Raw genomic sequence first — 72,089 nt, 5'->3', positions numbered from 1 at the left:
AAAATTTAACTAAGTAAAATAAAATAAAAAGTTACAATGCATGATTTCAAAAGATGATTTTAATCAAGATGACATAATTGTGTTAGATCGATTACATTCCTTAACTTAGAATTACTAAACTCATGTTCATGTTATCACGAATATTTTCACGACAACTTGGTAATGTGCTAAGTACTGCTCATACGTACTTACTAAATTAACTAATCTCTTGAATATTTTCCAATGTCAATTCAAACAATTAATCAATATTCATAAGAACATAAAAGATTAAGTGAGGTAACAATATATTTCTATATTGAAACAGTTTAATCACAATAATCTTGCAAGTTATGCAAGGCTAATGTTCCGTTTAATACCATCGCTAATTTAACCTTCAACTACCTTAGAAGATTAAATATGCACCAATTAAATATTGTGTCAATTAATTATAATTTCATTACATTTAATAATTAATTCATTTTTTACCTTACATTTTATAATGCAAATATAACATAAGCATGATTTTATTTAATTGAACAACTTACTAAGGCCTATAACAACACAAACATGATTTTAATAATTCAAGTGGACAGAATGCAACCAATCTAACATGAATTAATTTAAGCTATTTTAATTAGAACAAGAACAAGAACAACAAAAAAACAATTATTCATATTCATGATCACAACATAAAGAAGAAAATTAAAGAGAAGGGAACTAGGAAACAAATCCAGTATTTCTCTAAAGCCAGACTAGTGCGCTCCTTTTCTTCTCTGCTTGCTGTGTTTAACCGAGGCCTCTACGAAAAATTAAATGATGCTATTCCAAGGTGGAAGAAGGCTCTTTTTCAAGATGGAAATCGACAAGAGAAATGGACAAGAAAAAGGGAAAAATAAAGAAAATAAAGTGAGTGAAAGAGAGACAGATGTGTGGGAATGAATGTGTGAAAGGTGTATTTGAAATGAGTAACAAAGTGGGGTATTTATAGGTTGGTAGGCTGGTAAAAATAGCAAAAATCAGCAGCCATTAACTCCCCCCATGGCTGGCCACACATGTGGCAAGTTTGAAGCTTTCAAACTTGCTAAATTTAGTTGGGGGCAAATCTACAAAAGCTTGACCAGTGAAGGGGTTTGAATGCAATTTCAAGGAAACTTCAAGAGCTATTTTGCAAGCCAAATAATCAGATAAATAAGCTGATTAGGTAAGCATGTGGGATGGTTTTGGGCAGCCCATTTGCTCGTTGGATTGGTCTCTCGGTTTAGCACGATTGGGCCTCTTTCATAATTTAATTAATAATAATTATTTTACCCAAATTAAATTGGATTAAAATTAAAATTAATTATATTATGAATTAATATTCATAATTTGGACCGTCTTAGGCTAAAAAATTATTTGTCTTGATGCTTCAAAAATAGCTTCTCGGTTTTGCGGTTCTAGTAGTGTCTGCCAAGCCAATTTTTGTCCTTTGTGCGAATCTGTCGAAAATAAATCAAAATTAATCAAATTTTATTATAAAATTAATTAAAATTTGGTATGCTAATAATTTAAGTACAATTTAATTATTTCATAATTATATTATAATTTTCGATAGAATTATTACGAAATTTGCATGAATTTGAGTTAACAAGGGCATTAAAAAGTCTATATATTTTCGTGTTTCTACATGGTAAATTCTGGATGGGGAGAGACTGGAAGGTAGAGAAGGAGACAAAAGAGATTGATGGTAGAGTAAAGCAGACCACATCTTTGAAAATAGAGATTGTTGGGATGGAAAAGAAGAAGTATAAGCATATTGGGCCATTTATGTAAAAAGTAAAAATATTGGGTCATTTATTAAAAAAATGGAAAAGGAAGGACAAAAAAATAGTCAGTCAACTTTGTCTCGTCTAACATGGCAAGTTAACTAGCTATGTCAGCGGTCCTATTAAGCCTGTGACAAAAAATGTTAATGGGTGATTGATTTGTCATTTTCGATAACGTTAGTGATTGATTTGTTATTTTTCGAAAGTTGAATGATTGAATTGAAATCAGAGTGATTGTTTTGTCAGTTGCATCAAAGTTGAGTGACTAGTAGTGTAATTTACCTTTTTTTATTCAACATTAAAATTTTATTTTTATTTTTTTTTCACACTAACATTCTTTCCTATTTGTTCAGGTGCGGTTCCGTTTTAATATTTAAATTTTTTAAAAAAACTTTTGACCACCAAAATTTTTGTATTCTAGATTTTATATCAGTTCGGGTGTGGATACATTTTACAAACTTATGAACAATAAGTTTCTTTATAATTAAAAATTAATCTTTCGTTTTATCATATAAATATTTACATTACAAATTGCTCAAAATTTATTTTCCTTTACTATTGTCATTGTTTTTACAAAATTTACCTAACTAATTTAATAATTCATGAACATACTGTTAGGATCGACCCGATTAAGCAACAAACAAGAAAAATAGCGGAATAAATTGAGAAATTGAATACACAAATTTAATGTGGAAAAACTCTTCAAAAGAGGATAAAAAACCACGGGAAAAGATAATTTTACTATAATGGCAAAAGAACGAAGAGTACAAAAGATGGAGATAAAGACAAAACCCCGAAAACCCGAAAATAAAGAACCCTCAAAACGTAAACACAAAATTCTCTAAATGTGTTATGAGTTTTAATCTCTAATGGGTGTATTTTTCTAAGGTTGTAAAAGAGCTTATTTACTAATCAGTGTTCGATTGAAACAAGTAAACAAAGTTTAATTGAAGGATTATTTTTCAAATTTGACTGAAAATAGGAGTCATATTTAACAAATCTCCACCTTGACTCATATTTCCACAACGCCATCTTTGCCAAAGCTCGCCACGAGCCTATCTTGAACTATGCAGGGAATTAACTGAGTCAAATTTGTGCTTAGAAACTGGAAGACTTCTAGCCTTCGACTTGTACACTGTCAAATCAAAACTAACCCGGGTTTGATTTTCATGAACACAGTGCCCTAACTTTTCAAAACCTGTATCCAAAAGAGAACCTCTCTTCAATGAAACAGTCATACCTTTTTCCCTTCTATGACCAAGTTGCCTCCGCTCCAAACGAGTTGACTTCAACTCTATAACGGACGAGGGACGTCTGATTTCACCGGTCACTATAGAACCTTCCAGAATATAAAGACTGCCAGTTCTTTTTCCTTTTAACAAAATGAGAGCTCCACGAGATACTTTAATTCCGCTCGACTCGATGTTAATTCTGCACCCTTTCAAGTCTAAAATACTCAAGGAGATGAGTTCTTTCGTAAATCAGGTACATACTTGACATCTGATAGTGTCATAATCGTCCTATCGTGCATCTTAATTTTAACAGTACCAATACCAATTACCTTACTAGATGAATCGTTTCCCATGCGCACAACTCCACCTTCAACCGAACTGTATGTGGAGAGCCATTCTCTATTGGGACACATGTGGAAAGAACATCCTGAATCTAGGATCTATTCAGACTTGAGCTTGGAGTTATCACTCGTTGACACTAACAAGAAATCATCACCATTTTCATCGGCCAAATTAGCACCAACTACATCTTCCTTATTACTCTCAACAGCTCTTTTATTTCGCAGTTTATAACAATCTTCTTTGATGTGACCTAACTTTTTACAATAGCGACACCTTTTGTCTCATTTCTTTGATGCTACCAAAATAGAAGCTTGCCTATCTGTCTTTCTATCCAAATGAAGCTTATTGTCGAGTTTGTCTCTACTCAACAAGTGACCCTTCACATCTTCGAGCGAGAGTTTGTCTTTGCCATAAATCAGGGTCTCCCTAAAAGGCTTGTATGAAGGAGGTAAATAGCACAATAATAGCATAGCTTGATCTTCATCATCAATATGAACCTCAACATTCTTTAAATCATTTAAAAGAGTAATGAATTGACTGATGTGATCTCTAAAAAGCTCACATTCGTTTATGTGAAACGTAAAAAGACGTTATTTTAACATTAAACGGTTAGCTAGAGACTTAGTCGCATAAAGCGTTTCTAACCTTTTCCACAAGGAAGATGAGGTCTTTTCCATCAATACCTCCTGCAATACCGTATTCGTGAGGCACAACTGGATTGCAGAAAGCCTTTTCATCAAGCTCTTCCCATTCTATTTTATTTAGATTTTCAGGCTTTTTCCCGGTAACAACCTTTTTCAATTCTGATTGAACTAGAATTGCCATCATCCGAACTTGCCACAGATTGAAATTTGTCTCACCATCGAACTTATCAATTTCAAACCTTATTGTTGCCATCTCTGAATGAGCTGATCTATGAAAATTGAACTAGCTCTGATACCATTTGTTAGGATCGGCCCATTAAGCAACAAACAAGAAAAATAGCGGAATAAATTTAGAAATTGAATACACAAATTTAACGTGGAAAAACTCTTCAAAAGAGGATAAAAAAACCACGGGCAAAGATAATTTTACTATAATGGCAAAATAATGAAGAGTACAAAAGATGGAGATAAAGACTAAACCCCGAAAACCCGAAAACAAAAAACCCTCAAAACGTAAACACAAAATTCTCTAAATGTGTTATGAGTTCTAATCTCTAATGGGTGTATTTTTCTAAGGTTGTAGAAGAGCCTATTTACTAATCAGTGTTTGATTGGAACAAGTAAACAGAGTTTAACTGAAAGATTATTTTTCAAATTTGACTAAAAATAGGAGTCATATTTAACACATACTATAGGTGCAATACTACTAATTAAATTTGGATGAATTAAACAACAAAGTTTGCTAATGTAATTTGAAAAGTAGTTTCTCCACATCTAGTCATCTTTTGCTTGAATTAGGTCTACGTTGCATTAAGTAATATTAGATTCAACCGCCTCTTATGTCAAAATCGTAACTGGTCTCCACAGCTAGTCATCATTTGCGAAGACTACCACCAACTTTTGGAAACCATAATCGGTATCTCCATCCTTTGATGGCATAACCTCTACGGTTCTCATGACAGTATATAATTCAACCTCGATAACGCATGATGATATATAATTCAACCTGATGACTGGTTTTTCCAATTGATGGTACACTCCCCAAACAAATAAAAAGATTTTCAATCTTTCCCCCATTTTTTTCTCTTCAGTAGCACACTTTCAACAATTTTTTTTGTTAAATTACCTTAGCACAACCCAAAGTGCATCCACGACTAGTCTATATAGACAGATGAGGTGTCGGACACTAGAAACATGACATCCAAATTTTTTTTATTGTGTGAATGCTGACCACCACAGTGCCGACACCAAAAAAAATATTTTTTTTACTGAAAAAGGGGTGTCAATCACTTGATACACAACAACCTAAATTTTTTTAAAAAAATTTATTTTTTTAAACTCGTATAACATGTAATTTATAAAATACGGATGGAAAAAAGTACATGGGTGCCAGCCATTGCACTATCACACCAAAAAATTATTTTTTTAATGTTTACTTCAATCATTAGGTAACCATTGGGGGAATTTTTATATGGGTACCGACATGGGTTGGCCATAGCCCTTCGACACTGTTCATTTCAGGTCATTTTGATTATTGTTTTTGAACCTGAATCATTCTTGTACTTAATTAATTATTTTGGATCAATTTGGTAAAATAGCCACATATCTAAATACCTCAAAGTTGACCAAAATCTTGTGTTGAACATCTTTTATCAACATGATATAAAATAAAATATTGAATTACAAAATATATAAAAGAAATTATAAAATAAAATAAATTTATTTATAATATCAATCATAAATTTATATTTATGGCTAATTTATATGTATATGTTGAAAAAATTATTTGAGAAAGTAGGCTGTTTTTCTTTAAATTTACCGATCTACTTTATTTTTGGAGAGAGAAAGAAAAACATGTCCTACAGTGTGCGCTTTTAGCCACGTCAATTAAAAACGCATCCTACAAGACACATTTTCATTGAAAATCGACAATTAAGCTTTTTCGTTTTTTGTTAAATGGTTAAATGTTAGTGGCTTTATTGTTGAGTTCTCGGCTCAATTTCTCTCCCACTCATATTTGTATTTTTATTTCATGTTGTTTTAAGCTTCTTCTTTTTTTTTAATTAATATTTTTGACACATTAACTTTTTAGTTATATATTTAGATAATTGTGATTTTATCTTTGAGTCCCAAGTTCAATTCCTTTTATAAGCATCTTAATATGTATTTTTATTTTATGTTGTTTCAAGATTTTTTTAACTAATGCTTTTAATTAATAAATATTTTTAAATTTTTATTTTATTTTAATTCATCTTTTAATTAATAACTCTTTTATTTATAAAATCAAATAATTATTGCAAATATTATTATTTTTAGTAAATATAGTTTTTATATGTGTAATATTTATTTTTCAATCCATATCATGAGTGTAGTAAATTGACATATTATATATTTTTGTATGTGTATTTGAAATAATAATGATATTTGAAATAATTATTTGATTTTATAATCTTAGAAATCACTATACTCCACAATATAGGTGAAGAAAATAAATATTTGATATATAAATATTATATATAAAGAAAAATATATCTAAAGAATTAGTTGATTTTTTAAAAATAATTACATATTTATTATTTTATTTATAAATAAAAGAGTTATTAATTAAAAATAAAAAGCTTGAAATAACATGAAATAAAAATACATATTAAAATGTTTATAAGAGGAATCAAACTTAGAACTCAAGAACGAAATTAAATTATCTTGTCATCTAACCAAAAAACTAATATGTCAAAATATAAATTTAAAATAAAAAAGATTAAATCTACATAAAATAAAAATACAAATCTGAATAAAATAAAAATTAAATTCAATACTCAAATATAAAAATATTAACATTTAACGTAAAAAAACTAAGTTCACGATTTTCAGTAGGAGACGTTTTTTATTTCACTTTTCATAATAATAATATAAAAACGTTATTAATCAGACTAAATACCTATCGATTTTTTCGAAATTCATTCAGTAATTTAAACATAAATATAGTCATAAAAATTCCATATAATTGAGAAGTCTGTAGTGTCCAACTTGGTTCAAGTTTACCACCTTCTTTGAAGGGTTTGTCTGTCCTTCGACTTCCATGTTTTCAACTTTCTAACCCCTTCCAGGGGATCAAGTCCTTTTCTATTTCCAATTCTGGTTAAACAAATTCTAGTAAATGCATATGTGTAAAAATTATATATTTAGATAACATATGTGTTTAAAAATAATATATGATAAATGTTAATATATATGAGATAAGCCAGGTTGTTATAGTCAGTTACATTCTACAATGCTGTTAGCTCTAGTGGTTAGCATTAGTTATCAACTTCTCATGTATATAAGTATCCTTTCGGTACAGATTCATTCAAGTTGAGAAATAATAATAAGAAATATTCAGCCAACTGTTTTCTTTGTATTCATTAGTTCTCTACCGTTATCTTCATTCATTTGCTTACTCCTAACATGGTATCAGTCGCCTAATCCTTGGAGACCTGTACTCTTGAGTTTTCATGCCCACATTTGCTTCCATCAACTCTACTACAGCTCCTCCTTGCTCCTCGATATTCATCAACAATCAGCTAGTGCAATCGTTTCAACGCCACGACACTGTCAAACTCAATGAAAGCAATTTCGTGCAGTGGAGACAACATAGTGAAAATTTGCGAACCGCCTCCTGTCTTATTCATTCCATTGTTATCCATTTTTTTTTGTTTCAATATAATTACAATAAAAAAAACTTATTGTATCACAACAAATTCAAAGAAAGAACCCATTATTTGAATGAAGTGAAGTGCCAAACGAGGATAAATGGATCTATTTATCTAGGATTGATCAAATTCTATTGAGTCTGACTGATAGTGATCATTTATCAAAGAATGACTCTGGTTATCAAATGATTGAACAACCGGGACCAATTTACTTACGATACTTAGTTGACATTCATAAAAAGTATCTAATGAATTATGAGTTCAATACATCCTGTTTAGTAGAAAGGCGGATATTCCTTGCTCATTATCAGACAATCACTTATTCAAAACTTCGTGTGGGGCTAATAGTTTTCATTTCCCGTCTTGTGGAAAACCCTTTTCGCTTCGCTTAGCCCTATCTTCCTCTAGGGGTATTTTAGTGATAGGTTCTATAGGAACCGAATGATCCTATTTGTTCAAATACCTAGCAACAAACTCCTATAGATGGTTACAAGTTGACTGGATTTCTATATAGTACGTTGTCTGCTCCACCGAGGTTTGTGTAGTCGTCGGACGGTGCTTTGGTTGAGAATTAGGAAGCCTCAGCTTATGACCAACAGGATAAGTTGCTCACCTCTTGGCTTCTTTCCACTATTTGCTTATCTGGTTTGCCTAGTTTCACAAATGCAAAGACGGCCAATGACGTTTGGATCATCGCGACTCGTCTTTTTGCTGCTGTTTCGGGCGCCAAATGCTCTCGAATCTATCATGAGCTTTACTCGATCAAGAAGGGTGCAATGCCAATCAATGACTATATTGCTAAGATTCAGAACACGTGTGCCTTGATTGATGCGGTCGAATTTTAGATTTTAGGAATCGAGAAGGTTGAGATCGTGCTCACCGGACTACCGTCGGATTTTGACGGAGTAATAACTCTTGCGTCGTTTTCTTCTGAACCGCTACTGTTCCAATGCCTAGTTGACATCCTCTTAGAGTTTGAGAGTAGGCAGTCTCGTGCAGCGACGGAGACACCATTCCATGCCAATCTTGTTGCATTCGCACCAACGCCGTTGGTGACTGACTAAGTGCGAGGCGGTTGTTCCTTTTCTTCTCCGACGCGTAGACGTGGGTTTCACACTCGTCTCCAGTGTCAAATCTGTGGTCGATTTGGACACACGACACAAAAATGCTACTATCGATTTGATCGGGACTATGGTGGTCTCTCAGCTTCGACTCCGGTGGTGTTTGGTCATGCGGGCTCCGATTTGCGCAACGAAAGCTTTAATGGTGGATGATGTGTAATGTCTTCGGCTGATGTCTCCTCTGGTGCTGCGTGGAGAGGGCAACTATCTCATATTTCAAATACATTTGCTGCTGCTAAGATGCCTAGGTTTTCTATTTTATCAAATATGACTTATGGTAAAAAAGATGGGATAGCCCATGATGATATGGGCCCACATAGTGTATGTGTTGTCCATCACTTAGGCGCCCAAGTGCCGTGTGAAGTGGGCGGATCCTTTCAGCGTGATTTGCAGCATGCACCAGGCTAGCCTTTTGGGCCGAACATTGGTGCATATAAACCGTCTAGTGGGCCATCTACTCATGGCCATGGTTATGGGCCGTACATCATACCTAGTCCTTCAACTCTTATTGTGGGCCAGCGCATTGGGCCTACGGCTAATGTAGTTGGGCTTGAGACTGATCATTATTTTTCTACTCAAAATAATGGGAACCAGTGTACCATGGTGGACTAAATCGAGGGCTCGTGTTCACGATGTTAATGCCTTACCATGTGTCGGGTTACCATGCATTCCTGATTTCAATGCCTCCGATTATTTGAACACCTCTGGGTCAAATGTCAATAAAACTTAGTATGGGTCTTATTTTGAGTTTGAAAACTCCCCTGTGCCTGTAGGGAACTCCTCGTGGCATCCTGATTCCGGGGCCACACATCATGTCTGTCGGGAAGTCACTACTTTGCATGAGACCACGTCATACTCAGGTAACTATTCTCTTCTTATAGGCGATGGGACCCCTACAAAAATATTGTGTGTTGGGAACTCTACTTTACCTACAAGGAGTAAGATTCTTCACTTGTCTAATATTTTGTGTGTTTCAAGTATACGGAAGAATTTGATATCTGTTTCTTAGTTTGCACGTGACAATAATATCTTCTTTGAATTTCATCCAACTTATTCTGTTGTAAAGGACATCCAGACTCGGGAAATCTTACTGTAGGGCCACACACGTGATGGTCTTTATTATTTTTCCCCGGTCTCGCCTGATCACTTTGTTGCTGCTCCCTCCGCACTTAACACTAGTCTTCATGCTCATAATACTGGTGATGATGTTTTTGCCCTGTGGCATCAACGGCTTGGTCATCCGTCTGCCTTAGTTGTTAAAAATGTTCTTGATAAGTGTAAAATTGTTTTTAATAAATTTTTTCTTGATAATGTTTGTATTGCATGTCAAAAAGGCAAATCTCATAAGCTACCCTTTTCACACTCTTCTACTGAAGATAAGGACATTTTTTATTTGGTTGCCTCTGATTTGTGGGGACTGACTCCAGTTGCATGTGGTGTTCATCTTTATTATGTTTTGTTCATTGACATGCGTAGTCGATTTATTTGGGTATATCTAATTCAGTGCAAGTCTCAGGCAATCGACTGTTTCATTCAGTTTCAAAAGATGGTCAAGACTCAGTTTGGGAAGGACATCAAGAGTTTTCAAAGTGATTGGGGAAGACAGTATCGTGTTGTTACATCTGTTCTGGATAATATTAGGATTCTACATCGTTTGTCTTGACCTCATACTTCTGAGCAAAATAGAGTTGCTGAGCGAAAACATCGTCATATTGTTAAGGCTGGTTTCACTCTTCTCGCACATGCCAATTTTCCCATGACTTACTGGGGTTATTGTAACACCCCGTACCCGAGACCGTTGCCGGAGTCGGACACGAGGGGTTAACGGGCTTAATCCACTCATTTTCACAGTCCATTTGAAAATTTTCCAGACAACTGGCTAACTGCGTCACTGTCACCTTAAAAATCATAACTTGAGTTCCACAACTTGAAAATCAGTTTTGTAATTTTTCCCTGAAACTAGACTCATATATCCATCCAAAAATTTTTTTATAGAATTTTTGGTCGAGCCAATTAGTACAGTATATTAGTTAAAGTCTCCCCTGTTATAGGGTGCGACTACACTAACCTTCATGCATTACGACTTGGATATCTCCCTGTACAGGGCTTCAATACTGATGCCGTTTGTTTCTATAGAAACTAGACTCAAAAAGGAATCTATAAATATATGGCATGACTTCTAAATGTCTCTGGTTAATTTATAATGAATTTCCAAAGTCAGATCAAGGGATCTAGAAACCGTTCTGGCCCTGTCTCACGAAAACTTTAACATCTCATAATATACTGTTCATATGAACGTTTCGTTACTTTCCTATGAAAATAGATTCATCAAGGTTAGATTAAATAATTTATTAACAATTTAATTCCATTCCTACTATTTTTAGTGATTTTTCACATCCACATCACTGCTGCTGCCAGCATCTATTTTTAAGGTAAACTTTACCTATTTCATGATCCTCCATGGATCAACTAGAGTTTGTCATACATATACCAAAAGTGATCATGAATAACCATTCCCATGGCTAACCGTTACCAACATTTCCATACCTCTCGACGGACAACATACAAAACGATTATAATGCTATGATCAAAGTATATTTAAGCCATTTTCGCATGGCTATCTAAATTTACACAAAACCGAAGGGTACATGACCAACAACAAAAGGGTAGTCCTATACATGCCATTTCAAAGTTCAACCAAAAGTATACCAAAAGGAGCTTTGATAGTGTGGGCGACTTCGACTTCAAAAATCCCGAGTCCGATTGTGAAGAACCAAAAATCTATAAAGCAGAGAATTAAATAAGCGGAGTAAGCATTAAATGCTTAGTAAGTTTTGAGCAAAGAATTTAAGCACAATCAAGTATAGCATTCATATAACTAAAGCGGATAATTCCATATATACATATTCTCAAATCATTCTTACTTCACATTCCAACCCTATATTCATACATAAGGGATCATCTTAGCCAAATACGGAAGCTCATTACTCATTGGCGAATATTATTCAAGGAATCAACTATTCCAATGCACATCTGAAACATACCTCATTGTTGGGATTTTACAAGCGTATTAACTGAAATTTTTACAGCAAGATCGCTCATTCCCAAATCACGTACCTTCGGAATTTATCCGGATATAGCTACTCGTTCAAATGCCTTAGGGACATAGCCCGGTTATAGTAACTTGCACAAATGCCTTCGGGACTTAACCGGATTTAGTAACTCGCACCAATGCCTTGGGCTTAGCCCGAATTAGTAACTCGCACAAATGCCTTCGGATCTTAGTCCGGATATAGTCACTTAGCACAAAGCCTTCGGGACTTAGCCCGGACATCATTCGAATAACCATGCACATTTATCAATAAATCATGACACATCCGTATTTCATTTTCATTACCAAAGCTCAAACACAAGACACTTATCACACTTGCAATTTCGGCTCAATAGCCACATACAAAAGCATGATTTTGATTTGCTTAAAACATGATCTAATCAAATCATAATCTAAGTTCCATTACTCAAAACTTACCTCGGATGTTGTCGAACGGCTTCAACGGCTATTCAATCACTTTTTCCTTCCCTTTATCCAACTTTGTTCCTCTAGGCTCTTGAGCTAGTTCACACAAGTTTAACTTATTAAAGTCTCATTATGCTAGCTTATGGTCGAATATGACAAGAAATTTAATAGGTCATATAGCCACCTTCTAGCTCAAATACACAATGGTCATACGCATTTTTAATCACCTTAAGCAATTTAATACAATTCATTCGAACATCAAAAGAGAAGCTCAAGGTACTTAGCCCATATATACATTAGACATTAAAGTCCCATATGTACGAAATCACGAATCGAATTCAACATATTAGCTAATATTCCCTTTAGCCGAATTTTCTAAGTCAAGATAAAGCCATCAATATGCTTACCTATGGCCGAACATACACATCAACTTATGTACTCATTCATGTGGCCGAAAATACACATCTATGCTAAGGCCGATTGCAACACTTAATACATTCTACAAGTATGGTCACTTGTATTGACTAAACACCATTTTGTTTCAAGTTCAAAACTTGGCTAATACACAAATATACACTATTAAAGCATCCTCTCCCTTTCCATCAATTCAACACATGCATTACTCATTAATATACAAAATTATATTCGGCCTTGGCACACAACTTGCTAGCCGATTCTTCTCCATCTAGCAACTAATGCACATATGTGCTCATTTGTTAGACTCTACTTCATCTAACAACAACCATATTTCCCTTCTACTTCCTACCATGGCCGAATGCATCACAACACCATACCATTTCAATTTTGGTCATGGTTAAACAAAGAACTTAATGTCTCACTCAAAAATGCTAAAAAGAAGATTCAAGAGTCATCAATCCACCATCACATGCATCATTACAAAGCTTCACTTTTAGCATGCAAATGACATCAACACAAATCCACCTTAGCCGAATATCATCTCCATGACATAGTAAAGATTTGAACCATGGGCTAGTTAGAACTCAAACTAACAACTAAAAACATGCATGAATCTCATGGACAACATCAAACATACCTTAGTCTAGCAAACCACCATAGCCGATTTTCTCAAGCTCTTCCCCCTTCTTCTCTTTCTTCTATTCGGCCAAGAACAACCAAAGAATGAAGCCTTTTTTTCTTTTTTTTTTCTTTCTTCCATTCACGGCAAAGGGGGGGCATGGATGAGACCATTTTTTTTTCATCACTCCTCCCTTTCATTATTTAATTACCATGCTCCTTATTTTATTTTTCCTAACATACATCACTAACATAACATGTTTGTGACATGTTTCCACCATAGCATGGCCGCCACTATGCTTTAATTTGGCTAATTTGACATGCAAGGACAAGCACTTTCCCACATATATTAATAGGCCACTTGAACACTTGCCTAGCATATTTCTAAATTGTCTCACATAAGTCCCTACTAATAAATTTCACATACACTGACCAAATTAAAGTATGGAACTATCACACAAGCATTTACGCACATCATAAACACAGAATATAACCTTTAATTATTTATAAGACTCGGTTTCGTGGTCCCGAAACCACTTTCCGACTAGGGTCAATTTAGGGCTGCCACAGTTATGCTTTTTGTAATGTGGTTCATCTCATCAATCGTCTACCTACCCCTATTCTAAAATTTCAGTCTCCCTATCAAGTGTTCTATGGTAATGAACCTACTTATGATCACTTACGAGTGTTTGGTTGTTGTTGTTTTCCGTATCTTTGACCATTTGCGAGTCATAATTTAGGGTTTTAGTCTCAACTGTGTACGTTTTTGGGGTATAGTTCACAACATAAAGGTTACCATTGTCTTACATCAGACGAAAAAGTCATTATTTCTCGTCATGTTGTATTTGATGAATGATGCTTCTTGTTTTCATCATCTACTGTGGATCGTACGAACAATAGTGTGTGTGCTCCGACATATGTTCCTCTTGTTTATCCTACTGTGTCTCACCCTTCTGCCACCGTCGGGAGCCCTACTAGCGTTCAAGTACCTACTCTTCAGTCTACTCCTTAATATAGTCCCAGCAGACTCGGTGGCTGAACTAGGGACTGCTTCATCCACAACTGGGTGTTATTCGACTACTCCAATCTTAGTTACTGAGCCGTCACCATTTGTTTCAATAAAGAATACTCATAATATGGTTACTCGATCCAAGGCTGGAATTTTTAAACCCAAGGCTCTCTCTATTGAAGCTGTTGCTTATGAACGATGCACGGTTGAGGAAACTCTTGCTGATTCTACATGGAGACCAGCTGTTCAAGTAGAGTATGATGCTCTCATAAACAATTCCACCTGGGAACTTGTTCCTCTGCCTTCTGGCCGTAAGGCAATAGGATGTAAGTGGCTTTTTAAAATAAAAAAAAATCCTGATGGGACTATTGATTGGGGTAAGGCTCGGTTGGTTGCAAAAGGATGTTCACAGGTTCCTGGATGTGATTTCAAGAAAACATTCAGTCCTGTGGTCAAGCCTGCTACTATTCGGACCATTCTTTCTGTTTTTGTCTCTCGTGGTTGGCAGATACGTCAGGTCAATGTCAACAATGCCTTCTTGAATAGTGATCTCACCAACGTGGTATACATGCAAAAACCTCCAGGATATGTTCAATTCAGTCCAAATCGCGAGAAATTGGTATGTCGAGCTCCTCGTGCTTGGTTTGATAAATTGAAGAAGTTTTTGGCCTCTACCGAATTTCTCGTATCCAAGTCTAATGCGTCTCTGTTTATTCGTATTACAACTGAGTCTGTTCTCTATGTTCTAGTCCATATGGACGACATTATTATGACAAGGAGTATGGCTTCTAGTATAACTAGTTTTATTCAGTTACTAGACAAAGAATTTTCAATTAAGGATATGGGGGACCTGTATTACTTCTTAGGTATTGAAGTTACTTGATCGCCTTCTGGAAGTCTGCATTTATGCCAGCGGAAGTACATCAGGGAGTTACTTGATAGAACCAATTTGAATAATGTGAAAAGTGTTCACACACCAATGATCAGTTCGTTAGCTTTGTCTAAAGATGTGGGAGATCGTCTTGCTGATCCTACAGAATATCGGAGTCTTGCTGGTGCACTTCAGTATGTAGTTCTACCTCGACTAGATATTGCTTATGCTGTAAATCGTGTATGTCAGTTCATGCATGCACCCACTATAGTACATTTTGTGGCCCTGAAACAAATTTTACGGTATTTGTGTGGGACCATAGATCATGGATTAATTTTTCAGCCATTCGATCGACTATCTCTCGCTGGTTATGCTGATGCCAACTGGGGATTGGATTTTGATGATCATCGTTCTACGACTAGATATTGCGTCTATTTTGGCCATACTCCTGTTTCTTGGTTTTCAAAAAAGCAACAGGTTGTTTCTCGGTCAACAGTTGAGGTTGAATATAGAAGTTTGGCTGCTGCCACTAGTGATGTCACGTAGTTAATGTCTCTATTGATGGAGCTTCAAATATCATGTGCTGATCTGCCTAATATTTGGTATGATAATTTTGGTGCCGTGGCAGTTGCTGCAAATCCGGTTTTACACTCCAAGTTCAAACATGTTAAACTTGATCTGTTTTTTGTTCATTAGAAAGTTACTCAAGGTGCTCTTGCTGTTGGTGAAGTTTCAGCTTGAGACCAAGTTGCTGACTTCTTTACGAAACCATTGTCTGTTTCTTTGTTTGCTAGGTTTCGAAATTTGCTTCGAGTTTTACCCATCAAGAAGCTGGGTGAATGTTAATATATATGAGATAAGTTAGGTTGTTATAGTTAGTTACATTCTGGTATGCTGTTAGCTCTGGTGGTTAGTATTAGTTATCAACTTCTCATGTATATAAGTATCCTTTCGGTACAGATTCATTCAAGTTGAGAAATAATAATAAGAAATATTTAGCCAACTGTTTTCTTTGTATTCATTAGTTCTCTACTTTTATCTTCATTCATTTGTTTACTCCTAACAATAAATAATAAGATAGATAGATATACAATTGATGTGGATAATAAATTGTGCATATTAAAATAAGAATATATAAAAAATATTAAAATAAAGTTTTAGTTGAATGATAAACATAACATTTTTCTATCTAATTGGTGCAAATTTAAATCTTAATATTAAAATAAGAATATATAAAAAATATTAAAATAAAGTTTTAGTTGAATGATAAACATAACATTTTCTATCTAATTGGTGCAAATTTAAATCTTACTATATATTTATTACTTTTTCTTAAAATAAAAAGACTAAAATGAACTAAAATAATATAATTTATTTTAATTATAAGAAAATATTTTCATAAATTCTCTAATTAAATTACTACTTGATTGACTAATCACATCAATGAAAAATTTTAAATTTTTACTATTAATTTATGATAATAAATAATAAAATTTTAAAGCTTGAAGTTAATTATAATGGATATAACTTTTAAGTTACATTTTCTTAATTTAAAATGTAAAATTAAAGAATTCACTCAACCGTTTTTATTTTTTATTTATTTATTTTCATACGAGTGTAGCATCATTCTTAATTTTTTTATATATATAATGTCTAGAATTACCCATAACTAGGGTGAGCAAAATCCAATTCGACTTGAAAAACTCGATAAATTTTTCAAATTTTGAATTAAATAGTTCGAGTTATTTGAGTTAATCAAGTTATTTGGATCAACTCAAATAAAAAATTAAGTTTTTCGGTTTAACTCAAATATGAATTACACAATTCGAGTTATCCGAAAATCCGAATAAGAAAAGATAAAACTACGCTGTTTTGATAAATGTTTACCTTTTTTAAAGTTAAAAGTCAAAACCAGTTAAAAGACAAAACTATGTTATTTTGATAAATGTTTACTCATTAAGTTAAAAGGCAAAACCATTATATTTTTTATGTAGTTAAATAATTGTGTACTTCGTTTACTAGTTAAATAATCGGTTCATGTAAACGCAACATTGAGTATAAATAATAGGATTCGTTAACTCTACTCGACTCGACTTGACTTGAACTTTTTTGACTCGATTTGATCCGATTCGAAAAAAATTCAAATTGAGTTCTGTTGTTAAAATAGGATTCGTGAACTCGACTAGCTCAAAATATTTTGACTCGATTCGACTCGACTCGACCGAATACTCACCCCTACCCGTAACCCCTTCCAACCTTTAAATAAGATGATAATGCATTTCAACGCGCTTGAACCCACGTCTTTATGTACTGACAACAATGCCGATGCCAACTGATCTAGGACTCAATCGGCAATTTTTATTTTAATTTCGAAACATTTGATATGTATTTTTTAATGAAAATTCCATTTCATATGTTTAGTATAATATGGTTTTGTTGTAGATAATATTGTTGTTTAATGTTTTAGAATTTTTGTTTATTTTGAATTTATTAAATGATGGGTTTTATTTGTGGACCTTATTTATGAATATTTTATATAATTGCTGTATATGTTATATATGAAAGTTATTTAATGTCATTTATTTAATATTTGTAAACATTATATATATCAAATATTATTTTAAAGCCATCGATAAATTTAAAATAATACACCAAAACAAATCGATATTAACACTTATCAGTTCCAGCAAAAAATAGTTTTTCCGTTGACAATACTATTTTAATTTTGAGGTCTCAAATTCGAATACCACCTTATGTAAATGTACAAATTCTTTCTAAATTTATTTAAATTAATTAATTAGATAAATAATACGAATTTATTCGTGCCATCAAATTTATTATAACTAGTCAAATATGAAAAAGATGCATTGAAATTTCTGAATTGAATTTGAAATTAAGTTCCAAGTTTGGACTTTCTAACCTTCATAGGAATAAAATCATAAAGATATCTGTCCTCGCAAGGTGACTTAATCAAGCTCCTAAATTGCTTAGGTTTGCAGGTTAAATCAAATCATTAGATAATTGAGCATAATCAAATTTAATTAAACATGCTCCAACAACTCAAATTCTATTTCAAATTGGTTTAAATTTTAAAAGTGAAATCCATCAAATTTCGAATTTTATATTTTAAATTCAGCTTGAAAATAATTTTTACTAGATTTATTTTTATCATAATATAAGGTTTATTTGAAAATTGGCTCTGAACTATACATTAATTTTCAAATCATCGTTAAAATTTTTTGGTAAGAAGGAATAATTAAACTATCAATTTTATCCTAATTTATCTAAATAATAATAATATCAATCAATAAAATGTGACACATAATATATTGACATGACATATTTCTTTAGTAAAATAATTTTTTTGAGTAAAATATGAAAATTTGATAATTTAGGCATTTTTGACAAAAAAAACTTTTAAAGATTAAGGCGAGAATTAGTCGATTGAGTCTTAGCTAGATGGGCATGATTATTGTTGCTAATACAAGAAGACTTGGATTTGAATGCGCTGAAACGTATTATTCTCATATTTATAGGTTAGAGAGGGGTTATAATAGTTATAAGCATTATATCAAAACCTATAAATAAAGCCAGTTATGGAGAAATAATTAGTCGAAAGCCAACCTTTGAGAGCAATAATATTTTGGACCGTAATTTCCCTTCATAAAGGTCTTTATCTCTCTCTCTCTCTTATTTCGCTTATTTCTGACTTTTTGTCGTTACCAAACACATGCATTATTATGTCCAACTCATCATATGTGAAAGTCCATAACCTAATGTGCTATTAGTCCCTATACTGCTCTAGAATTTAAAAATTTAATCCTATGTTTTAAATGTAATAGCCCAAAATTGGGTCTAGTTGGAACAGAGGTTTCGGGACCATAAAATCTGAGATAAAAATAATTATTTTATGATTATTTTGAGGTCTATGATATGATTGCATGATTTTGTGAAAATTTCGTGAAGAAATTCTATGCATAAAGTGCTCAATTTGAAGTTAGGGACTAAATTGAATAAGTTGCAAAACTTGCATTTTAGAAGTTTCTAGTATGAAATTGCTTTGAAATATTAATTAGGAGGTCTTAAATAGAATTTGACCAATTTCTAAGTTATGGACAAAAATTGGACATGGATGGAATTTTTGAAAGTTTTGTAAGGAAGGGCATTTTGGTCATTTGGTAATTAAAAGAAATAAAAAGGGAAAATAAAGCCAAAATTGACTCATCTTTTTCATGGAGGCTGAAATTAGCATGGGGAAGCCATGTCTAGGGTTTTTAAGCTTTCCAAGCTCAATAGTAAGTCCGTTCTAACCTCGTTTTTCAAGTTCTTTACGTTTTTGGAACCCCGATAATTTGATTAAGCTTATTCTAGCAATAATTTAAGCTAGGGTTCATATTTGGAAAAATACCTATAGGTGAAATGTGTTTATTTTGATGTTTTATGATAGAATAAGAGGTTTTAAATTATGTTAGACAACTTGTGCTACTCGGTTTTGAGTGAAAACGAGTAAAAGGGCTTAATCGGTAAAAATATCTAATAGTCATAAGTATATGTTAGAGTGATAATTTGATGTTTCCATAGAAGGGAAAAGTGATCAGCATGTCATAAAACATAAGAATAAGGGATGAAGTTTAATTCCAGAGCCTAGGGGCAAAAGTGTAAATATGCAAAAGTATAGGGGAAAAATTATAATTTTTCAAAAGTTTGAGTTAAGGACTGTTTTGAATAGTACATTAATTAAATAAGTAAAATATGATGTTTTAGATCCTGGAAAACCAGATTTGAACCTAGAATGATAGAAAAATCGAAAATTGGAAAATTAGGTAAAATGGCCGTTTTAGTATCGAGGTAAGTTCATATGTATAATAAGCATTAATTTATGCATGTTTCAATGTAAAATTGATATATTTACTATGATTGCCGAGGTGTTGAAAGTACGTAAGTTGGTGTGATAATAATACAGCAATAATGCTGTAATTTATATTTGAAAGTTAAATTTAGTGAATTAATTGAATTATGTTAAATTAAGTGTTTATGGTGCCCAGTTTATGAATTGATTTAAAAATATGTCTATGGTACATGAAATGCATTGAATTATCATACATAAATGTGGTTTCTATGATTATGGATATTATGGGAAATTGCAAGTTCATATGATTTTTAATAAGGCAATGCGTAATTTAATGTTATTGCATTGATATTAAATGAGATGTAAGTTTATATGTAAGTAATACATCAATTTTACTTGTAATATGATATTTTATAATAATATTGGAAATATGTTTGTTGATAATTATTTGATTGGTGAAATTGTTGGAAAAGAGAGAAATCCGGTTGAACCTTGGAAAGATTGGATGATCTGAGATGGTATGTAGCTAGGTCACATGTATGGTCTTTGAGTGCACATCATGTGTACAAGAGAGCTACAAGACATTATGATGTAGCTAGGTCGCATGGGTGATACTATGTGTACACCAAGTAGACAAGAGAGCTACGGGATATATGTAGCTAGGTCGCATGCGTGGTTCCAGGTGAAGGACACCATGTAGACAAGAGAGCTACGAGATAAACTGGCTAGGTCACATGGGTGGTACTAAGTGTTCACCATGTGTACAAGAGAGCCGAACTATATGATGGGTGGAGCTATGTGCTGAAACCACCAAGTATCGAGGATTGATCTGAAGTGTTCAACGGGAGATTCTCTATGTATTGCTTTGTGAGTTTTGTGATGAATAAGTGCAGGAACTTGGTTATGTGAATGATGTGTACATTAAGTGACCGGGATGTGGTAAGGTTATAAACAAGTAAGTTATACGTGATGATGATTTTATGGTGACCTTGTGATCATGGGCCTATACTTGTGATGTATGAAATCTGGTGAAAACGATTTGTGATATGTATGTTAAAACGAGGTTAATACAAAGAAAGTGTGAAAGAGTGAATTAGCAATAAAACTGTTTTGGACAGTAGCAGTGATGTGAATTTGAAAAATCACTAAAAATAGTATAAATTGAATCAGATACTAAATGAGATATAAATTAAATATTAATGAGTCTATTTTCATATAAAAGAAACATAGAAAGAAAAGGAGTTCTATATTTTGAGATATTTATGTTTTTGTGAGACTGGTTCGAGAATGATTATCGATCCCTGCTCGACTTTGGAAAATCACAAAATTTGGAGAAAAATAATTAGAGGCTAAAACTTATATTTTTAAAATCCATAATGAGTATATTTTCAATATAAATCAATAATAACATTATCCGAGTTCTGTACTGTGAGATAATTAATATTTAGTGAAGAGAGATCATAACTGTCAGAAAGTGAAACAGGGGAAAATTTAATGAATAAAATGTACTAATTGGCTAAACCAAAAATTATGAAAATTTTATGGTGGAAAGATATGCGAGTCTAGTTTCAGGTGAAATTTACGGATCTTAATTTGGAGCTCTGTAGCTCGAATTATAAATAAGTAAGTGAATATAACTCGTGTGAACAGTTTGATGTGAGTATTTATTAGTAAATTATGAAATCGTACTTACAAGAATGCTATATACATTAAGGATGTGGAATGGAGAGGAGGAGGAGGAAAATAAATATATGTGGAATACATGGAAACTATGGTATATGAAATATTGATATAATGAAATAAATGATAGGTGTTTATAAGAAAAGCAGAAGAGAATGATATGTATCATGACATATATATATATATATATATATATATATATATATATATGACTAGTCTCAATGTAATGCTTGTTGGGTATGGAGTTGAATTGAAATGTTTCGAGCAAACATGTTATTCTCATGATCTGAATTGTGGTATTTTATAAAGATATGATCTAGCTTTAAATATGAATGCTTGATGATTAAGCTGAAGATATTTGGTAAGATGATAATCTTGGTATAAATGTATAAGTGTGTAAGAGATTAAGGTTGACCAAAGCTTGGAAAATAGCCTAGGTGTAACACCCCGTACCCGAGACCGTTGCCGGAGTCGGACACGAGGGGTTAACAGACTTAATTCGCTTATTTGCACAGTCCATTTTAAATTTCCAGACGAGCTGGCTAACTGTGTCACTGTCACCTTAAAAATCATATCTCGAGTTCCAAAACTCAAAAACTAGTTCTGTAAATTTTTCCTCAAACTAGACTCATATATCCATCTACAAATTTTTTTCTAGAATTTTTGATCGGGCCAATTAGTACAGTTTATTAGTTAAAGTCTCTCCTGTTTCAGGGTTCGACTGCTCTGACCTTCATGCATTACGAGTTATGTATTTCCCTGTACAGGGATTCAATACTAATGCCGTTTGTTTCTAATGAAACTAGACTCAAAAATGAATCTATACATATATGGAATGACTTCTAATTATCTCTGGTTAATTTATGATGAATTTCCAAAATCAGATCAGGGGATCCAGAAATTGCTCTGGCCCAATTCCACGAAAACTTAAATATCTCTTAAAATCCGACTCATATGACCATTTCGTTTCTTCCATATGAAATTAGATTCATCAAGGTTCGATTACATAATTTATTCACTATTTAACTCCATTCTTACTATTTTTAGTGATTTTTCAAATTCACACCACTGCTGCTGTCAGCATCTGCCTTTAGGGTAGACCTTACCTATTACATAATTTTCCATGAATCAAATAGTAAATTGACATACATTATTATCAAGGGTAATCCCGATTAGCCATGACGTACGTAGCACCAATAGGACCATGATTGGCCATTCCAATGGCTAGTCATTACCAAACATTTCCACACCACTTAATAACCATATCACAAGACCATAATGTTATACTTCGAAATATACGAGCCATTTTCGCATGGCTATACGAATACACATTACCAAAGGGTACTTAATTAACAACAAGGGCCAGCCCTATACATGCCATTTTCAAAATTGAACTAAAAGAGTACCAAAATTGGCTTAGATAGTGTGGATGACTTGACTTTGACACTCCCGAGTCCGATGGTGACGAACAAAATCTATAAAGCAGAGAATCAAAGTGGCGAGTAAGCATTTTAATGCTTAGTAAGTTCAAGTAATGAAATTATTCACGACTAAGGTATAACGTTCATATGACTACATGAATAATTGCATATATGCATGTTCTCAAATCATACTTACTTCATGCTTCAACCATTATATTCATACAGTGGAATCAAACCTAACTAGAGGTCGGAAGTTCGTTAATCAATTGAGCGAATACTATTTAAAAGGAATCAACCTTTCCGATGCATATCTGAAACATACCTTATCGTTTGGATTTTATGTGCATATTAATTGAAATTATTACAGCAAGATCACTCACTTCCAAACCCAAGTACCTTGAGATTTAGCGGATATAGAACCTCGCACAAATGCCTTGAACTTAGCCGGATATAGTCACTAGCACAAATGCCTTGGGACTTAGCCGGATATAGTCAATAGCACAAATGCCTTGGGACTTAGCCGGATATAGTCACTAGCACAACCGCCTTGGGACTTAGCCGGATATAGTCACTAGCACCATGCCTTGGGACTTAGCCGGATGTCATTCGAATAATCATGCACATATATCGATAAATCATGACACATCCATATTTCATTTTCATTACTAAAGCTCAAACACAAGACACTTATCAAACCTTACCAATTTCGGCTCAATAGCCATATACAAAGAGCATGATTTGAGTGGCTTTATAACATGATCTCTATACACATTATCGGATACCCGTCATAGGTATAAACTAATCACCTCAATATATCATTCAAGTAAAGTCATTATATCTCCGTTTATTCGTTATGCTTATATGTCATGACTTAATCAAATCATAAACTAAGTTTCATTACTCAAGACTTACCTCGGATGTTGTCGAGCGACTTCAACGGCTATTCAATTACTTTTCCTTCCCTTTATCGGATTTAGTCCCCTTTGCTCTTGAGCTTAAGTTCAACAAATTTTAAACTAGTCATTAATCGACTATTCAAGTATTACTTTCAGAATATAATACATATAGATTCGACTTTCACACATATAGATTATAGTAAGCTTTATAAAATCAATAGATAATTCATTAGCAAATTTTCATTAATGTTTACAATATAATTACAATTTCCTATAAGCTGACTTCCGAGCAACAGTCACTAAAGTTTTTATAACTGGAGCTACGAAACTCCAAATCAATTGCTGTTAATTTTTCTTGACAGAAGACTCATCTATCTATTATCCATAAAATTTTCAAAATTTTTAGTTTAGCCCAACAATACCATATTTTTCTTGAAGTTCACCTTGTTTCACTATTTGACTAAACTAACTACTCTTCACTACGAATCAAATTTCTCATTGTACAGAATTCAAAATATGTTCTCGTTTATTTCATTTGAAACTAGACTCATTAAGGAGTCTAAGCATATAAATTTTATCTTAGGGCCATTTTTTTACAATTTATACTGATTTTATAAAAACAGAACAGGGAATCTAGTAGTCATTTTGACTCAGCCCCACAATACTTCAAATATCTCAAGATCGGTAACTCTTTTGTTTTTATAGTTTCTTTTGTAAGAAACTAGACTCTTTAAGCTTTAATGACATAATTTATTCAGCTTCTAACTCAACTCCTACAAATTATGGCGATTTTCTAAAATCACCTTACTGCTGCTGTCCCCAAGCAGATTATTACCAAATCAAATACCAACATTTGCATTTCACCTCAATAGCTAGCTTAGCAAACCTTAATTTAACATATAATTGTTCATAACACAATTAAAGCATCCTCTCCATTCCATCAATTCAAAACACATACATTGCCCAATAATATCCAAAATCATATCCGGCCTTAGTACACAACTTGTTAGCTGATTTTTCTCCATTTAGCATCTAATGCACATATGTGCTCATTTGTTAGACTCTACTTCACCTAACTACCATTTTTTTTTCATCCAAATAACATGAACAACACCATTTCTTGAACATTTTCTCTTAACCGATTACTCATGTTACCAACAAGATTCAAAATTTGGACATGGGCTAACTAAGGGACTTAGTAACTAGCTTAATACACTCAACAATTTCAAAAGCTACCATGAATTACATACCTTATTTATACATAAATTTTCAAGGATTTCAAAGTACTTACCTCTTCCTAAACATCAACCAAGCTGAACATGAAACAAGGGAATTCTTTTCTTCTCCCACCCTCAAGTCACGGCAAAGGAGGAACAAGGAGGAGACAACTTTTGTTTTTCCTCCCACTCACCTCATGTTCTATTATTCTTAATTCATTATTTTATTGTGTAACATAAAATTATTAGCACAAAATAATTATAATATGCTTTAGTCCATAACATGGCCAGCCACCATCTAGAATTTGGCCAATTTGACATGCAAGTACAAGCATTTTCTATCATGCATCAATAGGCCACTTTAACATTTGCCTAGCACATTTCTAAATTTTCTCACAGGTCCTATTTAATAAAATTCACTTACAATTAACAAAATTCAAACACGAAATTTTCACACATGCATATATACATATAATAAGCATCAAATATGTCGGTTAATTATTTTTATGACTCGGTTTTGTGGTCCGAAACCACTTTCCGACTAGGGTCACATTAGGTGTCACAACTCTCCCCACTTAAGAAATTTTCGTCCCCGAAAATCTTACCGTAAATAGGTTTGGGTAACGTTCTTTCATAGAGTTCTCGGTTTCCCAAGTAGCTTGTTCGATTCGTGTTTGAGCCATAACACTTTTACTAATGGAACCCTTTTGTTTAGCGACTCTTTCACTTTACGAGCTAGGATACGAATCGGTTCTTCTTCATAACTCATGTCGGATTGAATTTCAACCTCGATGGATTAATTACGTGTGATGGATCAGATCTATAACGTCAAGCATCGAAACATGAAAGGCGTCGTGAATCTTTTCAAGTTCGGGGCAAAATCAATCTATACATAATGGACCAATTCGTTCGGATACTTCATATGGCCCTATGAACCTTGGACTCGATTTTCCCTTACGGCCAAATCGAGTATCTTTTCCAAGGTGACACCTTAAGAAATACTTTGTCTCCCACCTGATACTCAATATCTCTTCGTTTTAAATCCGCGTACGACTTCTGACGATCTGATGCTGCCTTTAGACTTTCACGAATTATCTTTACTTTCTGTTCAGCATCTTTGATTAAATCAACTCCGAAAATTTTACTTTCACCGAGCTCGGTCCAAAATAATGGTGTTCGGTATTTTCGACCGTACAAAGCCTCGTAAGGCGCCATCTTAATGCTTGACTGAAAACTATTGTTGTAAGCGAACTCAATCAAAGGTAGATTCCGTTCCCATGAACCACTAAACTCAAGGATGCAGCATCTCAACATATCCTCGAGTATCTGAATTATCCGCTCGGATTGACCATCGGTTTGGGGATGAAAAGCGGTGCTAAAATGCAACTTGGTGCCCAAGGCTTCTTGTAATTTCTTCCAAAATCGCGAGGTGAATCTCGGATCTCTATCCGATACAATAGAAATAGGTACCCCGTGTAATCTCACAATCTGAGAAACATACAATTCAGCAAGTTTATCCAATGAAAAATCATGACGTCGGGGATAAAATGAGCCGACTTAGTCAGTCTATCAACAACAACCCAAATCGCATCTTTCTTACTTGTCGACAATGGCAACCCAGACACAAAATCCATCGTGACTCGATCCCATTTCCATTCAGGTACCATGATCGGCTGGAGTAAACCCGTAGGCACTTGATGTTCCGCCTTCACTTGCTGACATATTAAACACTTCGAAACAAAATAAAAAATTTCTCGTTTCATACCATGCCACCAAAACTGACGTCTCAGATCGTTGTACATTTTCGTACTCCCCGGGTGAATTGACATTCGGCTACAATGAGCTTCGTTCAGAATCATCGAAATGAGTTCTGAATTTCTTGGAACACACAATCGACTTCTGAACCTCAAACAATCGTCATCATCAATTTGAAACTCTGATTCCATATTCGGAACACATTCAGCCCGTTTTGCAACCAATTCATCATCGACTTTCTGAGCTTCACGAATTTGATGAATCAACAATGGTTTGGCCTTTAATTCCGCCACTAACACATTGTCGGATAGAACAGACAAGTGTACATTCATCGCTCGTAAGGCAAACAGTGATTTACGACTTAAGGCATCCGCAACCACATTAGCCTTTCCCGGGTGATAATCAATGACAAGCTCATAATCTTTCAACAACTCAAGCCAACGCCTTTGTCGCAGATTCAAGTCTCGTTGAGTCATCAAATATTTGAGACTTTTGTGATCCGAATATACATGGCACTTCTCACCAAATAAATAATGTCGCCATATTTTCAAGGCGAACACGATGGCAGCTAGTTCGAGATCATGGGTCGAATAATTTTTCTCATGTGGCTTCAATTGTCTCGACGCATAGGCCACAACTCGACCTTCTTGCATCAATACGCAACCCAACCCAAGTAGGGAGGCATCACTATAAATGAAAAACTCTTTGCCTGATTCGTGCTGCACTAGAACTGTAGCTTCCGTCAAATAGGTTTTCAATTGATCGAAACTTTTCTGACACCTTTCCGTCCATTCAAACTTAACATCTTTTTGAAGTAGCTTCTTTATTGGTGTGGCTATCATCGAGAAACCTTTTACAAACCGTCGGTAGTAACCGGCAAGTCCTAAAAAGCTCCGAACTTCAGTAATATTTCTCGGAGGCTTCCAGTTAAGTATGGCTGAAATTTTGCTCGGATCGGCTCGAATGCCCGATGCAGATACCACGTGACCCAGGAAGCTAACCTCTCTTAACTAGAACTCACACTTACTGAACTTAGCATATAACTGCTTATCTCGTAAGATCTGCAACACTAATCTCAGGTGTTCAGCATGCTCGGTTTCATCTCTTGAGTAAACCAAGATGTCATCAATAAACACAACTACAAACCGATCCAAATACGGTTTAAAGATCCGATTCATCAAATCCATAAATACCGCAGGGGCATTAGTGAGCCCAAACGGCATCACTAAGAACTCGTAGTGACCGTATCTCGTTCTGAAAGTAGTTTTGGGTATATCCGAATCTCGAATTCGCAACTGATAATAACCGATCTCAAATCTATCTTTGAAAACACCGAGGCTCCCTTTAGTTGATCAAACAAATCGTCAATACGCGGTATCGGATATTTATTCTTTATTGTCACCTTATTCAGTTGACGATAGTCGATGCACAACCTCATGGTTCCGTCCTTCTTTTTCACAAACAATACTGGTGCACCCCAAGGTGAGAAACTTGGTCGAGCGAAACCTCTATCCGTCAACTCTTGCAACTGAGCTTTCAACTCTTTTAACTCAGTTGGTGCCATACGATACGGAGCTATCGAAATTGGTGTAGTCCCAGGTACAAGCTCAATACCAAATTCTACCTCCCGAACAGGTGGTAAACCCGGTAATTCTTCGAGAAAAACATCCGGGTATTCACAAACCACCGGCACAGATTCAAGTTTCCTTTCTGGCTTTTTATTATCAAGTACGTATGCAAGATACGCTTCACACCCCTTTCTCACATATCTTTGAGCTAACATCGAGGATATTATTGTTGGCAATCCACTCAAGACAGTAGACTCAACTCGGATTATCTCATTATTTGCGCACCTCAAATCAATAGTCTTGCTTTTGCAATTCACAACCGCATCATGCACGGTCAACCAATCCAAACCAAGAATAACATCAAATTCATCAAACGGAAAAAGCATCAAGTCCGCAGGAAAACAGGAACCTCGAATTACTAGGGGACATTTCTTACACACTTTGTCGACAAGCACGTAACGACCCAAGGATTTGACACCGAATTACAAACTCGAGAGACTCAACGGTAGAGTCTTCTTTGGATGCTAAGGTTTCACATATATAAGAATGAGTAGAACCAGGGTCAATCAAAGCAATCACATTAGTATCAAAGAGAGTAAAAGTACCGGTAATAACATCTGGAGAGGAAGCATCCTCGCGTGCACGTATAGCGTAAACTCTAGCAGGAGCTCGAGCCTCAGATCTGGTTGTAGCATCTCTAGATCCTCTCTGACCACCACTAGGATTTCCCGTGTTTCTAGATGGTCTACCTCGAGCAGTGGTAGCACCCAGTTTCCCACTCTGATTTACATTCTGTTTAGACAACCTCGGGCAATCTTTAATAAAGTGGTCAACTGATCCTCACTTGTAACAGGAGCGGTCATGGAATCTACAACTCCCCGAATGCCATTTACCACAATACTGGCACTCCGTTCTATCTCGACGATCGTTTCCAACACTGGCGACCGAAGTGACTCGTGCACTCGCAGGGGGTCGATTGCGATCTCGTCTAGAAAAGCCCGAAGTGTCTCTAGATTGGCCTAGATCATCTCTAAATTTCTTCGATGACAGTTGGAAGGGCTTTCCCGAAGATCTCTTACGAAACTCCTTTACTCCCATATCAGCTTTCCTTTTCTCCTTACTGAGCTCCTCGGCTTTGCAAGCTCGCTCGACAAGTACCACAAATTCTCGAATTTCTAAAATGCCAACATACAGCTTTATATCATCATTCAGTCCATCTTCGAAACCTTTACACATCACAGCTTCTAAAGAAATACATTCTCGTGTGTACCGGCTAAGCCTCACAAATTTTCGTTCATAGTCAGTAACCGACATGGAACCTTGTTTAAGTTCAAGAAATTCCTTCCGTTTTTGGTCAATGAATCTCTGACTGATATACTTCTTTCGAAACTCAGTTTGGAAAAACTCCCAAGTTACTTGCTCTCTGGGTACAACAGAAGTCAACGTATTCTACCAATAATAGGCAGAATCACGTAGCAAGGAGATAGTACACTTTAGGCACTCATCGGGTGTGCAAGATAGCTCATCGAGTACCCGAATAGTGTTGTCCAACCAAAATTTCGCTCGTTCGGCATCATCGTTGTCCGTAGCTTTAAATTCAGTAGCCCCGTGTTTTTGGATTCTGTCAACTGGGGGCTTATTTGACCTTATTTGGTCAGTTATCGGAGGTATTGTAGGTGCAGGGGTTGTATTTGTCGGGAATGGAGGTTGTGGAACAGCCGTATTAGTTCGAATGTATTGGTTGAACCAATCATTCATCACGCTATAAAAAGCTTGTCTAGCCTCATCATTCGGATTACTAGCAATAGGTTGAGAGCCCGCCGCGCTGTCCCTTGTCTTGAGCAGCGCTGCACTCTAAAGATCATCGGCTACCACTCGGTGGGATCGGGATCCATTACTATAAATAAACACATTTTCAATTGTCAGAAATCACCACACTATCAAATAATCACATAATGGCATGTATAGCTAGACCCAAACGTATTACGGTAGTCCTAGAATCGACTAAACCGTAGCTCTGATACCAATAAAATTGTAACACCCCGTACCCGAGACCGTTGCCGGAGTCGGACACGAGGGGTTAACAGACTTAATTCACTTATTTGCACAGTCCATTTTAAATTTCCAGACGAGCTGGCTAACTGCGTCACTTTCACCTTAAAAATCATATCTCGAGTTCCAAAACTCAAAAACTAGTTCCGTAAATTTTTCCTGAAACTAGACTCATATATCCATCTATAAATTTTTTTCTAGAATTTTTGATCAGGGCAATTAGTACAGTTTATTAGTTAAAATCTCTCCTGTTTCAGGGTTTGACTGCTCTAACCTTCATGCATTACGAGTTATATATTTCCCTGTACAGGGCTTCAATACTTATGCCGTTTGTTTCTAATGAAACTAGACTCAAAAATGAATCTATACATATATGGCATGACTTCTAATTATCTCTGGTTAATTTATAATGAATTTCCAAAGTCAGATCAGGGGATCCAGAAATCGCTCTGGCCCTGTTAAACGAAAACTTAAATATCTCTTAAAATCAGACTCATATGACCATTTCGTTTCTTCCATATAAAAGTAGATTCATCAAGGTTTGATTACATAATTTATTCACTATTTAACTCCATTCCTACTATTTTTAGTGATTTTTCAAATTCACACCGCTGCTGCTGTTAGCATCTGCCTTTAGGGTAGACCTTACCTATTACATAATTTTCCATGAATCAAATAGTAAATTGACATACATTATTATCAAGGGTAATCCCGATTAGCCATGACGTACGTAGCACCAATAGGACCATGATTGGCCTTTCCAATGGCTAGTCATTACCAAACATTTCCACACCACTTAATAACCATATCACAAGACCATAATGTTATACTTGAAATGTACGAGCCATTTTCGCATGGCTATCTGAATACACATTACCAAAGGGTACTTAATTAACAACAAGGGTCAGCCCTATACATGCCATTTTCAAAATTGAACTAAAAGAGTACCAAAAGTGGCTTAGATAGTGTGGATGACTTGACTTTGACACTCCCGAGTCCGATGGTGACGAACAAAATCTATCAAACAGAGAATCAAAGTGGCGAGTAAGCATTTTAATGCTTAGTAAGTTCAAGTAATGAAATTATTCACGACTAAGATATAACGTTCATATGACTACATGAATAATTGCATATATGCATGTTCTCAAATCATACTTACTTCATGCTTCAACCATTATATTCATACATGGGAATCAAACCTAACTAGAGGTCGAAGTTCGTTAATCAATTGAGCGAATACTATTTAAAAGGAATCAACCTTTCCGATGCATATCTGAAACATACCTTATCGTTTGGATTTTATGTGCATATTAATTGAAATTATTACAGCAAGATCACTCACTTCCAAACCCAAGTACCTTGAGATTTAGCGGATATAGAACCTCGCACAAATGCTTTGGGACTTAGCCGGATATAGTCACTAGCACAAATGCCTTGGGACTTAGCCGGATATAGTCACTAGCACAACCGCCTTCGGGACTTAGCAGGATATAGTCACTAGCACCATGCCTTCGGGACTTAGCCCGGATGTCATTCGTATAATCATGCACATATATCGATAAATCATGACACATCCATATTTCATTTTCATTACTAAAGCTCAAACACAAGACACTTATCAAACCTTACCAATTTCGGCTCAATAGCCATATACAAAGAGCATGATTTCGAGTGGCTTTATAGCATGATCTCTATACACATTATCGGATACCCGTCATAGGTATAAACTAATCACCTCAATATATCATTCAAGTAAAGTCATTATATCTCCGTTTATTTGTTATGCTTATATGTCATGACTTAATCAAATCATAAACTAAGTTTCATTACTCGAAGACTTACCTCGGATGTTGTCGAACGACTTCAACGGCTATTCAATTACTTTTTCCTTCCCTTTATCGGATTTAGTCCCCTTTGCTCTTGAGCTTAAGTTCAACAAATTTTAAACTAGTCATTAATCGACTATTCAAGTATTACTTTTAGAATATAATACATATAGATTCGACTTTCACACATATAGATTATAGTAAGCTTTATAAAAATCAATAGATAATTCATTAGCAAATTTTCATTAATGTTTACAATATAATTACAATTTCCCTATAAGCTGACTTCCTGAGCAACAGTCACTAAAGTTTTTATAACTGGAGCTACGAAACTCCAAATCAATTGCCGTTAATTTTTCTTGACAGAAGACTCATTTATCTATTATCCATAAAATTTTAAAAATTTTTAGTTTAGCCCAACAATACCAGATTTTTCTTAAAGTTCACCTTGTTTCACTGTTTGACTAAACTGACTACTCTTCACTACGAATCAAATTTCTCATTGTACAGAATTCAAAATATGTTTTCGTTTATTTCATTTGAAACTAGACTCATTAAGGAGTCTAAACATATAAATTTTATCTTAGGGCCATTTTTGTACAATTTATACTGATTTTATAAAAACAGAACAGGGAATCTAGTAGTCATTTTGACTCAGCCCCACAATACTTCAAATATCTCAAGATCGGTAACTCTTTTGTTTTTATAGTTTCTTTTGTAAGAAACTAGACTCTTCAAGCTTTAATGACATAATTTATTCAGCTTCTAACTCAACTCCTACAAATTATGGCGATTTTCTAAAATCACCTTACTGCTGCTGTCCCCAAGCAGATTATTACCAAATCAAATACTAACATTTGCATTTCACCTCAATAGCTAGCTTAGCAAACCTTAATTTAACATATAATTGTTCATAACACAATTAAAGCATCCTCTCCATTCTATCAATTCAAAACACATACATTGCTCAATAATATCCAAAATCATATTCGGCCTTAGTACACAACTTGTTAGCCGATTTTTCTCCATTTAGCAACTGATGCACATATGTGCTCATTTGTTAGACTCTACTTCACCTAACTACCATTTTTTTTTCATCCAAATAACATGAACAACACCATTTCTTGAACATTTTCTCTTAACCGATTACTCATGTTACCAACAAGATTCAAAATTTGGACATGGGCTAACTAAGGGACTTAGTAACTAGCTTAATACACTCAACAATTTCAAAAGCTACCATGAATTACATACCTTATTTATACATAAATTTTCAAGGATTTCAAAGTACTTACCTCTTCCTAAACATCAACCAAGCTGAACATGAAACAAGGGAATTCTTTTCTTCTCCCACCCTCAAGTCACGGCAAAGGAGGAACAAGGAGGAGACAACTTTTTTTTTTTCCTCCCACTCACCTCATGTTCTATTATTCTTAATTCATTATTTTATTGTGTAACATAAAATTATTAGCACAAAATAATTATAATATGCTTTAGTCCATAACATGGCCAGCCACCATCTAGAATTTGGCCAATTTGACATGCAAGTACAAGCATTTTCTATCATGCATCAATAGGCCACTTTAACATTTACCTAGCACATTTCTAAATTTTCTCACACAAGTCCTATTTAATAAAATTCACTTACAATTAACAAAATTCAAACACGAAATTTTCACACATGCATATATACATATAATAAGCATCAAATATGTCGGTTAATTATTTTTATGACTCAGTTTTGTGGTCCCGAAACCACTTTCCGACTAGGGTCACATTAGGGCTGTCACACTAGGTATATTCCACACAGGCAGAGACACGACCATGTGTCTCAGTCGTGTATGGAACACAACTTTGGGACACGGGCGTGTGGAGCCTTAAAGCATGAAATTTCCAAGATTTTCGTAAGTTCTCGGTTTAGTCCCGAACCCTTTTTAAAGTATGTTTTGGGCTCCGTAGACTCAAATAAGGGACTATGTGTAAGTGAATGAACGTTTTGAAATATGAATGAAATTTTATGGCCCGTATTTTAGTTTAATGTTTGTATGTTTGTCCAGTAACGCCTCGTACCTTATCCCGGCCTCGAGTACGGGTAAGAGGTGTTACAAAGTTGCAAAAATATTTTTTTATTTAAAACTTTAATCCAATCATTTTTGTCATCGTTAGCTGTTTTTATTAAAATTTGTCAACTTAATATAGTTATTTTTCATCAATTATATGACAGTCACATAATGACAGCTTAATCAATATGCTAAATTGATAAATTTTATAAAAAAATACTTATTGCTTTAGTGATTGTATTGAGATTTTTAAATAAAAATAGTTGGAATACTTAATTTCTAAATTTTAAAATATATGTACTAAATTTCAATTTTAACCTAACAAAAATGTATTTACCAAAGCATTTTAAAGTTTAGCAATAGGGTACCCTCCGAGTTAGAGTTTCTTCTGTCCGATTCAGGCTGATTGGATCACTGAACTTGGTTCACTGAGGCTAAAAGAAGGAACCTGCTTTCTCGAGGAAAAGAAGTTCCCTTCCCATGCAATTAGTCTAGCTCACCCCGTCTTCTGTGCATCAAAGAAAAGATTTTCGTCTCCAATCCCTCCACACCCTGTTTCAATGGAAGTGCTGAAGAATTTATAGCCATTAAAGTGCCTTAACCATCTCTAACTTCCACTTCCCTCACAATTCAAACAATAAGAAAAGATATCTTAATTAGCAAAGCAAAGCAAGCAATACTCATGTCTCTCATCTTCCTCTTCTTCTTTGTAATGGGCCAAATTTGCCCGACCCACATAAACAAAGAACAAAAAATCAAAAATAAAGTAAAACCCAAAACAAAATCAGACAGTCAATTTACAAGAAAATCTAATCCAGATACAAGCCCAACATTACAACGCCCGATTGGCCCAAAAATTAAACACCATCAGCTAAACTAAGAAACCCTAGGTGTCGTTTTCCCTCTTCGTGTGCCTTGAGTGCGCCGTATGCCCCTCCATGTGCGCCCTCGGCGCACACATCACCCGAGGGTCATTTTCTCTATTGACCTTACACCAAAACAGCCACCTACGACCCTGTTGACCCATTGTGCGCCTGCAAAAGAAAGCAAGACAACAGAGCAAAAAGAGTAGAAACAAAACAAGAAAACAACAAAGGCATAGGCAGTAGCAATAACATTAAATCAAGTGTATTTTTTTTTCGGCTATATAAGCCCAGAGACCAAACGTTGTAAGTTTTTACACACGAATATTAAGCAATCAAAAACACAAGAAAAGGTTGATTTTTATTTTCCACATCTCGTTTTCTTTTCGATCTTTCCTATTTTTTCTCTTTTATTATCTTTTTATCTTTATTAGAAATCAATTTTTTAAACAAAAAAACTAAAGAAATAGAAAACTCACCTGGGATCTTTCACGGTCGAGACGTCAGAGAGCCTTCCTCCCCACCGAAATATGCCCAAAGAAGGGCGGAGAGTCTCCCCCATACGACGTGTACGAATTTCGGCAGTGTGGCCTTCAGGGGTGCTCTAAAATGGGGTTAAAGAAGCCCTTTTTCCGCAACGCCGGCCATTGGCCACGGCGGCGATAGGGCGGACCTCTGAGGGAACCCGGTCTTCGGGGAGAAGAGGGGAGTGAGAGCATGTAAGGGTTTTGAAAATTAAAAGAATGGGGGAAAGGGCAGAATGAAAAAGGAAGGGAAATTTTGGCTTTTTGTAACATGTGAAACGGTGCCGTTTAAGGCCTGTTTTAGTGGCCTTAAAACGACACCGTATAAGGCCTGGACTCGCGTGACTCAACCCGTACCCATGAAGGATCCGAACATTTTGACCTAATGGTCTATTTGCGAATTGGATCCCACCACTTTTGTAGTGCGTTTCAATGTGGTACCATGTTACCTTTTTATTTTTATTTTTGCCCTAAAATTTTGCCTCTGTTTCAATTTGGTCCTCGGGCCATTTGAAAAGGCAGACCCTTGAAACGCTGCGTAGAAGGGGTTGGGAATATTTTTCCAATCAGTCCCTCAATGTTTCAGCGCGTTTCAAATCAGTCCGCTGCTTCATTTTTTTGTCTGAATTCCCCCTTTAATTTTATTTAGATTTTGATTTAGTCCTTTTTAAATACTTGCATTTATTTTATTTGAATTTGGACCCTAAAATTTCATTTTACTTGAAATCTAACCCTCTTTCATGTAAATTTGGATTCTTTGATTCTATATCATTATTTATTTTAAACTATTTTATTTATCTTAAATTTCATATATTAAACGGTTTTAGATTGTTTTAGATGTATTATTCTAAATTATTTCATACACTATATACTTTAAATTGCTTTATACATTATTATTTTAAACTTTTTTTATGTATTATTGTTTTATTACTCGTTTTAAATTGTTACATTATTTTAAACTCTTTTATTTATTTAAAATGGTTTTATTATTATTTACTTTAGGTTTTTATATATTACTTATTTTATACTTTTATATATATATATTATCTATTTTAAAATTATTCATATATATCCTTTTAATTTTTGTGTATTATAAATTTTGAAATTTATTATTATTATTATTTATTTCAAACTCATTTATTATCATTTTAAAATTTATTTTACATTTTATTTATTTTAATTTGCTTTTTATATATATATATATTTAAAATTGTTATATATTATTTAATTCATTGGTCTTTGATTATTAATGTTAGTATTTAAATGATGTATCTTTGTAAGACTATTGCCATTGTGTATTCTTTAATTTGTTTATTCGTGTTCATATTATTGTCATTCACTTGTGCAATTTTGTTGTGTTCATGTATCATTGTTCTAGGCTCATTACTATACTTTTATTTCATATCATCGCCTCATGATTCAAGCCTCGTTACATTCATTCAATAAATCATTTTATTTTAATCCAAACGAATAACGCATGTTGTTAAATATTATACTCGCTGTATTTCAAAAAGAGAACTTTCTAAATAAGATAATATTTTGCGTTTTAGGAAATTCGAGGAATCGTGCCCTAACTTACGAGGCTTCGATTTTTCTCGTTAAACCTAAATAGCCAAGTATCCTTTCTAAATAAGGCAATATTTCGCGTTTTAGGAAATTCGAGGAATCGTGTCCTAACTTACAGGGCTTCGATTTTTCTCGTTAAACCTAAATAGCCAAGTATCCTTTCTAAATAAGGCAATATTACGCGTTTTAGGAAATTCGAGGAATCGTGCCCTAACTTACAGGGCTTCGATTTTTCTCGATTAAACCTAAAGTATCCTTTTAGATTTCAAAATGCATAAAGTTTCTATAAAAAATTAAAGGCCAATTTATTCCCAAAGATTCAAACGCCGTGTCCTAACTTACTGGATGTGGTATTTTGTTATCTCGGGATGAGTGGGCCTTTGATGCTCGTTTCAATGTAATCCAAACGTTATAAAATTAACATTCATAAAAAATGGACCGTATTTTAAAATTTATTTTAAAATCTCTTCAACTTTCGACATTAAGACGTTAATTAATCGATTAGGTACCGATTTTGGGCGTGACGAGTGTGTTAATCCTTCCTTGCACGTAACCGACTCCAAAACTCATTTTCTCAATTTTCGTTGACCAAATCCATTTGTTTTAATAAGATGAAATATTTTATTGAAACGGCCAAATTTCTAAATGACCCGATCACACCTAATAAAGATCGGTGGCGACTCCTATTTTAATTTTCATTTTCAAAACCAAGTCGACCTCGTTTTTAAAAAAATGGTTTCGACATTCTTCACTATCCGGCTTCCCATGGCGGCCTACTCAAAACAAGATCCTCATCTCTCGGAACAAAGTTTTCGCTGTTGGTTTTAAGCCAACACCCTCTGCTCCAAATCGCTATATTTTCTCCATTTGGTATTACAACATTTCTGGAAATGATACCATCATGTGGTTAGCTAATACGAATTCTCCGGTCACGGATGATCCCTCTCTTGGTATTGGCAACAATGGTGTTTTTCGTTTAATTGACTCTTCATCAGGCTGAAACTTGTAGCCAGGGAGTTCTTCAGCCACTCGTAACCCGAATTCCACAAGCTTGGTGTTGAATGATTGGGGTAATCTTATTTATGGTGGATTGGGAGAGGTTCAATTATCCAACAGACACGATTTTGTCTAGCCAGACAGTTAACTGAAAAAAAGAGCCGACGTTGCAATCAAAGAATGGTAAGTTCAAGTTTATTGACGGAAAAAGCCTGGTTTTTGGTTCATCTCAGTACAGGAGCAATGAGAATGCATTTATAAAACTTGAAGGAAATGGAGTGGTGACTCAAGACAATGGAGCTACTTTGGTTTCTTCAGATTTCGATGAACAAAACAAATCGCGGAGATTGACACTGGATGACGATGGAAATATCAAAATTCACATCTTTGATCTAAAGAATCGTGAATCCACTATCGTTTGGTTAGCTGTTCAAGAGATGTGCACTGTTCATGGAACTTACGGGGATAATGCGATTTGCATAGACGATGTTTCAAATACTAATCCCAGTTCATGCGTTTGCCCACCAGGATTCAAGAACAACACCATTGTCAATGAAAGTAACTCTTGCGTGATCAAAACTCCATTGAACAACAACCATGGTAACACCAAGTTTCTTCAGCTGGATTATGTTAATTTCTCTGGAGTGTCCGATCAGAGTTGTAAATGCCCAAATTTGCCCAGGCCAAACCGAAAAAACAAACCAAACAAAAAAAAAATCCACGTCCATTAACAACCAAAAATGACAAAAATAGAAGCCCAAATACTAAAAAACCCTAACGGCCCGATAGGCCCAAAATCTAAACAAATTTCAGCAAAAAAAAAAGGAAGTAGAAACCCTAGCCGCGCCTTCCACATGCCTCCACAGTGTGCTCGGAGCTCGAGACCTGACCCCTGCTCTGCTGCACTTGTAAACAAGGCAAAGAAAAGGAAAACAAAAACAACAGAGGTAGATAGCAGAAACAGTAGCAGAGATGAAAGAAAATAATGAAATATATTGTATTTATTTGGCTATAAAAGCCATGAAAGGATGGATGTAATTTTGGGGGACAGATTTTTGAATAGAAAAAAAGATAAAATACAAAGAAGAAAAAAAAAGTTCAAAGCATGCTAAAGTTTTTTTTTCCTTTTTTTGTTTTTTTCCTCTTTATTTTCCTTTCTTTTGAAATTATTTATGTACATACATATATTTCTTTATTTCTTTTTTCAAAACTATTTATATATATAAGAGTAAAAAAAAAAAGGAGAAAAAATTACCTTCGGCAGCCAGTATCTGTGTGCCGTTGGCGTCGGTGACAATGGCCGACATGGTAGCAATGACCGGAGACTTGGCCGGGCCATGGGAGCTTTGAGAGAAGGGAGAGGACCCCTTTTGTTTTTTGGAAGAAGGATAAAAATGAAGATTTTTGAAGAATTTTTGCCTTTTATAGCCTAGTGAAACGACGTCGTTTCACTCAGGTCCCCCCAACGTCCAAAACGACATCGTTTTGGGGAGGAACCCGAAGACCCGACCCGCCTGTACCTAGGATCCGGGTGTTTCTTAGGCGGAAGGGCTAATTGCACTTTCAGCCCTTTCGATTTTTTATTAGTTTGTAATTAGGTTTCTTTTTATTTTTAATTTGGGCCATATAATTTATTTCGGTTTTCAATTTGGTCCCCCTAGTGTTGTGCGTTTTGGAGGGGAATGGAAAATTTCCCTTTTTGGCCCTCCATGTGATTCGCGCCATTCAAATCGGTCCTCCCTTTCCATTTAATTTCAGATTTGCCCCAAATACCTGTTTTAACATTTAATTTAGTCCTTTTTTGTTATTTTTGCTATTTTTATTAATTTAATGTTATTATGATTATATTTTCTTTTTTGTTTACTACTTGTTATTATTATTATATTATTGAATTAATTAACTTAGTATTATTATTATTATTATTATTATAGTTCTTTCTTGTATTTATTTACTTATTATCTTTTTAAATATATAAATTTTATTTTGACATTTTATTAATTTGTTTATTTAAACCTTTATATAATTTCAAGTTCTGAATTCTTTATTATTTTATATCATTATTTTTTTACATAATATTTATTATTATTATTATTATTATTATTATTATTATTATTATTTTAGACGGTTACATAATATTTATTTATTTACTTGTTTACTATTAGGTTCTTTTATTTATTTATTTTTATATTTAGTTTTTACTTTATTCTCTTTTAACTTGTTTGGTTTATTTTATTTTATTGTCATCATTATTATTGTCCATTCATATATTTTATTACAAATTGCACCTCTAATTCCATTTATATTTTAATTTAGTCCTTTATCTTCAATATTTCATAAATTATTTTCCTCTGTATTTATTTATTTATTTATTTATTATTTCCTTTTAAACTGTTAATGTTATTCATTTTAAGTTTTTTATATATTGTCTATTTTAAATGATTTTATTATTATTTATTCTGATTCTTTCTTTTATTTTAAAATATTAAATATGTTACATATACTATACATATTACTTATTTTGAATTTTTTTCTTTTAAACTATTTTATATATAACATGTATTTAAAATTTCTTATATATTATTTAGTTATATTAATTTGTTGGTTGATTGTTTTAAATCCCTTTTATTGTTACTTATTTTGAACTTTCCATATATCACTTGTTTTAAAATATTTTTACATACTCCTTATTTTAAACTTTTATATATGTATATGTTACTTTAGGTTATATTTATATATATACATATATATATATATATATATATATATATATATATATATATATATATATTATTTATTTAAACTGTCTTTATATATTATTTATTTTAAACTCTTGTATATATTTCCTTTTTAAGGGTCCTTTTATTACTTTGTGTGTTACTTATTTTAATTTATTTTACATATTATTTTATTTGAAATTGTTATGTATTCTATTTATGCCAAATTTTTTCATATATTGTTATTTTGAACCATTCTTTTATATTACATGTTTTAAGTTTTAATTATTTCATTTGTTATCTATTTTAAACTTTTTATCTTGTTTACTTTAATTTTTTTAAATTTTATTTCTCTTTCAGTATATCATTTTACTTTATTTGTCTTTAATTATTGATTGGTATTAAAAATAATATACATAGTGTGAATATTGCCATTACATATTCTAGAAATTATTACTTACATCTTCGTATTGTTGACATTCATCAACATTGCATCTAATTTGTGTTTTGTTATTCCATGCTCTATGCTATATTTTTGTTTTATCTAGTATAAATCACATCGTGTATTAAAGCTCAAATGCATTTGTTCAATATGGACTGTTTTATTTTATTTCAAGCAAAATAAAGTTGCATTGCGAAGTGTTGCACTCGCTATTTTTCAAAAAGAAAATCGTCAAAATAAGGCAATATTTCGTATTTCGGGAATTCAAGAAATCATATCCTAACTTACGGAGTTTCAATTTTCTTGTTAAACCTAAATAACCAAATACCCTTTTAGATTTCAAAATACATAAAATTTTCGAATTAAAGGCAAACTTACTCCTGAGGAGTCAAACGTCGCATCCTAACTTATAGGATGTGGCATTTTGTTATATCGAGACGAGAGGGCCTTTGATGCTCATTTCAATTTAATACAAGCATTTTTGAACATTAATAAAAAGGGATCGTACCTTAAAACCTTAGCAAAGCTTCAATTCTCAATATTAAGATATTAATTAGTCAATTAGGTACCAATTTTGGACGTGATGAGGGTGCTAATCCTTCCTCGCACGTAACCGACTCCGAGCCTGTTTTCTCGAATTTTGTAGACCAAAATCGTTGTTTTAGTAAGTTAAAACATTTTATTAAAACAATCACATTACGAGGTAATCCGATCACACCTCAATATAAAGATCAGTGACGACTCTCATGTTCATTTTCGTTTTCAAAATCAAAGTCAGATCCCCGTTTTCAAAAAAATAGTTTCGACAAGAGTGATCTCAAAGTTCAAAATTTCTCAGTTTTTCAATCGAAATGCTTGGCCAATCCGAATTGTCTGGGGTTTGGCTTCAAATATGATGGAAAAGGCTATTGTGTGCTTCAGATCAATCAATTGCGATACGGATACCGGTCTCCAGGGACCGAGACTGCATTTTTCTTGCGAGTCCACGAATCTGAAACCGATGAGTTTAATTTCACAGGTATGACAACCTTGTTGGAAACAACCTGTGCTGTTAACATAAGCCTGCCAGTACCACCGAAAGAATCCAGCACTACGCTTCGAAATCTAGTGATAATTTGTACCCTTTTTGCTGCTGAGCTTATTTCTGGGGTTCTTTTCTTCTGGGGATTCCTGAAGAAATATATAAAGTATAGGGACATGGCTCGAAGTTTCGACCTCGAGTTCTTGCCTGCAGGTGGGCCTAAACGATTTACCTATGCAGAACTCCAAGCAGCGACGGATAATTTCTCAAATCCGATTGGGAAGGGAGCTTTGGTGATGTTTATAAAGGGGAATTAGGCGATCATCGTGTTGTTGCTGTGAAGTGCTTGAAAAATGTAACCGGTGGTGATGCAGAGTTTTGGGCGGAGGTGACAATTATTGCTCGTATGCACCATCTTAACTTGGTTAGACTATGGGGCTTTTGTGCTGAAAAAGGCCAAAAAATCCTTGTCTACGAGCATGTTCCTAATGGTTCTCTCGATAAATACTTGTTCCCTGCAAGTCAGATCCCATCTTTAGACAAGCAAGAAGTGCTCAACCCGAGAAGCACCGATTCGCTGAAGCCAATTCTCGATTGGAACATCCTATACAGAATCGCACTCGGTGTGGCACGTGCAATTGCGTATTTGCACGAAGAATGCTTAGAATGGGTGCTACATTGCGACATCAAGCCAGAAAACATACTTTTAGGGGAATATTTTTGCCCGAAAATATCGGATTTTGGATTGGCAAAGCTGAGGAAAAAGGAAGACATGGTTAGCATGTCAATGGCCAGAGGCACCCGTGGTTACATGGCACCAGAGTGGCTCAAACCTGACCCCGTAACGCCAAAGGCTGATGTTTATAGCTTTGGGATGGTTTTATTAGAACTTGTGAGTGGGGTTCGGAGCAGTAATATGCAAGGATCATTGGTTCATGGTGAAGATTGGTATCCAAGGTGGGCATTCGATAAGGTGTTCAAAGATATGAAAATGGATGACATCTTGGATCGACAAATCAAGCATTGTTTTGATAATCGACTGTACTTTGATTTTGTCGACCGGATGGTTAAGGCGGCCATTTGGTGCCTCCAAGACAGGCCAGAAGCGAGGCAATCAATCGGGAAGGTTGATAAGATGTTGGAAGGGACTGGAAATTATAGAACCTAAACAGCCCACAATCTTCTACTTGAGAGATGAGTAAAATACCTAATAATCTGTCTAATCTATGAGTGTATTCAAGTAGATGCAAGTCATGCTTAGTCGTGACATATGTTGTTAGGATTCAAAATCGGATATAAGTGTGTATCCGATATAAGAATGTTTAGCTTAAGTTTTTTTTTTCTTTTTATATATATTTGAAGAATCATATCTCAAATTTCGATATAAAAATTAAGTATAATTTAGAATACTTAATCTAATATACTAATTTCTTGATGTTTGTATGCATATGAAGATGTAATTCATGCTTAGTCATGAGTTATGTATTCAAAAATTAGTATTGGATATGAGAAGGCCTTTTTTTTTTTTTTCTCGAATATGTGGAGAATCCTACCTCAATATCCATTTTTGGCTGCATAACCTTCTGCTTGGAAGAAGAGTAAAATTCAGAACACTTGATCTGATGCACGAGTTTGTTCATGTTTGCATAAATGTATATGTAGTTCGTGCTTAATCATAAGCTATTTTATCGGGTCTTGGATGAATGTCAGTACAGATTAGACATGGGTATGCTTATTTTCCATTTTTTTTTTAAAACTTCATATATTACTTTCGTATCTATATTTCAATATCTATTGAACACAAATGCTTTAGGAAAAACCAAAAAATCAATAATATTTTTTTGATAAATGAGTATAGTTAAGAAAGAAGGTTTTTATCTAATATATATGAGTTTCATGATATTTGTATATATGCAGATAATCATAGGAGACATCCATTTATATTATATAAAACTAAAGAATTTTACCTTTATTTTTTAAAATATTATTTACTTAAAAATATTATATTTATTTTCTTTTATCACCATCATCTTCCATTATTAATTTTTTGTTATTAACATTGATATGAATTTGCGTAAGACAACAATTTTGTAATCATTTTCATTAGAATTTTATGTCATCCCAGCTCTTTTCTTCTTCTTTTTTGTGTAAGGAAAAGATGAGTTACATCAAATTAATTGATTAATTGTATAAAAGCCCCATTTTTTTAAAAAAAAAATTAGTGTTTTTTTAAGTCTCTTCAAAGACATGAATTTATTTTCACGTTAAATCTAATTTAGTTAGTTGATCCGTAACCAAATTTTGTTCTCTTGACATGCATCTGATTCTCCGTTACCCTTCAGTTCTCATAGCATGACAGTAATATCCATAATCTCCAAACTCTGTTCTTTTTTATGTTTATGTCCTTCAAACTGTATTTTAATCGATTGATTAGTTTTGCACCTCATAGTTGCAATTCAAACCAAATACATGGAAAGTAAAGAACAATGCATTTGACGACTTACACATAAAAATAATTAAAAAGAACAAAAACCAAGTTCTTAATAAATAAGTAGAAAGAATTAACGGTAAATTACTAAAAATTTGATGATGACGGTAAAAAAAAAAAAGGTAAACCATGTAGTCATTCAATTGTTGATAATTTTTTTTTTATCGTCTAATTATGAAAAATTATAAAATGATTATCCAACTATTGGTATTTTTTAGTCACTTGCCATTAAAAGAGTGATGGGAATGTGACATGATAGTTTTAAAATTAGAATAATAACAGTTTTAAACCTCAATATTTATACATTGTGTGAATTTAGTCTTTTAAAAAAAATTACCCATCAACATTTTTTTTCCAGTTTGTTTTTCTTTGTAACCCTTCTACCTAAAAAGCAATAAAATAAAATCTATCAACTAAATTTGATTGAAAATATACCAAAAATAGAAACACCTTAAAATCTAAGATAATAATTTCCATCTTTTCTCATTATCTTAAAATTAACTCTCAATGTCACAAATAAAAGTAAAACTACAAAAAAAATCAAATTACACAATGTATAGATGTTGAAAGTTAATTTTTTTAGAATCAAGACTAAATTGACATAATATATAAATGTTAAAATTAAAATTGTTATTATGTCAATTTTAAATGCTTTCAAATTATTTTTTAGTAATTTAACAACTAGTGACCAAAAAAGAAAATTTCAAATAATTGAGTGACAAAAAAAGTTAAATAGTTTAATAATTATTTTGTAATTTTTGTAGTTGAATGACAGAAAAATACTAATAGTTAAGTCCAAAAAAAAATCATACTTCATATTTTAAATTAAAATAATATTTTAAATATAACCCTAAATTTGATTTTGATTTAGGTAAAAATAAGCGTAAAATTGTTCAGTTTTATATTTTGATGTAGTAAAATTACAATTAAGTAATAAAATATGAAAGTAATGACACAAGTTTATTCAATATAGTAATAATCGATTATTGTAATCCACTCCATCGCTGCCATCAATGACAAGGAGATCAAGATTTAAAAGGAGGACAATTATCGTTACAAAGATCGCCATCGTCAAAGCATCCTAAATCTTCATCGGTAATACAACAATAACATCTATGGAAGCCATTACAGAAGCTTCGAGTACAGGGTTTTAATTGTAAATGTTTACTAAATTTCACGTCGTCGCCTACAAAGAAAAAGACATAATTAAATTTTATAAAAAACAATATAATATACAGCAAAATAAAATATACATACATTTGTAAAGATTTGAATTTCCGATAAAGATGATGCATAAAAAAATCAGATAAGTTGAAAGGATCTTGGTATTTGCCATTGCCATCATATCAATCGAATAAATAATAGTAATTGTGATGACTGAAACCGGGATCTAGGCTTAGCATTATAAACTTTTTTATATCCTTTAATTTAAGGAAATTTTTTAGTCCAAGGAAATGAAAATCTTGATTTTACCTTTTTTCCCTTAATTTGAGCAAACATTAAGAGAAATTTTGGATTAAAATCTTATATTAACCATTGAAATTTCTTTTTTATGGTTTTAATTATTCTAAAATTAATTATATTAGCTAAAAATATTTTTAAAAATTCGTTTTTTCTTAAAACCACATATTAAATTAAATTAATATTGTAATATTATGAATACTTTTAATTTTTTTAATGTCGCTTTTAAAATACCATTATTTCTTAAAAGGATTGATGCTTTAAGTAGTTTTTAAAATTAGTATGTTTTTGATAAAAATATTTGCAATTTTAAAGTTAAAACTTTTATATTTTAATATTAAGAAAACGATGACTACGTACGTGTTGATCCATCCATAATATTTAATTTCTTTCAAAAACAATAAATTAACAAAATTATTCGAAACAACATTTTTAACAAAAATTTAAAAATTTATCTTTGAAATATTTTTATCGTTATATTAATAAAATTTATAAAATATTTTATTAATACATACCGTTAACCAGTGCACGACGCATGTAAAAACTACTATATATAATATAATATAATAAGGTATGCCACATGTGGTTATATTAAGATTTTAAAAATTAAAACATAATTTCTAGTTAAAAAATATTTTTAAAATCGTTTTTTCTTAAAATCACATATTAAATTAAATAAATACCGTAATAGTATAACTACTTTTTCTTTAAAAATATTTAATGTCATTTTCTAAAATATCATTTTCTAAACAAATCATGCTTAAATGTTTTTTAAATTAATATATTTTAAAAGTTATAAAATTATAAAAAATTAAAATTATAAAATGTTAAAATTTATAAAATTATTAAAAATCATAAAAATATAAATTTATATAAAAATATTATTTTTGAAAAAAAATGACCACAAGGGTCAACCCACTTTTATTAAATAACATTATGAATTACAACATCATGGATTTCCTTAGGATAATCCATTTAAAAAAGAAAACAAATTTTTCCCTCACTAGATTTAAAATTTTTGAAGGCAGAGGTACATTTCTTAATTTTTGCACCGATGATAGTGATATCCGTAGCTAGGTTCTTTAGCTTGTTGACTAAACCCACGCGGTCAGTCTCGAAAATCACATTCTCTTTAATTATCAATTGTTCTGCCAATTTGATGCTAGGTTTAAAGGCATAAATACTCAGCCTCTTCCACTGGCATTCTTGTCTCTATAAAGCCCCTACCACCCCCCTACACAAAGCCATCTTCATCTCTTACAATCGTCTCATACCTTGTTATGTTTTCACATACTGTAGCGTCAAAATTGATCTTTATGAAGTCCTTTAGAGGTTTTTCCCACTTTTTCTCCACGATATTTTGTGAAAGTAATGGTTCGTTCAACATGTTGCAAATACGAAACTCCTTGTTCAAATTGCTTGCTCTTTCGTATATTAGCTAAGCCTCTTCTTCTTTTTCCCCTGAAGATGTAGTTATTTTTGTTATTCCAGCAGTTCCATAATATTGTCATCAGGTCGGCCCGTAACACCCCTTACCCGTGTCCAACACCGAAACAGGTTACAAGGCATTATCGGACTTGAACATACACTACAATGTAAAGCCAAGCTATAAAATTTCGTTCAAATTTAAAATTTATTCAAAAACATGCATACCATCCCTTATATGGGCCTACGAGGCCTAAAACGTACATCGGGGATGGTTCGGGACTAAATTGTGAACTTTAGAAAAATTTAATTAAAACAAGGTCACACACCCGTGTGGACATAAGGACACTCCCGTGTGCCCTTGACACGCCTGTGTCTCCAAGCCGTGTAACTCTCTGTTTATGATGTCAGCATAAATTTAATATCACACGGCCAAGTCACATGCCCGTGTGCTAGGCCGTGTGGCGAATTTAATTTTCGCATTTAAGGTGCAGTTTTCACACGGCTTAGGCACACGCCCATGTCCTAAGGCCTTGTCCTTCACACAGCTGAGACACACGGTCGTGTCTCTGTGCAGGGGACACACGATCGGACTACACGCCCATGGGGCAGACCGTGTGTCACACATGTTCTAGACACACGTGTGTTTACCCGTGTGGACAACTTTGGGGCTATTTTCCAAGCCCTCTTGTCACCCTTGACAACCTCAACATACACTCAATTGCCAATGGTGGTTAACATGGCATAAAAGGGTTACTTAGATATCCATAGCTTAGACTCATGTATGATATATTCATAACAAGTTTACCTGATTTGGGACTCCTTGATTTGTTAAGTTCATTCAATACATTTCTTTACCTTTATTAATATAGTGACCATACCAATTGCATCATTTATCCATCAAACATAAATTCGACATTATATCAACCATTTGACACACACCATAAAAATAATAACATATCTCATGCATGTGACAATATGTAGGGATTTCAACCCAATAATCAATATGAGCCATATTTCATGGCCATATACAAAATGAATTATCATATCTTCATAAGCCATTACTTTGGATAACCAAATGATACTTATAACAAAATAATCAAAAAGCCCTATACATGCCATTATAACGAAATAAAAGTTCTTTATACCAAAACGAGACTTGTCGATAGTGTGACCAACGCTCTAACCGTCTTTCAATCTTTATGAGTCCACAAGCTCAAAATACAGGGAAAATAAAATGAGGTAATCATTAACATGCTTAGTAAGTTCGTATAACGAGAAAGTAAACTTACCAGTTATTTTAACATACAACTACATAGATGACCATCCATCAAGAAAGAATATTTTTCCTATCACATGCACTCAATCATCAAGTTAGTCACACAATAATACATGTTAATAATGATATTAGATGAGCTCATCATTTCAAGCATTCCATTTTTTTCATATTAATCCCGTTGAGTTCCTCAAATTCTCTATGGATATTCCATAGTACACTTATAGCGTACTAACTTATTTATCGTCAATTCCTAATTAGTGACCCTTTCAACATGTACACTTTTGCGAACCTCAACCTTTACTGCGGGATTACTAGTCCAGGCTAAATCCCCTGTAGTATAAACTCGTAGAGTAATGTCGGGATTACCAGTCCAGGCTAAATCCCCTGCAACGGCAATTACTCTAATGAGTTTGGATTTAAATTACCAGTCCAGGCTAAATTCAGATCCTAGTTTGGATTACCTGTCCGCGCTAAATTCATTTATAACACATATTCTTTGGGAGGCTAGATCACATAAGGAACACCCGTCTGGGCTATATCCTTTTTACCGTCAATTCCTTTTTAGGAAATTCCATTGGACATCCTTTTCATTCAACCGAGAGTTTTAATCCTCTTTTCATCATTACATTCATATAACATGAATTATTATACCATGAATATCTAAATTTCATCACATTAAAGAACATACATTTTCAAGTATTAAAAGTGTACATTTCGAGTTACACGAACTTACCTAGAAGACGTTTCAGATTTGGATTTCAGTTACTCCAAAACCTTTTGTTTTCCACGGTCAAGCTCCGGAATTGGTCTCTCGGGGTTTATATAAACAAAGCAAATTATTATTCTATCACATTATTCAAATTCAGACCCAAAATTCACTCTTGGGTAAAATGACTATTTTACCCTTAACCTTTCACATTTTTACAATTTTGTCCTAACGCTCGTAAAATGAAATGCATGTATTTTCTTGGCTACCCAAGCCTAGCCAAATCTATTCTAAGTTCATACTAGCCCATATTTTCCTCTATTTCACATTTCTACCACCCATTTTGTACCTTTTACAAATAGGTCCCTTTTTTGTGTTTTCATGAAAAATCATCTAATAAAAGACGTTCGTCCAAAATTTAACTTTCATAATCCTCCATAAATCATTAAAGAGCAATCATCTCATGCATGGTTCAAATTTCTAACATGAACCCTAGCTTGATATATAGGTAGAAATGGATAGAGCATGATACGAGGATCTCAAAAATGTAAAGAACGTTAAAAACGGGGCTAGGTGTCACTTACTATCAAGCTTGAAAATGTCAAAACCCTAGCTTATGAAACCCTTGAAATTTTCAGCAGACACAAGGAAGAAGATGAGTGAATTTTGCTTTGATTTTCCCTTTTTATGTCATTTATTACTAAATGACCAAAATGCCCTTCCTTACTAAACTTTCAAAATTTTCCATCCATGCCCTTTTTTGTCCAAAAGCTTAGAATTTGTGCAAATTTATATTTAAGACCTCCTAATTAATAATCCAAAGCAATTTCATACAAATTGCTTCTAGAACACAAGTTTTGCAATTTATTCAATTTAGTCCCTAATTTTCAATTGGACACCTTACACCTAGAATTTCTTCATGAAACTTTCACACTTGCATGCTTTCATGTCCTAGAACTCAATATAATCATAAAAAAAAATTACTACGTTGGATTTGTGGTCTCGAAACCACTATTCTGACTAGGCCCTAATTTGGGATGTTACAATTCTCCTCCTTAGAGACTTTCATCCTCGAAAGTCTTACCAGTAAATAAGTTCAGATATTGGCTTCTCATGGCCTCTTCAGGCTCCCAATTAGCCTCTTTGACTCCATGCCTATGCCACAACACTTTTACCAAGGCAATATTCTTGTTCCTCAACTGTTTGACTTCTCGAGCCAAAATATTAACCGGTTCTTCACCATAAGTCATGCCCGATCTAATATCAACTTCCACTGGTGAAATCATGTGGGAGGGGTCTAATCTATATCTTTGCAACATGGATACATGGAATATGTCATGAATCTTTTCCAGTTCGGATGGTAAGGTTAATCCGTAAGCTAATGGTCTAACTCTCTCGGTAATCTCATATGGTCAAATAAACCGCAGACTCAATTTTCCTTTTTGGACAAATCTCAAAACCTTTTTCCATGGAGACACTTTCAAGAATACTTTATCTCCAACTTGAAACTCAATCTCTTTTCTTTTCAAATCAGCATACGACTTTTGCCTATCTGATGCCGCTTTTAAGCAATCACGAATTCCCCTTAACTTTTTCTTTAGTTTCCTTGATTAAGTCAACTCCGTGAATCTGGTGTTCTTTGAGTTCTGTCCAATATAATGGAGTTCAACACTTCTGGCCATATAATGCCTCATAAGATTCCATTCTCAAACTCGTCTAGAAACTATTGTTGTAGGCGAACTCCACCAATGGTAAGTATTTTTCCCAGCTACCCTGAAACTCAAGAATGCAACATCGTAACATATCCTCAAGAATCTGAATCGTCCGCTCAGACTGACCATCATTCTACGGGTGGAAAGCCGTACTAAAGCTTAACCTTGTACCTAAAGCTCTTGTAGTTTCTTCTAGAATCTCGAAGTGAATCTCGGGTCCCTATCTAAGATGATCGACAACGGTACCCTGTGTAATCTCATAATCTCGGAAATATACAAGTTAGCCAATTTATCAAGTAAATAGTCAGTTCGTACTGGAATAAAGTGAGCCAACTTTGTCAGCCTATCAACCACAACCCAAACATCTTTCTTTTTCAGTGTTAAAGGCAGCCCTGTTACAAAATCCATAGTAATATTGTCCCACTTCCACTTGGGGACCATCACAGGTTGTAACAAGCCGGAAGGTACTTGGTGTTTAGCCTTGACCTGTTGACATATCAAGCATTTCGATACAAATTCAGAGATATCTCTTTTCATGCCATTCCACCAGTACATTGTCTTTAAATCATTGTACAGCTTGGTACTTCTTGGATGAATAGACAGACTATTATTAAGTGCCTCTTGCAAAATTTTTTGAATGAGTTCATTATCTTTGGGTACACAGACCCTATCTCGAAACATCAAGCAACCATTAGAACCAATCCAAAATCTGATTTAATGCCCGTCTCACATTGTGGTCTCTGGACTTGCAAGTTACCATAATTGATCTAAGCTGCGTAAATTTCTTGGAGAAATGTTGGTTTGGCTCTTAACCCTACCAAAACTGAACCATCATCAGACAATGCCAATCGTGCATTCATAACCCTCAATGCAAACAAGGATTTCCTACTCAAGGCATCGGAAACCACGTTCACCTTTCCCGGGTGATAATCAATTATCAACTCATAATCTTTAATTAACTCTAACCATCTCCGCTGTCTCAGATTCACATCCTTTTGAGTCATCAAGTGTAATAGCCCGATTTACACCCTAATCGAAATGGTGGTTTTGGGACCATGAATCCGAGTCAGAAAAAATATTTTAAAATTATTTTCTATGTTTATTTTGTGTGAATTTATATCTATGAAATTTTCGTGATTTAATTTTGTCGTTTAGGTACCCGATTTAATAAAAAGACTTAATCGCGTAAAATGAAAATTTGACGGCTATTTATAAAAGGGACAAAATGAGTGTGTCTTGATTAATGGAGGCACTTATAGTGCAATTATACCCTTGGATGTTTTCATGGACACATTCGGTCATAGGAAGGTGAAATATAAATGATTTAAAACAAGGTTAAAATGGTAAAATATGTGATAAAATGTTTATAATATAAAACATACCATAAAAAAATAAAAGAAAAATAATAGTGCTCATACTTTGTCATTACCGAAATATCAAATAACAAAAGAAAAGAAAAGAAACTCAGGGTCCGACACTTTTAAGCTTGATTCAAGGTAAGTTCTAGCTCGATTTTTGATAATTTCTACGTTTTTGAGATCGTTGCTTTGAGTACTACAAAACCCATACTTGAATTTTTGATTTTGATGAATATTTTGAGTTATGCCATTGTTGAGAGCTTTTGATTTTTGTTGTTTGATGGTGAAATATGAAAGATATGTTTTAGATTAACATGTTTTGTATTGGGGTTTTTGATGATTTTGAGTAATTAGGACTAAATTGAAAAATTAATAATTTGAGGGACTAAAATGTAAATAAATGAATTATATCAGCTTGTATAGACATGGGTAAAATTCGACTCAACATGAGTATAGGGAAATTTTACATATTTTGTGCAGTAGGGACTAAATTGTAAAAATTATAAATGTTAGGGGTAAAATGATAATTTGACCATTTATGTGTTTTTGGATTAAAGTGGATGAAAATATGTTTGAATGAGCGTAATTTGAATATGTTTAGATCAAGAACTAAAGAAATCGGATTTGGATTGGGGAAAAACGAAAGTCATCGACTAGCTGCCCTGTCCTGTTTTACATCGTCTGAGGTAATTTATAAGCAAATAGACGTGTTTAATTATAGTTAAATGCTAAATATATATGCTATTATGCAAAGTATGAATTTATATATGCTATTGCCGAATGTGTATAAGCTTGGTAACCATGTTCAAGTATTCGTTTCAACCGAGTTACGACGTCTGAAAGCCCCGTATGAACCTTAGGAATAGCTAGGATACATATGTCATGACATAGGATTCTGATATATGTGTGCGAGTAAGACCATGGCATCGATATGTGATTCCAATATATGTGTACGAGTAAGACCCTGTCTGCGACAGTGGCATTATTATGTGACTACATGTAAGACCACGTCTGGGACGTTGGTATTGTATGATATGTGTGATTATCCGAGTGTCCTACCCAATTCTGAATGGTTCATCGGGCAACAATAAATTGTGAATAAATATGAAATATAAGCTGAAAGACCGGGTATGAAATAGTCTATTATCTATTGAAATAAGGTAAGTAAGCTATTTTATGTATGTTACATGTTGTTTATGAAACTAATAATGAATGTGTGCGAATATGGTATGTGAATTAAATCTTAAAGATAAGTAACTTAAGTTTTATTAAAGTGCTTTTTAACTATGTGTATATACATATGTGACATTGTGTATATTTGGCCAAATAAGAACTATGTGTGCAAAATATCATATTATGATTCTTGAGCTTATTTAAATGTATAAATGTATGTGTGATTATATAGTGATATTTTGGCTTGAAAGTTGGATGACATTTGATTAATTAGTTTAGGTGAGCATTCGGCTAGGGTGAAATTGCTGCATGGAAATGTATTATTTTATCTCATTTGCAAGTATAAGGTAAGGCATTAATAATGATAATTTAATTCGGTTAGCTTAAACAAGTTGAACATATTATTAGGTTGTTTATTTGCTTATGACTTACTAAGATGTGATAGCTTACTCTGTGTGTTATGTTACTTTGTTTTATAGATTTTGGATTCAAGTTACAAGCTCGGGGATCATCAGCAAAGTCTATCACACTATCGATCGCTTTTGGTATTTTATAAGTTGCATTTTGGAACTATGGCATGTATAGGCTGGATCATATTTTGAAAATGCCGAATGTTGGTTGTGTGTATAAGCCATGCGAAAATGGATAAACTTTCAGTTCTAAATTTGGTTATGTTAAATTTGGTTCATGTTGATTTCGGTCTTATAGTTACGTGCATGTATGAATAACGTTTGTGTTAGGTACCACATGCCTTGAAAATGGTTTGCTTGTCATGTTTAAATTCGGTTTCATATGCTCTTGGTTGAATGTTCATTGAGCTTGATTGTTGATAAATATTGTATATGCTCTATGGAAAAATCTTGGGTCGATTGTTTGATATATATATTTTATGTTAAATGTAATCTTTATTATTAAGTAAGTTATATATATTATATATGTGTATCATTAATAGGTTCGGCTATGATAGTATGTACTTGGTGTATTAGTCAATTTTGATGGAGATATGTAATGTGGTAATTTAAGTGATGGATGATCGTATGTTAGTTTAATTGATTTGGTTGGTATGTGGTAAGTATTACATGTGTTGCTTGATTATTTTAGTTTGTTATTTTAGTATGTATTTAATGCTAAGTGTAACCTTTTTTTCGGTTAAGTTGCGCATTATATATATATGTGCATTAATAGCATGTTCAGTCATGTTATATTGTATTAAGTTGCATATGTGATTGTTTGTTAAATTATGTAATAAGTTTTCAAATGGTTTTACTATGAGCTTGGGTAAGAGTTATTATTTATGTCCGAAAATGGTTAAATTAAAATGTTGTAATGTGCTTGAGCTCAATGAACATGTTGCAACTCTTAGATGTTGGTGGTTTATTAAACTGTAAACATGGCTTGCTATAAAGTTTTAATTCGAAAATGCTTAGATACCTTATTTAAATTACATATTTTCGAAAGGATGCAAATAAATTATATTAATGTATGAGATAGGAAATTCGCATTTACAAACATGGAAATGTTGGAGGAATGAATGGCAAGTATAATATGGAAGTTAGTTTCATATGTGGTACATATTATTCGTGTGCAGGATTTTTATTAAAAAAAATAGGTTAATATTCCATTAATGAAGTCGTTGATTTGTTATACGTTCTATTTATAAATATATGATCTGTATAATTTATGCTGAATCATGTATAAAAATACTATCATGTGAGCGATATGAATCTTACGATTTGAGATTTGATACTGTCTTGAGTATTAAAGTGTTTGACACATTCTGAATTGTAGGATGTAATGCATATTGGCTTGAACTGTGATATGATCGGTAATGCCCCGTAATCCTAATTCGGCTACGGATAGGGGTTAGATGTGTTACATCAAGTACTTCAAACTTTTGTGATCGGTGAACACACGACAAGTTTCACCATACGAATGGTGTCTCCAAATCTTGAAGGCAAAAACAATCTCAGCTAGCTCCAAGTCATGTGTTGGATAATTTTTCTCGTGCGACTTTAATTGTCTCGAAGCATAGGCTGTCACTTTGCCCTCTTGCATGAGTATGCAACCCAGTCCATTCAAGGGCGCATCGTTGTAGACCACGAATTCTTTTCTCGGCTCGGGTTGCACTGAAACTGGAGCTTCTGTTAGCAATGCCCTTAATTTCTCGAAACTCTCCTGACATTTTTTTGACCAGTCAAACTTAACATCTTTTTGCAGCAACCTCGTCAAGGGAGTTGCAATCATAGAAACTCCCTTTACAAAGCGTTGGTAGTAACTGACTAAGTCCAAGAAGCTTCTAACCTCAGTTACATTATCTGGCGGCTTCCACTCGACAATAGCAGAAATCTTATTTGGATCAACTCGAATGCCATCACCCGACACCATGTGACCCAAGAACCTGACCTCTCAAAGCCAAAATTCACTTTGGCTGAACTTATCGGGTTGCACTAAAATTAGAGCTTCTGTTGGGAATGTCCTTAATTTCTCGAAACTTTGCTGAAATTTTTCCGACCAGCAAAACTTAACATCTTTTTGCAGCAACCTCGTCAAGGGAGTTGCTATCATAGAAAATCCCTTTACAAAGCGTTGGTAGTAACCGTCTAAGTCCAAGAAGCTTCTAACCTCAGTTACATTATTTAGCGGCTTCCACTCGACAATAGTAGAAATCTTATTTGGATCAACTCAGATGCCATCACCCGGCACTATGTGACCTAATAACCCAACCTCTCGAAGCCAAAATTCACTTCTGCTGAACTTAGCATATAATTGCTTGTCTTGTAAAGTCTGTAAAATAGTCCTTAAATGTTTGGCATGTTCGGACTCATTACGGGAATAAATCATAATATCATCAATGAAAACCACAACAAATTTGTCCAACTATGGTCGGAAAACACAATTCATTAAATCGATAAACACAGTTGGGGCGTTTGTTAGACCAAAAGGCATGACAAAGAACTCGTAGTGACCATACCTCATCCTGAAGGCAGTCTTAGGCACGTCCGACTCTTTAACTCGCAACTGGTAGTAGCCGGATCTTATATCTATCTTCGAAAACACTGTGGCTCCCTTCAATTGATCAAACAAGTCGTTGATCCTTGGCAAAGGATACTTGTTCTTGATAGTCACCTTGTTGAGTTGTTGGTAATCTATACATAGCCTTATCGAATCATCTTTCTTTTTCACGAATAATACGGGAGCACCCTAAGGTGAAAAGCTCAATCTTGTGAAAGCTTTGTCAGTCAATTCTTGCAACTGTGACTTTAACTCCTTCAACTCCGGGCCATCCTATACGGGGCAATAGATATAGGCGTTGCTCTTGGCACTAGCTCAATACTAAACTCCACTACTCTAACAAGAGGTAACCCGGGTAACTCTTCTGGGAATACGTCTATATATTCACAAACTGTCGATACCGAATCAATCTTCAACTTAGATTATTTAGTATTCAACACAAAAGCAAGGTAAGCTTCGTACCTTTTTCTCATATATCTTTGAGCCAACATTGAGGTAATCACAGTCGGCAGCACATCTAACTCATTTGAATCGAACCAGAGAATCTCACCATCTGAGCATTTCAGTTCAATATTCTTGCTACAACAATTTACAACCACCTCATGAACAGTTAACCAATCCATGCCAAGTATTACATCGAACTCATCGAATGGCAAAGTATAAGGTTAGGCGGAAAAAAAACGACCATGTATAATCAAGGGACAATTCTTACAAACTTTGTCGACTAAGACTGACTTGCTTAGAGGGTTTGACACTTTAATCATAATTTCCATAGGTTCCACAGACATATTCATGCTAGACACCAATTTCATAATTTCCCTCTCTAGCGCGTATAGCATAAGTTCTCGCCGGGGCTCCAGACTCTGTTTTTGCAGTAGAATGCTTTGCAACAATTTGACTCCAGTTAGCACTTTCAGGATGTTGTCGAGGTCTACCTCGAGAGATGGGAGTACTCGATTTTGGGGCTGACGAAACCTTTCTATCAACTCATTCTGGGCAGTCCTTAAGAAAGCGGTTAAGAGAACTACACCCATAGCATGCTCTGCTCCTCGTCCGGCACTCTCCAAAGTGGAATTTAGTGCAACTGGTACACCTCGGCTTTTGATCTTCCACACTTCCCGCACTAGCTGACATAGGAGAAGAAGACTTCGGGTTGTGACGCTCAGAGCTTCTTGTTCTACCCGAATATCCTACCGATGCAGTGGAGCGTTCCTGATGACTTCTCGATTTCTTTGCGGGGAATGAGTACGCCTTGCCACTGGATCTCTTACTCGAAACTCTAGCTTCTCTCTTAGCTTGCTTTCTTTCGTTATTTAGGTCTTAGGCCTTCTTGGCTCGACAGGCTAATGTACCCAATTCCCTTATCTCAAAGATCCCAATTAACAGTTTAATTTCCTCATTCAGGCCTTCTTCGAAGTGCTTGCACATTTCTGCCTCCGTTGCGTACTGACTTAGTCTTACGAATTCTCTTTCGTATTCTGACATGGTTCTATTTCCTTGTTTGGGTTCCAGGAACTCCTTTTGCTTCTGATCTAAAAATCTTTGACTGATATACTTCTTCTTAAATTCTGCTTGAAAGAATTCCCATGTAATATTCTCTCTCGATTTCACCAAAGATACAGTCTTCCACAAGTGACATGCGGTGTCCTTCAATACAGATACCGCGTACTTCAGGCATTCAGCAAGGGTACAAGACAACTCGTCGAGAACTTGTGTGGTATTTTCAAGCCAGAACTCAGTACGTTTTGAATCGTCATCAATTGTGGCCCAAAACTCTTCAGTCCCGTATTTCCTAAGTTTATCTACTGGGGCCTTACCAATTCTAATAGGTTCCATACCTTGTGGCACTTCTTCTTTAGATCGAGCAGGGGGTGGAGGAGGTCGTGGTATATTGGGGCAGTTTCTCAAGTAATCACCAAACCACTCATCCATCATCTCGAAAAAGGCAGCTCTCGCCTCTTCCCGGCCCTTAGACATAGGCCTTCTACCACTACTAGAGGTAACTTGTTGTATAAAAGCTGGAGCTTAGCTCTCCAGTCCCTCGGACTCATCTCGAGCTTGATTGGAAGACATTACTATATACAAATATAATTGAAATGGTTAGGAGATGTCACACTATCATAACTTGCATAATGTCATGTATAGCTAGACTCAATACATGCTACGTTAGTCTGATAATCGACTAAACTGTAGCTCTAATACCAATAAATGTAACACCCCTTACCTGTGTCCAACACCGGAATAGGTTACGAGGCATTACCGGACTCGAACGTAAAACTGGGCCATAAAATTTCGTTCAAATTTAAAATTTATTCAAGAACATGCATACCATCCCTTATATGGGCCTATGAGGCCCAAAACATACATCAGGGATGGTTCGGGACTAAACTATGAACTTTAGAAAAATTTTAATAAAACAGGGTCATACGCCGTGTGGACACAAGGACACGCCTGTGTCTCCAGGCCGTGTAACTCTCTGTTTATGACGCCAGCATAAATTTAATATCACACGGCCAAGTTACACGCCCGTGTGCTAGGTCGTGTGGAAAATTTAATTTTCGCATTTAAGGTACAGTCTACACACGGCTTGGGCACACGCCCATGTCCTAAGGTCGTGTCCTCCACACGGCTGAGACACATGGCCGTGCCTCTGCCCGTGTGTTTAGTACCATGCATACTGACTTGTAAAACTAGGATGCAGGGGACACACGGTTGGGCTACACGCCCATGGGGTGGACCGTGTGTCACACATGGTTTAGAAACATGCCAGTGTGTCTACCCGTGTGGACAACTTTGAGGATATTTTCTGAGCTCTCATGTCACCCTTGACAACCCCAACATACACTCATTTGCCAATGGTGGTTAACATGGCATAAAAGGGTTACTTAGACATCCATAGCTTAAACTCATGTATGATATATTCATAACAAGTTTACCTGATTTGGGACTTATTGATTTGTTAAGTTCATTCCATACATTTCTTTACCGTTATTAATATAGTGACCATAGCAATTGGCATCATTTATCTATCAAACATAAATTCCACATTATATTAACCATTTGGCACACACCACAAAAGTAATAACACATCTCATGCATGTGACAATATTTAGGGATTTCAACCCAATAATTAATATAAGCCATATTTCATGTTCATATACAAAATGAATTAGCATATCTTCATAAGCCATTACTTTGGCTAACCAAATGATACTTATAGCAAAATAATAAAAAAGCCCTATACATGCCATTATAACGAAATAAAAGTTCTTTATACCGAAACGAGACTTGTCGATAGTGTGACCAACATTCCAACCATCTTCCAATCTTCACGAGTCCACAAGCTCTAAAATATAGGGAAAATAAAACGGGGTAAGCATTGACACACTTAGTAAGTTCGTATAACGAGAGAGTAAACTTACCGGTTATTTTAACATACAACTACATAGATGACATCCATCAAGAAAAGAATATTATTCCTATCACATGCACTCAATCATCAAGTTAGTCACACAACAATACATGTTAATAATGATATTAGATGAGCTCATCATTTCAAGCATTCCATTTTTTTCATATTAATCCCCTTGAATTCATCGGATTCTCAATGGATATTCCATAGAACACTTATAGCGTACTAACTCATTTATTGTCAATTCCTAATTAGTCACCCTTTCAACATGCAGACTTCCGCGAACCTCAATCTTTACGGCGGGATTACCAGTCTAAGCTAAATCCCCTGTAGTATAAACTCCTAGAGTAATGTCGGGATTACCAGTCCAGGCTAAATCCGCTGCAACGAAAATTACTCTAGTGAGTTCGGATCTGAATTACTAATTCAAGCTAAATTCAGATCCTAGTTCGGATTATCCGTCCGGGCTAAATCCATTTATAACACATATTCTTTGGGAGGCTAGATCACATAAGGAACACCTGTCAGGGCTAGACCCTTTTCATTTAACCGAGACTTTTAATCCTATTTTCATTATTACATTCATATAACATGAATTATTATACCATGAATATCTAAATTTCAACATATTAAAGAACATACATTTTCAAGTATTAAAAGTGTACATTTTGAGTTACACGAACTTACCTGGAAGACGTTTTGGATTTGGATTTCTGTTACTCTGAAACCTTTTGTTTTCCACGGTCAAGCTCCGGAATTGGTCTCTCGGGGTCTATATAAACAAAGTAAATTATTATTCCATCACATTATTCAAATTCAGCCCCAAAATTCCCTCTTGGGCAAAATGACTATTTTACCCTAACCTTTCACATTTTTACAATTTAGTCCTAACGCTCGTAAAACGAAATGCATGTATTTCCTTGGCTACCCAAGCCTAGCTGAATCTATTCTAAGTTCATACTAGCCCATATTTTCCTCTATTTCACATTTCTACCACCCATTTTGTACCTTTTATAAATAGGTCCCCTTTTTATGTTTTCATGAAAAATCATCTAATAAAAGACATTCGTTTAACATTTAACTTTCATAATCCTCCATAAATCATCAAAGAACAATCATCTCATGCATGGGTCAAATTTCTAACATGAACCCTAGCTTGAAATATGGGTAGAAATGGATAGATCATGATACGAGGATCTCAAAAATGTAAAGAACGTTAAAAACGGGGCTAGGTGTCACTTACCATCAAGCTTGAAAATGTCAAAACCTTAGCTTATGAAACCCTTGAAATTTTCGGCAGCCACAAGGAAGAAGATGAGTTAATTTTGCTTTGATTTTCCCTTTTTATTTCTTTTATTACTAAATGACCAAAATGCCCTTCCTTACTAAACTTTTAAAATTTTCCATCCATGGCCATTTTTGTCCAAAAACTTAGAATTTGGGCAAATTGCTATTTAAGACCTCCTAATTAATAATCCAAAGTAATTTCATACAAATTACTTCTAGAACACAAGTTTTGTAATTTATTCGATTTGGTTCCTAATTTTCAATTGGACACCTTACACCTAGAATTTCTTCATGAAACTTTCACACTTGCATGCTTTCATGTCCTAGACCTTAATATAGTCATAAAAATAATATTACTACTTCAGATTTGTGGTCCTGAAACCACTATTCTGACTAGGCCCTAATTTGTGATGTTACACGACCATGGTCTCTTGTCAATGATATGCATCAAGTTGTCCAGCCAGTCAATACAATGATCATATTTCTTCCAGATAAAGCTCCTGGACCACCCTCTTAACGAGAGAACTACACTAGATGTTGGGCATTCTTTTAACGCATGTAATAGCGCTTCGGTCTCGTTTTCATTTCTTGGACATCCCTTGTCAGAGCCTTCTCTAATGGAAGAGATTTTACCATTCTTCGGGAGGATTTCACACCCTACGTGCCAAGTAAACACACTGATCTTCAGTAATGTGTCGAGCTTCCATAGAGCTTTCAAAAAATATCTGTGAGGACCACCCCATCTCTTTCAAAAGAAACTATGAGTAGGCAGACTTCGAAGTAAGGCACCCATGAGGGTTGTGAAACCAAATTATTTTATCCTCCTGGCCCTCGTCTCCTATAGGATCGTTGTATATCTTGCCACCCCAGTCTTGCCTGTACACTTTCTTAACTTTATTAGCATTCTAGCTTCTCCTCTCCTCATGCCAAAGATCTTTCACACACATCTCATTTAGGTTGAGGATGTTGCTTCTAATAACATCGCCATTAAGTCCTTCCGTTCCCCAATTGTCAGCTGGAGTATTAATCTTCTCGCCATTTCCAATCTGCCACCCAAATCCGGCTTTAAGAGCTTCCGTTGCTGCCGCAATGCTTGAACAGGTAAAAGAAGCTTTGTCCACCTTTTTTGCATGAAAATTGTTGCCATCAGGGAAATATTTTGAAGAAAAGACTTTGAAACAGAGAGAGTTTTTGTTGTTTATTAGTCTCCACACTTGATGCCCTAAGAGAGCAAGGTTGAAGAGTTGAACGTATCTAATTCCAAGGCCTCCCATGTCCTTTGGTTTACACAAAGTCTTCCAAGGAATCATTGTTCAGAATTTGCCTTTGTTTTTTCTCGACCACCATGTTTTGCTTAGCTTAGCTTAGATATCATCGATCACCCCTTTGGGAGCTAAAAAATTGACAATGCATATGTAGGGATAGATTGGAGAACCGTTTTGATGAAGACTTCTTTGCCACCAAAAGAGAGTAGCCTCTTGGTCCAACTGTTGATCCTGCAAGACAATCTATTATTAACCTCTTTGAAAGCTACTATTTTCTTCTTACTAATTGGAATGGGAAGGCCAAGATAGTTGTTTAAATTCTCCCCCACCATCATGCCTAGAGGATCACTAAAGTTGGTTCTTTGTGCTTTTAAAGTGTTGGGACTAAAGAGAACCATTAACTTTTCAAAATTAATCTCTTGACCTGAAATGTTAGAAAAAGTATTAAGCATGTTAATAAGACTTTCAACGTCACTCTTTTTATTTCTAAGGAAAAGTTGTAACACCTCTCACTCATATTCAACACCAAAATAGGGTTATAGAGTATTACCGGGCTTATTATACAATTAAACACACATTTCACATACATTTTAAATTTTTATGTAAGCATCATTTAACATCACTCACATCGTCCCTAATACGAGCCTATGTGGCCCAAAACATGCTTATGGTGTGGTTCGGGACTAAACCGATAACTCAAGAAATTTTTACGAAACATAGAAAATTTTCCAAACTACAGTGGACACATGCCTATGTGGCCCGACCGTGTGTCTCATATAGCCAAAGACATGCTCGTGTTGCAGGCCATGTGGACATTCGAAATGGAATCACATGGCCGTGACCCAACCCGTGTCCAACCCCATGTAACTCCCTAACTTGGGTCACACGACCAACCACACGTCTGTGTGCCAGGCCATGCCAAACCTGTAGGGTATACTGACTTATGCCACACAGCCAAGTCACACGCTTGTGTGCTAAGCTGTGTGGAGCATACTGATATGATATTTAATTCAACACCAGGGGACACACGGCTATGCAAGCTGACTGTGTGTCACACACGGCTGAGACACACACCCGTGTCTCTGCCGTATGGACAAAAATAGGCTATTTACCAAGCCATTTTGCCACCCAAATTTGTATACACCTACACCAAACCAAATGACACCAAAACAAGACATAAATAGACATTCAATCAACCTTAACCAAGCATCATTTATACCATTTAAATACCAACAAATACAAGGCACACAATGTCATAATATGCCATTCAATTTATACCAAATTATCACATTCTTAAATCATCAATATGGTTACATTTCAAAAATGCATTATTTTACCTATAATTCAAACATACCAAATCTCATATCTTAACCATTTAGTATCCTTAATTACTAATTATCATCAACCATCACCTATCTATCAATAAACACATAACAAAAGCCATATACACATATGAATACACAACCAAATCAACCAAATTAAGCCAACTCTCATGGCTATATACAAAACCAAAACATTAACATTTACAAGCCATTTCAAATGACTAAATTCATTACCAAACTATATATCAAAATGACCATAATCCTATACATGCCATATACCCATAAACACAGATTCAAAAATACCAAAGTGAAAGCTTGATAATGTGATGCGATCTCCGACGATTCCCAAATCCAAGCTGCCTTCGATATCAATATAAAACACGGGAAAATACATAGAGTAAGCTATAAAGCTTAGTTAGTTCGTATAATAATAAACTCAATTAACCATAAATACATAATTCAAACAATTGAATATATCAACATGTAACTTTTATTAGTTCACAAACCTTCCACATATTCAATCATAAAATTAGATATGAAATTCACAAGTTTCTTTGATTCAAAGCTTATACGGTGCATATACATACCTGTACCATCTCTTATTAGTCTTATAATCATCAATGTCTTTGATATACCCGTTGAACCATTCAGAATACTATTGGATACTCAAAAAACTTGCACCCTAAGTGCCACATATATAGCCGAGGCTATCTCAATCTTATATCACATATAATGCTCAGTCTCGAGCTATCAACGAGTTTGCTCACACAAGCTGGCGGTCATGATGAGGCTATAAGTTCAGCTCAAACAAGTTGACGAGTATCCGCAACACACATCGAATAACTCAACCACCAGTAGGACGTACGGACCAGCACCCAAATCACATAACCCCTAATGACATGTCATTCGTATCCTAATCTATTCCTAAGGTTCAACCGGGATTTCACACTTGCCAAATTGTTGTTGAACATGTCCATAGAGTCGTACTCAAAATTTATGCAATATCAAAGCATTTAAAATACAATTATAACAAAGCTTAGGAACTTACCTCAAATGCAAAAATGACGAAATCAGTTGATTAGTCCAAAATCTTGTTATTTCCCCGATCTAAATCCTTATTTTGCTTTTCTTGATCTAAATGTAATCAAAATTAACTTATTTAATAATCTCTCTATTAAATTTAATCCAAAACACACATTAAGGCAATTTTACATTTTTACCCCTAACATTTCAACATTTTTACAATTTAGTCCATATTTCATAAAATTACAAATTCATATAATTCAACCAAAACCCATGCTAGCCGAATTTCAATTAGGTCCCTAGAAGTCCATATTTTTCATTTATTTCATAATTTAACCACAAAATTTACACATTTCACAATTTAATCCCTAATTGGATATTTTACTAAAAATCACTTAACAAATGTTGTTTATCTAACAACAAGCATGCATTTTCTACCATTAAATATCAAAACACACCAACATTCATCAATGGAAAATCCCTAAACCTTTAATAGTTTTGAAAAATAGTACCTGGGCTAGCTAGATTAAGCTACAGCGATCTTAAAAACATAGAAATCATTAAAAACGGGACAAAAATCATACCTAAATGAGCATGAGAAGCTTGACCGAATGTAAACCTAACAATGGATTCTTCTCCTTTCAATATTCGGCTGAAAAGCCATAAAAGATGATGACTTAAAATTTTTGTTTTACTAATTTATTAACATGTATTTAAAATTTACTAAAATAACCTTATTACAAAACCATTTAATATCATCCATTTTATGTCCATCTATGTCCACTTATATTAATAATGGTATATTTACCACATAAAGACCTCCTCTATTTAATTTCATAGCCATTTAATACATTTATATATCATAACATCACTTTTGCACTTTACGCGATTTAGTCCTTTTTATCAAATTGAGTAATCAAATGATAAAATTTCTCAACGAAACTTTCACACAATCATTTTATCATACTGAAAACATTGAAATAATAATAAAATAAATATTTTGACCTCATATTTGTTATCCAAAAACCACTGTTCTAATTTGACTAAAAACGGGCTATTACAACTCTCCCCACGATAGGAATTTTCGTCCTTGAAAATCTTACCAGAAAAGAGGTTAGGGTACTGTTTTCTCAGAGCTTCCTCTGGTTTCCACGTGGCTTCTTTGACCCCGTGATGTTGCCACAACACTTTTACTAAAGCTATGCATTTATTTCTCTATTCTTTAACCTTTCGAGCTAAAATTCTAATTGGTTCTTCGCTATACGTCATATTAGGTTGAATTTCTATCTGAGTCGGAGAAATGATATGCGATAGATCTGATCGATACCGTTGTAACGTCGCCACATGAAATACATTATGGATATTTTCTAATTCTGACGGTAATGCTTTTCGATATGTCACTGGCCCTATTCTTTCAATAATCTCGTACGGCACGATAATTCGCGTACTCAATTTGCCTTTACGACCAAATCGAAGAATTTTCTTCCACGGAGAAATACTCTGTAGCCGATCTAAAATTGTCTTTATATTTCAAATCCACATACGATTTCTATCGATCTGAAACTGCTTTTAAATTTTCGTGAATTAGTTTCACTTTCTCTTCAGTTTCTCTGATCAAATCAACCCCGTAATCATTTCTCACTAAGCTCGATCCAGCACAATGGAGTTCAGCATTTACGACCATACAATGCTTCATACGGTGCCATCTTTATGCTCGATTGAAAGCAGTTATTATACGTAAATTCAACCAATGACAAATATTTCTCCCAGTTGCCTTCAAACTCTAAAACAAAACAAAGAAGCATATCTTCGAGAATCTGAATTACTCTCTCAGCATATCATTGGTTTGTGGATGAAACGCGGTACTAAAGTTCAACCTTGTTCCCAAAGCTTCTTGCAATTTCTTCCAAAATCGTGATGTAAACCTCGGATCTCTATCCAAAATAATAGAAACTGGTACTCCGTGCAATCAAACGATCTCTGAAATGTACAACTCAGCCAATTTATCAAGTGAATAGTCTGTACGTACTGGAATGAAATGTCCTAATTTTGTTATTCGATCAAAAATAACCCAAATAGCATTTTTCTTTTTCGAAGACAGGGGTAAACCTGATACAAAATCTATCGTAACTTTATTCCATTTCCACTCTGGAATCATCACTGGCTATAGCAAACTCGAAGGCACCTGATGTTTAGCTTTATCTTGTTGACAAACCAAACATCTTAACACAAACTCTAAAATGTCTCGTTTCATGCCCGACCACCAATACAACTGTTTCAAATCAGTGTACATTTTACTACTTCCCGGATGTACGGATAAACAACCACTGTGTGCTTCGTGAAGAATTTTTTGAATAAGCTCAAAATTTTTTGGTACGCAAATTCTACCTCAGAACACTAAACAATCATCGGATTTGATCTGATAGTCTAAATCACTAACCGATTCGTATTGCACTCTTTTAATTTGCAATTCGTTGTCATACTTTTGAGCTAGAAAAATTTGTTGAAAAAATAATTGTTTAGCTTTTCAGCCAAAATCGAACCATCATTGGATACAGTTAACTGTGTACTTATCACTTGCAAAGCATATAAATATTTTCTACTCAGGGCATCCACGACTACGTTCGCTTTCCCTTGATGATAATCAATCACTAACTCATAGTCTTTCAACAACTCAAGCCATCTTTGTTGTCGCAAATTCATATATTTTTGAGTCATTATATACTTCAAGCTCTTGTGATTGGTAAAGATGTGACACTTTTCACTGGATAAATGATGTCGCCAAATTTTCAGTGCAAAAACAATAACAACTAATTCCAAATCATGCGTCGAATAGTTCTTTTCATGTGGTTTCAATTGTCTAGAGGCATAAGCTATCATTTTTCCATCTTGCATCAAAACACAACCCAAACCGTTCAATGACGTGTCGCTGAAAATCACAAACTCTTTACCTGACTCAAGTTGAACCAAAACTGGTGCCTCAGTTAACAATGCTTTCAATTGTTCAAAACTCTATTTACATTTCTCGGACCACTCGAATTTCACATCCTTCTATAGTAATCTAGTCATCGGTGTAGCAATCATTGAGACTCCTTTTACAAAATGTCGATAGTAGCCAGCTAATCCTAAAAAACTTCTGACTTCGGACAGATTTCTTGGTGATTTCCAATCAACAACTGAAGAAATCTTGCTTGGGTCAACTCATATACCTTCTGCTGAAACTATATGTCCTAAAAGTCTGACCTCTCGAGCCAAAACTCGTATTTACTAAATTTAGCAAAAAGTTACTTATCTCTCAATGTCTGTAGCAAAATCCTCAAATTCTCGGCATGTTCAGACTCATCTAGTGAATAGATCAAAATGTCGTCAATGAATACTACAACAAATCTGTCTAAATACGGTCTAAAAATTTGATTCATCAAATCCATAAAAACTGCATGAGCATTTGTTAGTCCGAAAGGCATAACAACAAAATTCATAATGCCTGTACCTTGTTCTGAACGCAGTTTTCGGCACATTCGAATCTTTAATTCACAACTGGTAATAGCCAGATCTCAAATCAATCTTCGAAAACACTATTGCACCTTTCAACTGATAGAACAAATTATCAGTTCGTGGCAAATGATACTTTTTCTTTATCACAACCTTGTTGAGTTGACGATAATCAATACAAAGTCTCATTGATCTGTCTTTCTTCTTTACAAACAACACTAGTGCACCATAGGGTGAAAAACTAGGTCGTGCAAAACCTCTATCTGTTAACTCTTGCAACTGAGCTTTCAATACTTTCAATTCTATCGAAGCCATTTTGTATGGGGCTATCGATATCGATGATGTTCTCGGTACTAATTCAATAGCAAACTTCACCTCTCTGATCAGTGGTAACCCCGATAACTCTTCTAGAAACACATCCAGATACTCACAGACTACTGACACTGATTTAATTTTCAATTTAGACATTTTTGTATCCAGTACATAAGCAAGATAAGCTTTACAACCTTTTCTCACACATCTCTAAGTTAACATAGATGAAATCATAAGAGGCATTCCACTCAACTCATCTGATTCAATTCGAAGGATTTCTCTGTTCTGACATTTCAATCCAATAGTCTTCTGTCAAATAGTAGTAGCATCAAACTAGCTGGAAAATAGCGACCCCGATTCATTAAAGGATAGTTCTTGCAAACTGTATCAACTAGGACATATTTGCCTAAGGGGTTCGACACTTTAACCACAAACTTGGTAGACTCAATAGGTAAACTTTTACTAGACACTAAATTCATACAAATATATGAGTGGGTTGATCCAGGATCAATCAATGCAATTACATTAGTGTCATAAAGAGAAAATGTACCGATGATAACATCTGGTGATGATGCATCTTCACAAGCGCGAATAGCGTAAGCTCTAGTTGGTGCTGTAGCTTCAGATCTCATAATCAAATCTTTTGTCGCACCTCTACTGCTAGTCACATTTCTTGCATTTCTCGGTGGCCTCCCTCTAGTAGCTGTGTTGCGCTGTATTGCATTCTAAAATTTATCTTTCTCGGCTAACTCTAGGCAATTTAGAATGAAATGATCTTGTGAGCCACATTTAAAACAACCTCTATTATTCATCCAGCACTTACCAAAATGTCGTCAACCACACTATTGACACTCGGGTTTATTATTTCTCACGCTGCTAACACTCGATACTGATGTAGCTTGTATTTTAGGACTTGAGTATTACTTTCCACCCTCTCTGTTTAGATACCCGATTGAAGCATTCGAACGAAAGTACGAATCGTTTGTTTTCTTTGAAAAAGATTGATATGATTTATTCATCGATATTTTTCTCGAATCTATAGCTTTGAATTTAGCTTTTATCTTTTCTTTTCCCAATTCTTTAGCTTTGCAAGCTCGGTCGACTAATACAACACATTCTTTCAACTCTAAAATCCCAACTAGCAGTCTGATGTCTTCGTTCAGTCCGTCTTCATATCTTTTACACATAATTGCCTCGGTGGAAACACATTCTCGAGCATACTTACTGAGTCTAACAAACTCTCGCCATATTCAGTCACGGACATACGCCGCTATTTTAGCTCTAAAAGTCTTTGTATTTTTGATTGATAAACTGTTGACTGATGTATTTCTTTCTGAACTCAGCTTGAAAGAATTCCCAGGTGACCCTTTCTCTCGGCATCACTGGTTCTAGAGTATTTCACCACTGATAAGCTGTGTCCCTCAGAAGTGATACGACACATTTTAAACATTCAGTCAGTGTGCAAGAAAGCTCATCAAATACCCGAATCATATTTTCAAGCCAAAATTTGGCTTTCTCAGCTGTGTCCCTCAGAAGTGATACGACACATTTTAAACACTCAGTCGGTGTGCAAGAAAGCTCATCAAATACCCGAATCATATTTTCAAGCCAAAATTTGGCTTTCTCAGGATTGTCGTCAACAGTAGCTCTAAACTCTTCAACTCTTTGTTTTCGAATCTTATCAATTGGACGCTTATTCAATCTTAAAAATTCCACACCTTGAGGAGTCACGGGAACTGGTTAGGGATTAGGTTGGGGTGGAGGTTGTTGAGTAGCTGGATTTGTTCGAACAAACTCTATAAATGTAACACCCCGAACCCGAGACCATCACCGGAGTCGAACACGAGGTGTTAACAGACTTCAAACCACTTATTGAGAATTTCCCAGACAAGCTGCCAATCTGTGTACTAGTCGCTTCAAAAATCATATCTTGAGTTTTACAACTCAAAAATCAGTTTCGTAATTTTTTCCTGAAACTAGACTCATATGTACATCTACAGATTTTTTTCTAGAATTTTTGGTCGAGCCAATTAGTATAGTTTATTAGTTAAAGTCTCCCCTGTTGCAGGGATCGACTACACTGACCTTTGTGCGTTACGAATTGGATATCTACCTGTACAGGGCTTCAATACTGATATCGTTTGTTTCTATAGAAACTAGACTCAGAGAGGAATCTACACATATATGGCATGACTCCTAATTATCTCTGGTTAATTTACAATGATTTTCCAAAGTCGGAACAGGGGATCCAGAAACCGTTCTGGCCCTGTTTCATGAGAACTTTAATATCTCTTAAAATACAGCTCATATGGTCGTTTTGTTTCATCCATATGAAAATAGACCCATCAAGCTTCGAGTACGTAATTTTTTAGCTATTAATTCCACTTCTACTATTTTTAGTGATTTTTCGATCTCATATCACTGCTGCTGTCTGCAACAGTTACTGCAGAGACTATGCCAATTTCATGAATCCTTCCTTAGCCTTACTACTCATCCATCATACGTGACACAAATTATGGCCACCTTATCAAAATTAAGGTTTCTAAGACTCGTGGCTATAGATTCTAGCATCCCACTCAAACGACCACATAGGCCATTTTCACATGGCTTAAAGTTTACAACCCAAAATTTAACAAAACAAAATAGCTCATACATGCCAAATGTTCTCCTA

General features: G+C 34.4%; 1 protein-coding gene and 1 pseudogene across 1 annotated transcript; one reads left to right on the top strand and one right to left on the bottom strand.

Moving 5' to 3' along the window:
- The first annotated feature begins 14,278 nt into the window (after positions 1–14,278).
- On the top strand, positions 14,279–43,893 carry LOC108451329 (G-type lectin S-receptor-like serine/threonine-protein kinase At1g34300; annotated as a pseudogene).
- Positions 43,894–62,909: 19,016 nt separating this feature from the next.
- On the bottom strand, positions 62,910–63,314 carry LOC108451330 (uncharacterized mitochondrial protein AtMg00310-like). The gene has a single exon (XM_017749032.1). The coding sequence runs from the start codon at positions 63,312–63,314 to the stop codon at positions 62,910–62,912; it is 405 nt and encodes a 134-aa protein (XP_017604521.1).
- Positions 63,315–72,089: the final 8,775 nt, after the last annotated feature.

This window comes from Gossypium arboreum, chromosome 5 (assembly GCF_025698485.1).
Source record: "Gossypium arboreum isolate Shixiya-1 chromosome 5, ASM2569848v2, whole genome shotgun sequence".
Classification (NCBI taxonomy): domain Eukaryota; kingdom Viridiplantae; phylum Streptophyta; class Magnoliopsida; order Malvales; family Malvaceae; genus Gossypium; species Gossypium arboreum.
This window is presented reverse-complemented; position numbering and strand designations above follow the sequence as displayed.

Excerpts from the sequence above, each read along its gene's own strand:
- LOC108451330 (XM_017749032.1), bottom strand. The coding sequence starts at position 63,314 with ATGATTCCTTGGAAGACTTTGTGTAAACCAAAGGACATGGGAGGCCTT.